General features: G+C 39.1%; 2 protein-coding genes and 1 pseudogene across 2 annotated transcripts; 1 reads left to right on the forward strand and 2 right to left on the reverse strand.

Annotated features, from left to right (window-relative positions):
• Positions 1 to 19,088: 19,088 nt before the first annotated feature.
• LOC125124227 (olfactory receptor 2Z1-like) lies at positions 19,089 to 20,033 on the reverse strand. The gene has a single exon (XM_047774374.1). It carries the CDS (start codon positions 20,031 to 20,033, stop codon positions 19,089 to 19,091), a length of 945 nt encoding a protein of 314 aa, XP_047630330.1.
• Positions 20,034 to 50,271: 30,238 nt separating this feature from the next.
• On the forward strand, positions 50,272 to 51,212 carry LOC125124228 (olfactory receptor 10H2-like; annotated as a pseudogene).
• An 11,059-nt stretch (positions 51,213 to 62,271) lies between these two features.
• On the reverse strand, positions 62,272 to 63,216 carry LOC125124229 (olfactory receptor 10H4-like). Its single transcript, XM_047774376.1, has one exon. It carries the CDS (start codon positions 63,118 to 63,120, stop codon positions 62,272 to 62,274), a length of 849 nt encoding a protein of 282 aa, XP_047630332.1. The 5' UTR covers positions 63,121 to 63,216.
• Positions 63,217 to 72,089: the final 8,873 nt, after the last annotated feature.

The raw sequence follows: 72,089 nt of genomic DNA on the forward strand, positions 1-72,089 counted from the left end.
TTTTTGCTTTTTAGGGCCACGCCTGTGGCATATGGAGGTTCCTAGGTTAGGGGCTGAATTGGAGTTACAGCCGCCAGCCTAAGCCGCAGCCACAGCAACACAGGATCCAAGCTGCCTCTGTGACTTACACCACACTTCACAGCAATGCCAGATCCTTAACCCACTGAGTGAGGCCAGGGATCAAACCCTCAACCTCATGGTTTCTAGTCAGATTCATTTCTGCTGTGCCACGATGGGAACTCCCAGCTGTTATTTCTTTATGTACTTTTTAAAGCCCACTGGACTAAGATCTGGCAGACTCCAGAACTCTTGCTCTTTCTTTATGTTTCTACCTGTTTTACCTCTCCTACTTACCTGGAAGCTGATTTATGAGGTCAGGCACTAACCTCAGGGTGAAATATACATCTCTGCCTTCTGAATCTGGAGATATCCGTGGAACAGCAAGCTGGGTTGCATGTAGAATGGGGTCCAGGGCTTTGAATGATGGTGAGGTATTTCTGAGGTTCCTCAGGAAAGAGCTTTAGCATCTCTACCTCAATCCTTGTACCCTGGGCTGAGCCCACAAATGCCTTGTTAGGAATCCAGATACCAAATAATATTTACCCTAAATGGAACCACTCCTGGGTGTGGCTTCTTGGGCAAAGATAGAAACACACATCATTTCTTTCTTTTTCCTTTTCCTCCACTTATTTTAAGCCTAGGGTAGTGAGAGACCCTTATCTCAGAGGTAGTTGTTTTGGGGGAGAAAGAGCTTCGAGGGTCCTAGAAATGGCAGAATTCCCTTGGTGCTTCTGGGTCATTTATAGCTAATCAGTGGTGCCCTTCTCCTGCTTAAAACCACACTGTGGCTCCCCTCCCTAGATAGGGTCACTGCAATTTTTGGACACAGATTTTTGTAAGTAAAAGCTTTTGAATGATATATTCATGCTTACTCATAAATTATGTAATCTACTACAGAGACCATGCATAATATTTTATAACCATGCCCAGTAAATATTAATTTAAAGAAGAAAGAATGAAATAAATCTTATTTAGATGGATTTATAATTATGGGAGTTTTATAATATTCCTAGTTTTACTTCAAGGCACATATCATGATTAATGTAATGAATAAAAATCTGCATATCTGATAGTCCTCTTGGTGTTTCTGAGGTTTTTTTTTTTAGGGGTGTGGGGGACTGATTTCTATCCCAGTTACCAATTGCTGTGTAACAAATAACTCCAAAATTACTGGATTAAAACAACAATGACATTTATTTAGCTTCTGAATTTCTTTCTTTTTTAAGGTAGAATTTTTTCTTCCAGCTTTATTAAGGTATAATTGACAGACAAAATTGCATGTTTAGGGTGTACATCATGACGATTTGATATATGTACACTTTGTGAAGTGATTACCAGAAGAAAATTAATCAACACATCCGCCACCTCACATAGTTACCATTTTTTTCTTTTGCTGGTAAGAATGCTTAAGACCTACTCTTTTAGAGAATTATAAGTGTACAGTACAATAATATTAACTATAGTCCATGCTGTACATTAGATTTTCAGAACTGATTCAGACCAACATCTCCCCATCCTTTCCCCTCCCAGTCCTGGCAACCGCCATTCTACACTGTTTCTGTGAGTTTGACATTTTCTTAATTTTAATTTTTTAGATTCCACTGATGAATGAAATCAGAAAATATTTGTCTTTCTCTGGCTTATTTCACTTAGCATATTGTTCTCCAGTTTCATCTATATTATGTGGTTCTTTTTATGGCTAATATTCCAATGCATTAGCTCTATTTATTTATGTATAGGCATAGATATATATCACATTTTATTTATCCTCTCATCTGTCAAAAGACACTTAGGTTTTTTCCACATCTTGGCTATTGTGAATAATGCTGCAATGAACATAGGAATGCAGACATCTTTTTGAACTAAAGGCCACCATCCCTGATGAATATAGACACAAAAATCTTCAACAGAATACCAGCAAACTGAATTCAACAGCACATTAAAACTATCACATACCATAATCAAGTGGGATTTACCCTTGGGAATTTCAACATATGAAAATACCACATCATGTTGCTGCAAATGGCATTATTTCGTTCTTTTTTATGACCGAGTAGTATTCCATTGTGTATATATACACCACATCTTCCTAATGGATTAACAATGAGATCCTGCTGTGTAGCATTGAGAACTATGTCTAGATACTTACAACGCAGCACAACAATGGGAGAAAAAAATTATGTATACATATATGTGTAACCAGGTCCCCATGCTGTACAGTAGAAAAAAAAAGTGTGTTGGGGGAAATAACAATAAAAAATACATTAAAAAAACCCCACATCAACAGAATGAATGACAAAAGTCACATAATCATCTCAATAGATGCAGAAAAAGAATTTGACAAAATTCAAAATATTTTCATGATAAAAATTCTTAACAAATTAGGTATAGAAGGAATATACCTGACATAATAAAGGCAATATATGCTAAGCCCACAGCTAACATCATTCTCAACAGGGAAAGTTTGAAATCTTTTACTCTAAGATCAGGAATGAGACAAGGATGCCCATGGTTACCACTCCTGTTAATATAGAATTGAAAGTTCTTGCCAGAGAAATTAGGCAAGAAAAAAGAAATAAAAGTCATCCAAATATAAAAGAAGTAAAGCTGTCTTTGTTTGCTTTTGAATTTCAATTTGAGATGTCATGGTGTGTTTGCTCGTCTCTTTCATTCAAAGTCTGAGGGCTAGAATCATTCGAAGGTACACTTTATTCTGATTGTTGACTAGACCTTAGCTGAGACTGGGCTGGAAACCTACAGGTGGCACTTCCATGTGACAGCCTAGCATCTTTATAACATATTGGCTAGTTTCCAAGAGTGAGCATCCCAACAGGACCAGGTGGAATCTGTACTGCCATTAGTAACTCAGCCTTGGAAGTCACATAATATTCCTCTGCCATAGCCATAGATCTCTGCATATTCAAGTGGAGGGAACTTAGAACCTCACTTCTTGAGGAAGGAGTATCAACATTATATTGTAAGGACAATATGTGGGATGGCAGGTATTGGTAGGGTCAATCCTGGAAAATGTAATGTGCCAAAGCAGCTGATTACATTAATTTCCCTTGGCATTTGCCAAGTGAAGGATCTTAGCTTAGTCATATTCTTTTTTTTTTAAGGGGATCTCATGTTGAAGTTCCTATACCAGGAGTAAAATCAGAGCTGTAGCTGCCAGCCTATACCACAGCCACAGCAATGCCAGATCTGAGCCGCATCTGCAAACTACACTACAGCTCACAGCAACGCTGGATCCTTAACTCACTGAGTGAGGCCAGGGATTGAAGCTGTGTCCTCATGGTTACTAGTTGGGTTTGTTACTGCTGAGCCATGACAAGAACTCCTTAGTCATATTTTTAAGTATGGTGCTTATGTTATTAAAATTAATTTTGGTACGTGGTTTTCTTTCAAGAATTTCTTAAGCCACTTGTCCATTATGTAAAGATTGGTTTAATTAAATATGGGTATCTCAACCAATCCATGTACTCCACCAGGGATGCCACCTCCTATAAAGCAAACTGTAATGCACTCATATTAAATATATACATATTTCTCCATAAAATAGGAAATTATTGTTTTTTTCTTGAAATAATTTTGTTTCTATGAGTAGATTACTTCCTTAACCCTTAGTAGATAATTTGAACATCCAAAGACTTTCCCATGAATTTGAAAAGCAAAAAAAGCAAAAAATTTTTTCATTGGAATGGTTTTTTTTTTAAACAGGAGAATTTTTTTTTACTAAAGTGAGAGTTTTTCCCCCCATTTTTCAACTTTTTATTTTGAAATAGATCTAGTCATAAGAAGTTTCAAAAACTGTACAGGAATCCAGTGTATGGTTTACTCAGTATCACTCAATAGTTAAATCTTTACACTGTTACAATAGTTACATAATTATAACACAAGTTCAAAACCAGGAAAATCACACTGGTACAATGTGTGTGTATAGTTGTAGGCAATTTTGTCACATGTGTGGATTTGTGTGGCCACCACAATAAGGATAGAGAACTGTTCTACATCATGAAGATCCTTCACAGTACCTCTGTGCAGTTGCACATACCATCCTCCTTCAAATCTCTAGAAACCACTAATCTGTTTTCCATCTCTATAATTTTATTTTGAGGGTGTCACAGAGGTGGAAGCTACATACGTCATACAGTATGAAACCTTTTGTGACCGACCTTTTGCACTCAGCATAATGCCTTTGAGATTCATTCAGGTTGTTTCATGTATTTTGGTGTTTGGTTCGTTTTTCATTGCTGTGTGTGTTGTCCTCCCTCACTCTTTCTCTGCGCAACTCATATGTTGGTGTCCTAACTTCCAGCACCTCAGAAAATGACCTTATTTGGCTATAGGGTCTTTACTGAGGTAATTGAGTTAAAATGGATTCATAAAGATATGCGTTAATCCAAGTATGATTGGTGTCCTTATAAGAAGAGGAAATTTGAACACAGAGGTACACACTGAAGGAAGATGTGAAGACACAGGGAGAAGACATCTTCAGACTAAGGAGAGAAGCCTGGAACAGACACTTCCCTTATGGCCCTTGGAAGGAGCCAAACCTGCCAACACTTTGATCTAAGACTTCTGATCTCCTGAAAAATAAATTTCCATTGTTTAAGTCACCCAGTTTATGGTAATTTGTTAAGGCAGCCCTTGCAAACTAATACATAGTAGTATCCCATTGTATGGATGTACCAGAATTTGTTTGACCATTCATCTATTGATGGACATTTCTGTTATTTCCAGTTTTTGGATATTTCCAGTAAAGCTGCTGTGAATATTTGTGTGCGGGTTTTCATGTGAGTGGGCTATAATGGTATTTTTATAAATACTAAAGCCAACAATGAGTGAAGTTGACATAACACTTCACTTGGTAGTCATTTCCTTTTTCTTTTTTTTTTGTCTTTTTGTCTTTTTTGGGCTGCACCTGTGGCATATGGTTCCCAGGCAAGGGGTAGAATTGGAGCTGTAGCTGCTGACCTAAGCCACAGCCATAGAAATGCCAGATCTGAGCCGCATCTGCGACCTACACCACAGCTCAGGACGACGCTGGATCCTTAACCCATTGAGCGAGGCCAGGGATTGAACCCTCAGCCTCATGGTTCCTAGTCAGATTCGTTTCCACTGCGCCATGACGGGAACTCCAGTAGTCATTTCTTTAAACATTTATTGACCTCAATTTTATGGTTTTCCATTTGTGTTTTGGAGCAAAACTCTGCTTCATATTTTGTATCGCTGGACTGCAATTATTTTCGTATTCTCCTGGGAAACTTCAGAGTCGGGGCAGGCATTGCCCAGATTTGATGTTTGAGGAGAGAAATAGCTGAGCCTGGTTAGATGACTAATGGTGAAATATGCCCCAGAGAATATTTTATAATGACTTACTGTATTTGATTATGAAATATTATCATCCCTTAGCGACTCTGTGGAATATACACCATGGCAGATTCAGGGATCAATATGAATGAGGTTGAGGAATGAATTCATCCACAGCATTTGAAAGACTTCTCAGTGATAGGCCCAATCACTGCTGGTGCTTCATAGTCACCTCATCCTCTCATGGTTGCCTCCTTCCTCCCTCCCCATGAAACTCCAAACACCCCTCCCCTTTTTTTTTTGTCTTTTTGCTTTTTCTAGGGCCGCTCCTGCGGCATATGGATGTTCCCAAGCTAGGGGTCTAATTGGAGATATAACCACAGCAACACCAGATTTGAGCCATGACTGCAACCTACACCACAGCTCACAGCAACACTGGATCCTTAACCCACTGAGCAAGGCCAGGGATCGAACCGGCAATCTCATGGTTCCTAGTCGGATTCGTTAACCACTGAGCCACGACGGGAACTCCGAAACTCTAAACCCTTTGAATGAAGAGTTTGTTCAAATACAAATATATTATCCTGCTTTATATCCCCTTGTCTTTGCACTTGCTGTTCCCATTTTCCTTTCCTCCCTCCTTTAAATTTCTTTTTTTAAGGTACAATTTGTATACAGTAAAATGCACAGCACTTAAGCAAGAACAGAGTAGAAAATGCATTTACCCATGTTATTGCTACCCAAATCAAGATATAGAACATTCCCATCACCCCAGAAACTTCCCTCTTGCCTCTTTCCAGTCAACCCCATCCTACCATCAGCAGAACAACAGTTATGGCTTTTACCACCATAGATTAGATTGTTACATACTCTTGTGTCCGGTTTCTTTCATTTGGTATAATGTTTTTGAGATTTTCTTTTTGCTCTTCTCCTTCCTCTTCTCCTTCTTCTTATCCTTCTCCTTCTTCCATCTTTAGTATTATTGTATTTATTTCCAATGTTTTTTTTTGCACTTTTAATACAGCTTAATTGAGATACAATTTACATACCATAAAATTCAATAGCTTTGGGTAATTAAAATCTCAGGGTTATACAACAACTACCATTATCCAATTTTAGGACATTTTATATTTGAAAAAAAAATCATGTACCCATTAGCAGTTTCTCCCCATTTCTTCCTAGTCCCACTAGCCCTAGACAAATTCTAATCTGTTTTCTGCCTCTAGAGATTTGTCTATTCTGGACATTTCATCTAAATGGAATCATTTAGATGAAAAAAATTTCATTTTAGATGAAAAATATTTGTGATCTTTTATGACTGGCTTCTTTTACTTAGATAATATTGTTTGCAGGATTCATCCATGTTGCAGCATGTATCAGAGTTTGGGATTAGAAGATATGAATTACTATATATAAAATAGATAAACAACAAGGTCCTACTGTATAACACAGGGAACTGTATATAATATCTTGTAATAAACTATAATGGAAAATAATACAAAGGTAAAATAAAAATGGGGAAATGATCTAAATAAACTTTCCTCTAAAAAGAATATATGAATGGCCAATAAGCACATGAAGATATGCTTGGCAACATTAGAAGGGAAATGCCAATCAAAACTACAATGAGATATCATTTCATACACACTAGGGTAGCTATAATCAAAACAAGCAAGAGTTGTACACATTGGCAAGGATTCCATTAGGTGTGTGTCTAAGTGAAATGAAAAGTTTCTTCCTTGCAAAAACTAGTGCACAAATATTACTAGTAGCATAATAGCCCCAAAGTGGAAACAATTCAAATGTCAGAGGATAATAGGTTATGAAAGTGTGGTAGACAAATACAATGGAATAAAAATAAATGAAGTATTATATGTGCACATTCTTTTTATTGCTAGGTAATATTCCATTGTATGACTATAATATGCTATGTTTATACATTCCCCATTCTGTTGATGGATATTTGGTCTGTTTCAACTTTTGTGTATTATAAATAAAGCTGCTATGAACATTTTTGTACAAGTCAAGGCTTCTTGCATCATGTCTTTTAGATATTTATGTGAACATTGAATTATTGGCTACAGGTGGACCAACAATAGAAACTTCCAAACAATTTTCCAAAGTGATTGCACCACTTTATACCCCTTACGAGCAAAGTTGGAACATTCCAGTTGTTCTATATCCTTGTCAACCCTTGGCATCGCCAATCTTTGAAAATTTCCCCAAACAATGTGAAATAATATTGTAATGTTACTTTGCCTTTCCTTGATAACTAATGATTTTAGATGTTTTCACGTGCTTATTTGTTATTCATATCTCTTCTTTTGTGATGTGTCTTTTTAAACTTTTGCCCATTTTATTTAAATTATTGATTTGTGGGGATTCTTTACATATCTATATATAAATTTGTTGTTAGATATATTATTTAAAATGTTTTTCTCAATTTGTTTTTGCCTTTTCCTTTTCTTCATTGAGTCTTTTGATAAGTAAACTTTAAAAAATTTGATAAAGTCTGATTTTATCATTTAAGTTTAGTGTGTTTTATGTACTTCAAAGTATTTCCATACCTATTCTGAGGCCCTGTATTGCTTCTGGAAGCTTTCAACTGTTGGCTTTACATTTAAGTCTATGATCAATCTCAATTTTTTTTTAAATGGTGTGAGGTAAGTCAAGATTAATTTTTGTGTGTGTGGGTATCCAGTGTTTAACCACTTTGTTGAAAAAACTTTCCTTTCCCTTTAATTATACAGGCTTTGCAGAAAATCAACTGATGATACAAGTCTGTCAGATACATATCTCTGGACTCTATTCTATTGTTTGATATATTTGTCCATCCTAATACTTATTTCACACAGTCTTAATTTTTGTAACATTATACTAAGCTTTGCAATTAGATGATGTAAGCCCTCAAACTTTGTTCCTTTTTTCAAGATTGTCTTAGCTTATTCAAGATCATTTGGAATTTCTATACAGATTCAGTTTGTAAATTTCTGTTAAAATCCTGGTAGGGTTTAGGTTGGAATTGCTTTGGCTCTATAAATTGATTTTGGAAGAATAGACATTTTAACCACTTTGAGCCTTCTTAGCTGTGAACATGGTATATCTCTTCATTTATTTAAAATATTTTATTTCACAAAAAAAAGCTTTTCACTTTCGATGTACTGGTCTTGCATGTATCATTAGATTTATTGCTAGAATTTTATATTTTTGCTGTCAAGTAGTATTGTTTTAAAATGTCATGTTTTTTATTATTTATTTATTTATTTGGCCATGCCTGGGGCATATGGAAATTCCTGGGCCAGGGATCGACCCTGCGCCAGGTATCGACTTGAATTGCAGCAGTGACAACACCAGATCCTTAATCCTCTGTGCTGCAAGGGAACTCCAATATTGTGTCTTTTTACAGGCAAACATTATTTCCCCATTGTTTGTTGCCAGAGGAGGACATATAACTGATGTTTTAATATGCTAACCTTGTCTCCTATAACTTTACTATATTCACTTATTAGTTCTGGTAACTTCTAGGTTCCTTTGAGTTTTCTTTGTACACAATCATGTTGTCTGAAAAGAAAGGCATTTGACATTTTTTATGACCTTATTCCTTTTCCTTTTCTATTCAGAACCTCTAGTACAATGTTAAACATAAAAGATTAGAGCAGACATTCTTGCCTTCTTCATAATCTTAAGAGGAAATAATTCAGTTTTTCACCATTGTTTGATGTTAGATTAAAAAAATCTATTCTTATCATACTGAAAAATTTCCCATCTACTCCTGGCTAGTTGAGAGTTGTTTTCCTTTTTTCTTTTATTTTTAACAGCTGAACAATTAATGAATTTTGTCAAATGCTTTCCCTACATCTGCTGAGATAATGTTTCTCATTTATTCTTTCAATGTGGTGAATTACAGTGATTAATTTTCAAATATATTAAAAAACTTTTATTATAGTTTATCTACAATGTTCTGTCAATTTCCACTGTACAGCAAAGTGACCCAGTCATACATCTATATACATTCTTTTTCATGTTTTCCTCTATCATGTTCCATCACAAGTGATTAGATGTAGCTCCCTGTGCTGTACAGCAGGATCTCATTGCTTATCCTTTACAAAAGCAATACCAAACCAAATTTTCATTCTCAAAATAAACCCCTCACACCATCATAGTGTATTAGCTTTTTAATATATGACTGGATTGTATTTGTTATTATTCTTTTTTTTTTCTTTTCCCATTTTTTTATTTCTCAAATGAATTTATCACATCTGTAGTTGTATAATGATCATAACAATCTGATTTCACAGGATTTCCATCTCACAGCCCAGGCACATCCCTCCACCCCCCAAACTGTCTCCTCCAGAGACCATAAGTTTTTCAATGTCTGTGAGTCAGCATCTGTTCTGCAAAGAAGTTCCGTCTGTCCTTTTTTCAGATTCCACATGTCAGTGAAAGCATTTGATGTTGGTGTCTCATTGTATGGCTGACTTCACTTAGCATGATAATTTCTAGGTCCATCCATGTTGCAAAATATGCTGGTATTTCGTTCTTTTTGATGGCTGAGTAATATTCCATTGTGTATATGTACCACATCTTCTGGATCCACTCCTCTGTTGATGGACATTTAGGTTGTTTCCATGTTTGGGCTATTGTAAATAGTGCTGCAATGAACATTGGAGTACATGTGTCTTTGTGAGTCATGGTTTTCTCTGGATAGATGCCCAGGAGTGGGATTGCTGGATCAAATGGTAGTTCTATGTTTAGTTTTCTGAGGCATCTCCATACTGCTTTCCACAGTGGTTGCACCAATTTACAATCCCACCAACAGTGTACTAGGGTTCCTTTTTCTCCACACCCTCTCCAGGACTTATTGTTTGTAGACTTTTTGATGATGGCCATTCTGGCTGGTGTAAGGTGGTACCTCATCGTGGTTTTGACTTGCATTTCTCTAATAATGAGTGACGCTGAACATCTTTTCATGTGTTTCTCGGCCATCTGTATGTCTTCTTTGGAGAACTGTCTGTTTAGATCTTCTGCCCATTTTTGGAGGGGGTTGTTTGTTTTTTTGGTATGGAGCTGCAGAAGTTGTTTATAAATTTTGGAGATTAATCCCTTGTCAACTGATTCACTTGCAAAGATTTTCTCCCATTCTGTGGATTGTCTCTTTGTGTTGTTTAGGGTTTCCTTTGTTGTGCAGAAACTTTGAAGTTTGATTATATTCCATTTGTTTATTTTTCTTTTTATTTTCAATACTCTGAGAGGTGGATCTGAGAATATGTTGCTGTCATTTATGTCAGAGAGTGTTTGGCCTATGTTTTCCTCTAGGAGTTTGATAGTGTCTGGTCTTATATCTAGGTCTTTCATCCATTTGGAGTTTATTTTTGTGTATGGTGTTAGGGAGTGTTCTAATTTCATTCTTTCTCAGTTTTCCCAGCACCACTTATTGAACAAGCTGTCCTTTCTCCATTGCATATTCTTGCCTCCTTTGTCATAGATGAGTTGGCTGTAGGTGTGTGGGTTGGGTAGAGTAATCTTGGTTGGAGGTTTTTTCCTTTCATCACATTGAGTATATCATGCCACTCCTTTCTTGCCTGCAGAGTTTCTGTTGAAAAATCTGCCGATAGCCTTATTGGAGTTCCCTTGTATGTTATTTGTTTCTTTTCCCTAGCTGCTTTCAAGATTTTCTCTTTGTCTTTAATTTTGGTCAGTTTGATTAGTATGTGTCTCAGGGTGTTTCTCCTTGGGTTTATTTTATATGGTACTCGTTGTGCTTCCTGGATTTGAGTGAGTGATTCCTTTCCCATATTAGGGAAGTTTTTGGCTATTATCTCTTGGAATATTTTTTCTGTCTCCTCTCTCTCTTCTCCTTCTGGCACCCCTATAATATGGATGTCATTGCGTTTCACGTTGTCCCAGAGTTCTCTGAGACTCTCTTCATTTGTTTTCAATCTTTTTTCTCTTTTCTGTTCTGCATCCGTGATTTCCACTAATCTGTCGTCCACCTCACTTATTCTTTCTTCTGCCTCCTGTATTCTGCTGTTAGCTGCTTCTAGTGAATTTTTTATTTCAGTGATTGTATTTTGCATCTCTTCTTGTTTAAGTTTTATATCTTGTATCTCTTTGGTCAGTGTTTCCTGTAAGTCATTCATCTTTGCCTCCAGTTTATTTCCAATGTCTTGCATCATCTTCAGCATCAACAGTCTAAAGTCTTTTTCCTGGAGGCTGAGAATCTCCTCAGGGCTTAGCTGTTTTTCTGGGGTTTTTCCTTTCTCCCTCATTTGAGTTATAGTCCTTTGTCTTTTCATTTTTATAGGTTTTTGGTGTGGTGACCTTCTTACAGATAATAGAGTTGTAGCCTCTCTTACTTCTAATGTCTGCCCCCCCCCCCCCGGGGCTGAAGTTGGTATGGGGGGCTTGCTGTAGGCTTCCTGATGGGAGGGGCTGATGCCTGCCCCCTGGTAGGAGGAGCCGATTCTAATCCCTCTGGTGGGTGGGGCTTAGTCTCTGGATGGGATTAGAGGCAGCTGTGTGCCTGAGGGATCTTTAGGTAGCCTGTTTACTGAGGGGTGGGGCTGTGATCCCTCCTGGGTTGTTTGCCCTGGGGCTTCTCAGCAGCTGGCTGATGGGTAGGGCCAGATTTTCCCAAAATGGCCACCCCCAGAGAAAGGCACTGCTGCTGAATATTCCCTGGAGCTTTGCTTTCAATGTCCTTCCCTCACAACAAGCCACATTCACCCCTGTTTTCTCAGGATGTCCTCCAAGAACTGCGGTCAGGTTTGACCCAGATTCCCATGGAGACTTTGCTTTGCCCTGGGACCCAGTGCACGTGAAAGTCTGTGTGTGCCTTTTAAGAATGGGGTCTCCGTTTCCCCCGGTCCTGTGGATCTCTTGCGCACAAGCCCCACTGGCCTTCAATGCCAGATGCTCCAGGGCTCTTTTTCCCCATGCCAGATCCCCACACATGAGAGTTTGATGTGTGGCTCAGAACTCTCACTCCTGTAGGTGAGTCTCTGTGAACCAGTTAGTTTCCAGTCTGTGGAGCTTCCCACCCAGGAGGTATGGGGTTGTTTATATAGCGAAATCGCCCCTCCTACCTCTTGATGTGGCCTCCTCTTTTTCTTCTGGAGTAGGGTACCTTTTTTAAGGTTTCTGGTCCATTTTGGTGAAGAGTGCTCAGTCTTTAGTTGTGAATTTTGTTGTTTTTAGGAGAGAAGTTGAGCTCCAGTCCTTCTATTCTGCCATATTAATCCCGTCTACTTGTACTTGTTATTATTCTTAAAAATTTTAATTTATATTCATGAGAAATACTGATTTTTTGTTGTTGTTGCGTCTGCAGCATGCAGAAGTTCCCAGGCTAGGAATTAAATCTGAGCCATAGCAGTGAAAACACCAGATCCTTAACCACTAGGCCACCAGGGAACTCTGAGATATATTGACTTTAAAGTTTATTTTCTTGTAATGTCCTTGTCAGTTTTTGGTAGTAAGGTTTTTCTGGTTTCGCAAAATGAGTTACTAAAGTGTTCCTTTTAAAACTATTCACTGGATGAATTTGTGTAAGATTGATATTATTTCTTCCTCATATATTCGGAAGGATTTACTGGCAAAATTATCTGGGCCAGGGATATTTGTGGCATGGTTTTTAATTGTAAATTCAGTCCCTCTAGTAGCTATAGAGCAATTCAAATAGCCTACTCCTGGAATTTCTGCTCTGGTGCAGTGGGTTAAGTATCCAACTGCAGTGGCTCAGGTTGCTGCAGAGACTCAGTTTCAATCCTTGACCTCAAGCAGTGGGTTAAAGGACTGAGGTTGCTGCAGCTGTGGCTCAGATTCAATCTCTGGCCCAGGAACTTCCATACGCCATGGGTGTGGCCATAATATTTAAGAAAATCCCATTTCCTCTTCTGTCAGTTTCAAAAAATTTTAAATATTATTTACCTCTCAGATTTATTGGCAGAGAGTTATTAATAATATACAGTTTATTCATGTTTTAATGTTTACAGGGTCTGTAATGATAGCCTCTTTTTTATGACTGATATTGGTAATTTGTGTGATTTCTTTTTTCTTGGTCAGTCTGTTGTTGAGATACTTACCTTACTAATCTTTTAAAGGAACCTATTTTTAGGTTTATAGATTTTCTCTATTGTTTATCTTCTACATACTTTATTGATTTACTCTCTTATCTTTATCATTTACTTACTTTATTGATTCATGCTCTTATCTTTATCACTTACTACCTCTACTTTAAGCTTAATTTGATTTTTTTAAAAAGTGGGAGCTTAGAGTTACTTTTATTATTATTAATTATCATTATTATTATTATTTGGCTGCATGAAAATTCCCAGGTCAGGGATTGAACCAGGGCCAAAGCAGTGACCCAAGCTACTACAGTGACAATGCTGGATTCTAAACCCACTGTGCCACAAGATAATTCCTTAGACGTTACTTTTTTTTTTTTTTTGCTATTTCTTGGGCCGCTCCCGCGGCATATGGAGGTTCCCAGGCTAGGGGTCTAATCGGAGCTATGGCCGCCAGCCTACGCCAGAGCCACAGCAACGCGGGATCCCAGCCGCGTCTGCAACCTACACCACAGCTCACGGCAACGCCGGATCGTTAACCCACTGAGCAAGGGCAGGGACCGAACCCGCAACCTCATGGTTCCTAGTCAGATTCGTTAACCACTGCGCCACGACAGGAACTCCTAGACGTTACTTTTAAACCTTTCTTGTTTTTCCATGTATTCAATTAAAGGCGTAGATTTCCATCTAAGCACTGCTTTAATGGGAATCTCACAATTTTTATGTATTGTGCTTTCATTATAATAAAATTCAAAACTATTTGTCTTGGGATTTCTGTTTCTGACTCGGTTTTTTTTTGGTTTTGTTTTGTTTTTAAGCAATATGTTATTTAATTTTCACAGATTTGTAGATTTTTCTAATTATCTTTTGTATTAATTGCCATTTTAATTCAGTCACAGAGATCATGGTAGTGATTTCAATCATTTGGAATTTATTGACTTGATTTATGACCCATCATATGGATCTATTTTACTGAATACTCATGTAAATGGCAAAAACATGCATTTTTCAGTTGTTGGTGTAGTGTTTTCTTGAATCTGTCCACATTTGAGGCATTTTTAAGTTATTAGGTAATACATATCTAGGATTTTTATGCATTATTGATGAATCAAACCTTTATCATTATGTGTCCTTCTCTGTCTCTGATAATTCTCCTTGCCCTCAAATCTGCTTTGTCTGGGATTAACATAGATGCATAAACTTTCTAATGACTAGTAGTTACATGATTTAGTTTCCATACTTTTACTTTCAATATTTCTTTGTTCTTATATTTGTAGTGTATCTCTTGGAGTTCCCACTGTGGTTCAGTAGGTTAATGATCTGGCTTTTCTCTGGAGGTGCTGGTTCAATGCCTGGCCAGGCACAGTGCGTTAAGGATCCAGTTTTGCTGCAGCTGTAGCATAGGTCACAGCTCCAGCTTGGATTCAGTCCTTGGCCTGGGAACTTCCATAGTCTGTGAGGACAGCTGAAGAAGAAAAAAGTGTATCTTTTGCAGACAGCTTTACAAAAACCTCCAATCTAACAATTTCTGCCTTTTAATTCAAACATTTAGTCCATTTACAGTCAAAGTATTTACTTTGGGCTTAAGTTGGACATTTTACTCTTTGTTTTCTATTTGTGGCATCTATTATTTCCTTTATTTTTTCTTTAATGCCTTTTTTCCAATTAATTAAATATTTTTAAGGTTTTATGTGAGTTCTCTGATGGCCTAGTGGTTAAAGATTTTGCATTGTCACTGCTGTGGCTTCGGTTCAATCCCTGACCTGGGGGCACGGCCAAAAAAAAAAAAAAAGAATAATCATTTATGATAAAAGAACGAATGACAGGTAACAGAAATGAAAAATCTATTACTGATTGATGGGAGCAATAGCAAGCTGAACATAAAAGAGACTTGGTAAGCTGTAAGACAAAGCTGAGGGATTCTACCAAAATATACTATGACAAAGTAAGAAAATGAAAAATATAAAGCTAAGATTCATGACATTTCAGGGAAACTGGAAGTACTTGTGGGAAAAATTATGCCTCACATCATGTCCTCAAAATATATTTTAAATAAACAAAATACAGTATAGGAAAATATTCTTGTAATATTGGGAAAAGAGAGAATTTCTTTTCTTTTCTTTTCTTTTCTTTTTTTGCCTTTTAGGGCCACACCCATGACATATGGAAGTTTCCAGGCTAGAAGTCTAGGAGTCTAACTGGAGCTATAGCTAACATCCTACACTGCAGCCACAGCAATGTGGGATCCAAGCAGCATCTGCGACCTACACCACAGCTCAGGGCAATACAGGATCCCTGACCCAGTGAAGCCAGGGATGGAACCTGAATCCTCATGGATACTAGTTGGATTCGTTTCTGCTCTGCCACAACAGGAACTCCCAGGATAGAATTTCTTAAGTAAGACATAAAAATTAAAATACATAACAAGATTTATGATTTTGACTCCATTAAAATAAAAAAGAAAACTTGGTATGAAAAAACCCACAAAATTTAAATTCAAAGGCATCCTGGAGAATATTTTTGCTTCATATATAACATACAGTTTATTACTAGTCAAAATACAAAGAACTCTTACAAATCAGTAAGAATAGCTCTATAGGAAATTAGCCTATGATACAAACAGGAAATCAAAAGTCAGGGAAATTTGAAAGACCAAAAAATTTATGGAAGGATGCTTGTTTTCATTAGAGATCATGGACAAAAAGGTAAATGCACCCCTATGTTCATTGTAGCACCATTCACAATAGCTAAGACATGGAAACAACCTAAATGTCCACTGGTAGATGAATGGATTAAGACGATGTGGTATACATATACAATGGAATACTACTCAGCCATAGAAAAGAACAAAATAATGCCATTTGCAGCAATATGGATACAAATAGAGATTTCATACTAAGTGAGGTGTCAAAAAGAGAAAGATAAATACCATATAATATCACTTATATGCGTAATCTAAAATATGACACAAATTAACCTATCTACAGAACAGAGATAGATTCACAGGCATAGAGAACATATATCCAGTCTCTTGGGAGAGACCATGATGGAAGACAATATGCAAAAAAGAGTGTATATATATATATATATATATATATATATATATATATGTATGACTGGGTCATGATGCTGTACAGCAGAAATTGATACAACATTGTAAATCAACTACACTCTCATTAAAGTAAATAAAAAAGAAATCAGTAAGATAATCAAAGTAATCGAAAGTAAGATAATCAAACAATATAGTCTTCCTTCAGCAAATGGGCAAAAATTTGAAGTTAGTATTCAAAATGTTGGTGATGCGGTTGGGGACATGAACACTCTCATTTATGAGTGGTAATATTTGTAGGACCACTAGGCTATGTCTATTAAAACTAAAAAAGTGTGCATGTTATGATGGACCAATTTATCTTCTAGAGATCTCAATTGTGTGTGAGAAAGAAGAAGAAGAAAAGAAGGGAAGAGGTGAAGAGAGCTAGTCCTCTGAAAATGTCAATTATGTAGGCAAAAGCAGAGTAAGAAGCCAAACCAGATCTGGCATCAGTTTGCCCTAAACATGGCTTAAAGCCTTTCATTACTTCTGTCAATGCTCATGAAATGTCTAAGAGATAAAATCAACCAGCCCTGTGAAAACTTACTCTTTTCTATCTTCTCCTCATTGCCTCTATCACAATGGAATAGTTCTAAAAAGTATTTTAAATTTGTGGGGGAATAAACATATTCAAGTCTATCACTTTAGAATTTCAAGCCTATTTATTATAACTTCAGGGATGCTTGAATGGATCTAGGAGGAGCAGGAGTAGAAATTAAAGGAAGGGCAATAGAGAAGACTCAAGGTTCTTCTGGCTTCATCTTGCTGGCTTGTAATACTGCATAAAAACCTTCCCACCCTACCTCACTCACCTACTCAGTCCATAGAGCAGCAAGACCATGACAAGGGCTCCCAGTTATGCCTTTGACATTTACTTCACCCATGACTTCAGGGTGACCAAATCAAGGATGATTGTGGCCATCTGGAGGCAGAAGAATTCTGGCCATCATGCAGTATGTCCTTGCCTTGATTTTTTTTTAGCTTCCTTTGAACTCTTTTAGGAGTCATTTGCCGTCTGGAAGCATTGTGATATTGAACATGGACTCAGACACCCTGGGCTTGAATGCTAGCTCCTCTACTTCCTTGCTGGGAGACCTTGGATAATCTATCTAAACTCCCTGTGCTGTAGTTTCCTCATCTGTAAATAAGAAAATATCAGTATGTACTCACATGTTTGTTGAGGATATGTGCTGTAACAACAGAAAATCCTGGTGGGTTTACAAATACAAATTCATTTATAATCCATATAAATTCCAATATAAGTCATCTCTGATACTATATTACAGTATAGTAGTGATGCTCTACTATAGTGAAGTTGAGATACTATCCTGGAGTATAGTCTATTACAGATATCATCTCTGATATCTATATCAACTGGTCATAGTCAGCTCTGAAAGTAAGTCTTGGGCTTGAGTGTGGGCTTGAACTTCAAATACTTAAAGTCCCTGACAACAAATTCTCTGCTTGACATACATAGTATCCCCATATGTAGATTGGCACCCACTATTCAAAATGCTTAGGATGTTATACAACTACAGATGTGATAAATTCATTTGAGTAATAAAAAAAAGTAAAAAAAAACCTATGGGAATTAGCCAATATAAACAAAACAAAACAAAACAAAATGCTTAGGATGACATGTCAGCTTAGCCTTTATGTACATGAAAATGCCTCTGATTCTTAATACAAATATGTATGAGATAATTATCTGTACAAAGATTAAGCACAAAGATGCATTATTTCCCTGGAAATTCTTAATTGAACAATCTTAACTCTTGTACCCAATAGGGATGACAATGAAACTTTAAAAATACAGTGTTCAATTTTAGATGGTCCTGTCATTCAGTCAAGAATGGGCCTCATGGAAGTTCCTGTGTGGTGCAGCAGGTTAAGTATCCCGCATTGCTGCAGCTGTGGCACAACTATGGTACAGGGTCAAACCCTGGCCCAGGAACTTTCACAAGGCATGAGTCTGGCAAAAAAGGGCTTTATCATCTTACATTTCTGGTCTATAATAATTGAAATAGCAAAAGTAATACCTACTTGAATTGTTCAAGGGTCAGATTGAGTGACAACCTTCCACTTCTGTAAAACTTAAAAACATGACTCAAACAAAGACACTGCTGAGAAGCATCATAGGCAGGCACTTTACTCTCAGAGCACCATCTCTTGGACCCCTTTTTCACTTGGATTTTAAGGGTTGTTTCCTAGACCTATCATTAATGATGCAGAAATGTATAAGAATGATGTGTAAAGCAGCATACTAGTAGGTGGCCAAAACATCCACAGGCTGCAATACATCTCTGCTATTAGGTTTGCATGCTTGTAGTAAATTTTTTCTTTGGTTTAAGACTGAAAAACAAACAAACAAACCTCTCCTTTTGTTTAAATGATTGGTATCAATAAATTTGTTTTCTATAAATCTGCAAGAGAAAAAGCAAGTCTGGGAGGAGGAAGGGAGCTGGTCAGCGCATGTCTTGCACCATATGGACTGCAAATGAAAGCTAGGTCTTAATGTAAGGGAGGATCCTTGGTACCACGCAGCATCCCCCATGAGGTCATCTCTTTGATCTGAAGCCAGCCCTGCCAAGGATCTTGACCAAAGCCACTTGAACTTCTCGGTTCCTCAGGCTATAGATAAGGGGGTTGAGCATGGGAGTGATAAGACTGTAGAAGAGGGAGACTACATTGTCCTGCTGTGGGCTATGGTAGGTGCTTGGTACCATGTACATGAACACGGCTGCCCCATAAAAGAGCCCCACCACGGTGATGTGTGAAGAGCAAGTGGTAAAGGCCTTGTGTCGAGCCTCAGTTACGTGCATGTGGAGAATGGCCCCCAACACATGGCTGTAGGAGGTAGCAATGAGAGACAGGGGCAGCAGCAAGATCAGCACTCCAGAGATGGACAGCGCTAACTCATAGGCGGAGGTGTCTGTACAAGAGAGCTTGAGCAGGGCGGGCAGCTCACAGAAGAAGTGGTCCACAGTGCGTGAGGCACAGTAGGGGAATTGAAGGGTCATGGATGTCTGGATGGAGGCCACAAGCACACCTGACAACCAGGAGGTGCCCACCATGAGCAGGCATACCTGACGTCTCATGAGCATAGGATAATGCAGGGGGTGGCACACAGCCACATAGCGGTCATAAGACATGAGGGATAGTAAGACACCCTCAGAGACACCCATCAACATCAGGAAGAACATCTGAGCTGCACAACCTTCGAAGGAGATGGAATCCTCTCCCTGCAGGAAGTCAGCTGCCATCTTGGGGATGGTGACCAGTGGAAAGCCAACATCCAACAGGGAGAGTTGGCTGAGCAGGAAGTACATGGGTGTGTGGAGTCTAGAGTCTGTGTGGAGCAGGAAGAGCAGGATTGCATTGCCCAGAAGGCCCATGGTGAATATGGTAGCCACAAGAGAGAATAGGACCAGATGTGGTCCTGAGTGGCTGAAAAGACTCATGAGAGTGAAGTAGGAGGTCATTGACCGATTCAATTCCCTCATCTTCTGGGAGGTACTGTTCATCTGCAGGAAGAACAGAGTATTTGGCAAGGAGTCTCAGTGGGGGGGGATTTCATCTTACATGACAGCAACAGTTGTTTGATCATGACTGCCTGGAGTTTCTTGAGAAGGATGATGAGCACATTCTAGCCTCAGTAGGAAAAAAAAACACCACGATGGATTCATTATGTCTGCTCGAGTCAGGAGATGGTCCGCAGCAAAACAATGTCTTTCTTTTTCCATTTCTGTGTAAATGTCTTGCCTTCACATCTAGGAAAGTACTATCCTTCAATACTTTTAGTTAAATCCTCTGTCCCCAAACTAGAGAGTGCAAGACGGCATCAGTGGACTATTGGAACACACTCCTTCCAAGGTGCCTTGGGGTCAGAGCAGAGGTGGGATTCTGAAGAGACTGGAATATGAAGTAGGGAGACCAAGCCAAAGATGATAGAGGATAATGAGGCTGGATCACAAATTAAAACCAAAACCATGAGGAAAAGCTTACTTCTAAATTCTTGGATGAGAGAATGAAGGGGTCAAAGTCTGGGAAGAGTAGAAGTGGAATGATATTTAGGATATGAACTCAAGACATCTACACCATAAAGGGGCATATGAGAGACAGAGATGGGAATCAAGTGGACTGGGGTGGTGGGTGACAAGTTGTCCAGAATATCAGCCATCTCTTTACAGCTTGATTTCAAAGGATGACAGTGGAGAATATTATACTTACTGGGTACTAAATACTCAACAAAAATCTGCCAAACAAATGAATGCAGGGGACAAGGGAGATGACTGAAGGATCAAGAGGGACTACCCCATGTAACTAAGAATACTTTTACCTGACTTTCTTACCTTCACCATCACCTCCCAGGAAAACTCAGATTGTCTTGGCATACACAACACCATCAACACTGAGAACTTCTGGCCAAAGTGGCATCCATCACCATCATTAATGGGGAAGTATAGATAAGTACATACAAAGTGTAGAGAAGCCATCTTTTTAGGTCCAGGAGGGTTTGACTTTGGATAGATCCAGTAGAAGTCTGCTTTACCAGATGTCCAAAGGAGATGGCTTACTTAGAGATCAAAAAGTGTCAGTGTTGGGTGGGTGTCTACTCAAGACCCTTGGGTGCCCAAATCATTGATAACACTTACCTTGGATATTTTTATCTTCTCTGACTTGATTCCCTCTAATCATGAATTCTGGTCAAGAGTTTTCCCCTTGTCTAACTGCCTATTGCTTCCTTCTCCCCTTGCCACATTTAAGCTGGCATTTAAGGCCTTCTTAAATTACTGCTTATCAAGGCCCTTTGTTATCCTTCTATGCCCCCAATTCTTCATTCATTCAATGAAATTTAATTTAGCTCCCCTTAGGTAGCAGTCACTGGAGGAGGAATAAGAAGCATGGTAGTGAAAAAGTTGAGCAAGTCCCTGTTGTCATGGTAGAGATAAAAATCAAGGAAATTGGTAAACCATATACTTTTTTCTTTTTCTTTTCTTTTTTTTCTTTTTACGTCTGTGCCTGTGGCATATGGAAGTTCCTGGGGTTGGGGTCAAATCAGAGCTTCATTTGCAGGCCTATAACATAACGACACCAGATCTGAGCTGCATCTGTGACATACCCTGCAGCTTGTAGCAATGCCAGATCTTTAACCCACTGAGTGTAGCCAGGAATGGAAACTGCATCCTCATGGGCAATTATGTTGGGTTAACAAGCTGAGCCGCAATGGGAACTCCCATATACATTTTTTCCTGCTTTTTAGGGCCACACTTTCAGTGTATGGAAATTCCCTGGCTAAGGGTGGAATCGGAGCTGTAGTTGCTGCCCTACACCATAGCCACAGCAACACAGGATCTGAGCTGCATCTTTGACCTACACCACAGCTCATGGCAGCACCGGATCCTTAACCCATGGAGGGAGGTAAGGGATCAAACCCACATCCTCATGGATACTAGTCAGGCTGTTACTGCTGAGCCACAATGGGAACTTCCCCATATACTTTTCAATAGAAATATATATAGAGAAAAATAAACATAGTGATCTTATAGGAACTTACTAGAGAAAACATCTCTGGGTGATGAGGTTGAGGGAGGCCACTCTGAACAGTTGAGAACTGCTTTCAAAATCTAGGTGTTATAAGAAGGAAGGGAAGACCTAAATATCTCATTATACCTGTGGGGGGAAATTAGGTAAGTTATGGTTCTATCTGACAAAAAATTATTTGGGAATGAAATTTACCTCAAAATAAAACAGAGAACTTCATGAGGTAGTGTCTGTCTTATTTAATCAATTATGTATGGGGCTGGAAATACAAAGACTTTTTAGTGCTGCTCTTAAAGACCTTAGAGTTTGATAGGCGGGACAAGTAGGTAAGCAAATCACTCTATGACAGTATGAAAAGGGATGCAACAAAGATACATATATTGTGCTGGAGATTCTCAGTGGGTCTAGTGCCAAATTCTGCCTGGATTTTGGACACATTATTTAACCTTCCTGGGCCTTAGTTTCTCCATCTGTCTACAGGGATAAATAGCATATCCCTCATAGGAGTAGTTATAAGCATTAAATAAGATAATGAATTAAAGAGTTCAGCACAGGAGTTCCTGTCATGGTGCTGAAATGAATCCGACTAGGAACCATGAGGTTTTGGGAAATGAATCCGACTAGGAACCATGAGGTTTTGGGTTCAATCCCTGGCCTTGCTCAGTGGGTTAAGGATCCGGTGTTGCTGTGAGCTGTGGTGGAGGTCAAAGACGTGGCTCGGATCTGGCATTGCTGTGGCTCTGGTGTAGGCTGGCAACTGTAGGTCCAATTAGACCCCTAGCCTGGGAACCTCCATATGGTACAGGTGCGGCTCTAAAAAGACAAAAGACAATAAATAAATACATAAATAAATAAAAGTCTTCAGTACAAGGACTACCATATGGTAATTCCTTGATTTAAGTTCACAATTATTATCCAATTATAATAATGGTTTTGTTATCATATAACTACTATTGTAAAGGATGTATAAACATTAAAAAGATATTGACTGGGAGACTTCTAAGATTCTTTCCTATAGTAGAAAAATGTATGAGTAATCCTTAGCTCAGTATCTGGCATACTGAGTAAGACTGTTCAATAAGTATTATCTTATTTTTGTTAACATTATCCAACATTGAAACTCTTGTCCAATTGCATGGCCTGAACCAGTCAAGTTTGTTCTCAGATATGCTCTTCTGAAACAATTCCTCAGTTATTACTCTATCTCAGTGGTTCTCAACCAGAGGTGACTTTGCCCTTTCCTCTGCCTTAGGGACATTGGCAATGTCTGTAGGCACTTTTAGTTGTTATGACTGGGGCTGGGAGTGTTACTGGCATCTTGCGGGTAGAGGCCAGAGATGCTGTTAAACCCCTCACTATGCACAGTTATTATAACTCCACTACAGTTATCTGGTCACAAATTTCAATAGTGTCAAAGGTGAGAAATCCTTCAACTGAAGGCCATCAGCTCTTCTCTGACCTTGAATGGAGACTATGAGAGGTCTCTTGAGTTCATTGACTTGGTCTTTTAGCAGAGATGAGCTTCCCATCCCAGGCAGGCCTAGACATTAATCTATAAAGTTGATAAATTTTGAAGGAAATAGTGATAAAATTAGTCCCAAATTAAATCCCTGGAGAATTGCATTGTTTCTACATCTCTGTATAGAGAAGGATTGATCCTTTAATCATTAGCTTTTGAGGTCAGCTTTATCTCTGGACCTTGTCAGAGGATTTTCAAGTGGGTGGTATATTTGGATCTCCTCTTTTTGGTAACTCTCCACTCATTTTAAAGGGGGGAAAAGGAAATTGATTACTGTTAATCATTTACTATGTACTGGGCATCATGATAAGGTCAGAGAAGAGCTGATAGGTTTCATTTGAAGAGTTTCTCAAACTTGGCACTATTTTTTTTTGGCTATACCCAAGGCATGTGGAAATTTCCTGGCCAGGGATCCACATGCTGCAACCTAAGCCACAGCAGTGACAACTCCAGATTAAGCGCCACCATGGTATTCCTTGGTACTATTGACATTTTGAGCTCAATAATTTTAAGTATGTTACAGTCATATTTTTTCACTTGATCCTAATAGGTGTTGTTATTACCTGCCTGATATGGGTGAGGGAACAGAGATTCATAGCAAAGTAACAAACTATACTGGGTCGAATGGTGTTGCCCACAAATCATGTCCACTTGAATATTCAGACTGTATATTTGGAAACAGGATCTTTGAAGATGTAATTATTAAGGATCTCATGATGAAGTCATCCTGGATTTAGGGTGTTCTCTAAACCCAGGGGTCTTTACAAGAGAATTGGAGAGGATGCGCAGAGACACAGAGATGGCCATGTGAAGATGGAGGCAGAGATTGAAGTGACTCAGCCACATACCAAAAAACAAGGATTGCCACAGCCACCAGAATCCAGGAGACAGGCATAGGACAGATCCCACCTCAGAGCTTCCAGAAGGCATCAATCCTGTCAACACCTTGATTTTAGACATCTGCCCTACAGAACTGTGAAAGAACATATTTCCACTGTTTTAAGCCACTTAATTTGTGGTACTCTGTTACAGTAGCCATGGTAAACTTATAGACAAACCAAGATTATGCAGCAAAGAAGTAGAAACATTTTTTTAAATGACAGCTGGTGTCATTCCAAATTTCCTGCTTTTCTTTTCAGATCTTACTTTGCAACAAAAAGTTATATATTTTTCATGTCTTGCTTCTCTAAGTAAACCACTGACTTTCCTGCCCCAATCATGTCATGTTGTTTATTTCCTCTATTTGATAATTTTTTTATTGTCTGGCCTGGGGAAGAAGCCACCCTACCAGTCATGGGTCCATAGTCCTCTCGGATGCCCTTGCCCTATTGCTTTGCTGGTCATTCACCTGGTTCTGGTATGGTGATTCTTTCAGCTGATTGGTCAATAGTCCTCCTTGTTCCTGCCTTGAGAAGAAACCATGCAAGTTGGCTTTCGTTTACCTTCAAGAAATGTTGATTTGTCTGGGACACAATGTGAACTCAATACTGCTGGCCTTGGTACTTTGGATCCTCTACCTCTGAAGACCATGTGGCATCTCCCTAATGTCCTCCCTGCTAAAGGGCCTCTTCCTTCCCTCACACACTCAATACTGTGTTTTCCTGACCTTACTCCCTTCCAGACTTACCAGGTAGTCACCTTGATAATGATGCAATCACAGAGGGGCACATTCTTACATTACTGATTTTGGAATCTCCTGTAAGGAACTTCTCCAATAGGAGAGTGATCCCCTATGTCATGGTTTGCCTTGAGCATTGGAGACATTTTTTCTCTAGGACAATTTAGGAGAAAGATATTTCCCTTCACTAAACCCACCTTCTTCAGTAAGTCAGGCAGGAAGAACTGGACAGAGAAAAGTCTTGGATTTGGGTGGGTTATCTCCCTGTTCTTAATCAGCTCCCCACATCTTAGGATGAAGAGTCCCTCCAACCAATTTTTTGAGTTGATTAAAAAAATACTTCCTTTTCACATTTTCCTTATCACCACTTGCATTTCAGATCTGTAGCACTTTGCTGAAAACGAGAGATGGGAGAAGAGGTATTGAGGTTGGATCACTTCCTCTTGCCAATAAAACCTTCACAGCATTTCCTACCTATGATGGAGCATGAAAAAACCCTTTCTTCATGAAACATAGGAAGCCTATGGCATGAAAATGCTTTAATTTCTTTTAAATCAGAAAAAGGATATGTGTCTTTATACCAAAAATAATCTTTAAATAAAAATTTTAATTTTTTTAAATGAAGGAAGGTGGAAAAAAAAGAGAAACAAAAGTGCCTCTGACTCATACTGCATTCTAGCCTTTCGCTCTCTTTGATAGTCTTGTAATCAAATAATGAGTTACTCGAGGGAATAGTTTACAACTATTTTCCCTTTTATTGTCTATTTGACAATCATTCACAAACATAGCACCAGGTGCATAGCAAGTACTCCATAAGCATTTGCTGAATGAATAAAGTCTTCAAGGGAAATACTTAGTGTGATAACACATCTAAGGTGACAAAGGGATTAATGGATAGAGATGGGAGCTGAATACTTTCCTACTCTAGTTGTATTCTTTCTGCTCTGTCAGTTGAACTGAGGTTTGGTTCCTTCTGCCCTGGCTTTCCAAGCTAACCTGATTTGATCTCTGAAAACAGCTTTAGGGTGTTAGGGTTTTAGACTATTCCTGGAAGGGGAGCTGAAATTGTCTCTGATCTGCTCCAGGGAGTGTGTTCAAAGTCCAATCTTTCAGCAATGGTCAAGCTGCAGCTACTATAGAAATTCAAGTGTGTACATTAAAATAGATGACTTCCCCTAAGGGTCTGGCATACTTAGGCTCATGGCCATGTTGGTCAACTGAGATAAATAGTCAGAGGCCTATCTGCAAGCTAGGAAAGATTAAGAGGCATACCTAATCTCTCTTTCTCTCCAAATGACTGCATATACTAAAAATTTGTGTGATCATAAAAATGATCCAAAAGGAGTTCTCTTGTGGTGCAGTGGATTGAGGATCTAGTATTGCCATTGCAGTGGCTTGGGTCACTGCTGTTGTGTGGGTTCGATCCCTGGCTTGGGAACTTCTACATGCTGTGGGTGTGGCCAAGAGAAAAATAAAATAAAAATGTTATAAAAACATAGCCCCTGAGATTCTTTCTTGCCACCAATATCTCCTCTCTAATCCTGCCTAGATTCCAGAAAGCCCCCATAAACTCTGGGGTTCCAAATTCTCACCTCTATTTTCCCAGTGTCCAAGAGGGCCCCTCACAGCCATTACATGCACTTCAATTCTTATCCTGGGATGCCTTCTTGATTTATCCCTCCCTGGGATCCAGCACTTTTGGTTAATTAGTCTTGCCTTGGTCTGTGGGGTGACTGACAATTCTCTGAGGATAGAGGCTCTGGAGGACAGTATTGCATCAGAAAGCTTCTTTTACTCCTTTTTTTTTTGGTGAGAGAGAAAATTATCAGCTCTGGGAGTTAGAGCCCTTGAGATTGGAATTATCTCAGGAGATACATTTTCCTCTTGATTTCAGGAAGGTGGGAAACACTGTGATGGGTAACTAAACTTTTCAGGGAATCTAAATCCAAACAGTTGTGTCAGATAACTCATAAGTCTTTGTTTGTCATATTGTGAGAGATGGGGGTATGATGATCTCTTTTAAGATTCACTCTTTTTAAAACATTTTTTATTATAGTTGATTTACAATGTTCTGTCAATTCCTGCTATACAGCAAAGTGACCCAGTTATACATATATATACACATACATTCTTTTTTTCACATTATCTTCCATCATGTTCCATCGCAAGTGATTGGATGCAGTTCCATGTGCTGTACAGCAGGACCTCATTGCTTATCCATTCCAAATGCAATAGTTTGCATCTACAAACCCTAAACTCCCAGTCCATCCCAATCCCTCCCCCTCTCCCTTGGGAGCCACAAGTTTGTTCTCCATGTCCATGAGTTTTTTTCTTTTCTGTAGATCAGTTCATTTGTACCATATTTTAGATTCCACATATCATATGGTATTTGTTTTTCTCTTTCTGACTTCACTTAATATGAGAATCTCTAGTTCCATCCATGTTGCTGCAAATGGCATTATTGTGTTCTTTTTATGGCTGAGTAGTATTCTGTTGTGTATATGTATCACATCTTAATCCATTCATCTGTGGATGGACATTTAGGTTGTTTACATATCTTGGCTATTGTGAATAGTGCTGCAATGAACATAGGGGTGCTTGTATCTTTTTGAATGAAAGTTTTGTCTGGATATATGCCCAGGAGTGGATTGTTCACTCTTTTTAGTAACTTTAAAATATGTAATACAGTATTACTAACTATAGCCACTAAGCTGCATACTTAGATCCCATGACATTTATTTTATAACTGGAACTTGGATTTGTTTCAGTCAATTATGGCAAGACACAGAGACATGGAAATGACTGTCATAAATGAAGTTTTTACTCATACTGCCCCAGAAACAGGAGGCATGGCATACCTTGCAGAGCCACATGGAGAAGAACCAGGGTCAGTCAGGAGGCAGAGGGAGAGAGAAGGAAACATGGATAAGAGCCTCTAAGGTGGTCCCTGTGGGGAGGAACAAGTGAGGTAGGGTAAGGAGGTTTATGGTTGGCTAATTTGAATAATTTTGGCAGGTTCTAGAGCATAGCGGCTTTCCCTAGTTGTCTGGTACCTGGCCCTGGCAGGTAAGTAGTAAAATATAAGAACCAGATAAAGGAGGTATAAGAGCTAGTTAAAGGAAGGTACCTGTGCCTGAAGCTACGGAACTAGATAAGGGAGGTAGCTGGGGGTTTGGACTTTGAATTTGTTGGTTTGCATATGAAAGTTATCCCTCTGGGTGGGTTGTTTGCTATCTTTAGAAACTGGCTAGTCTCTCCAGGATTATCAATAGATGTCAAAACATCAGAAAATAAAGAAAATAAAAATGTATGATTACTGCAAAATGCAAATTAAATAACTGCCAACTGCTTACTAAAAGAAGGATAATGTATATCAGCTTTAGCTTTAATTTCATACAATTAGAGTTTAAAACCTACCATAGGCTTATACTTACTTGTGGGCATCAGGCAAGCATTCTTTATCTTTCCTTTATCGAATAATAAATTTAACTAATTCCCCCCTTTTTTTCTTTTTAGAGCCACATCTGTGGCATATGGAAGATCCTGGGCTGGGGGTTTTATTGAAGCTGCAGTTGCAAGCCTAAACCACAGCCACAGCTAGGCTAGATCTGAGCCCCATCTGTGACATATGCCAAAGCCCCCAAATGGTAGGATCACTCTGGACTTGCTCACCGTTGTATATGCACAGTCTGGCAACTAATAGGTACTCAGTAATACTTGCTAAAAATCCTCAAGCAGATAAACTCTTTCATTATAACTCCATGGAAAGCCTCAGAGCTACAAGATCCTTCTGAAATGTAAATGGCTACCCCCTAATTTCTCTGAAATTCATTTGCAGGCATGGTTTGCCTCACAGGAACCCACCTGTACTTGTGAGTGTGTCATATCCAGTATCCCTAATGAAAAAGAGTGTCATCTGTTGACTCTGGGGTTATGGAGCAAGTTGCACTGACTCAGACCCCTGGCTGTCTGCTTAGGCCACCATGAGCCACTGTCCCCTGCTTGCTGCCCAAGTACCCTGTCATATTTGCCTTCTTCTATTCCTCAAATGGACAATTATCTTCCTACCTCAGGTCCTTTGCATATGCTGTTTCCTTTGCCTGGTACACTCTTTCCTCTCCCTCTCCCCGTAGAGCAAAAGTCTAACTAAAATGCCACCTTCTCCATAAAGACTCCTCCTACTCTTCCCCACTCTTTATGAATTTGGTCACTGGGTTTTCACAGCCCTCAGTCTTCCCTTCATCCCACTTCTCATTTTTGTCTAAATACAGTTACTTATCTGCTTCTGCCCTCTACTGTAATGTCCATGAGAACAGATATGCCTGTCCTAGTCACTGTGGTCTCCCCAGAAATGGGCTCAGATGATCCCTATATATCTGCTGAATACATGGTTTCTGGTGCTGGACTTTCTGTGATCTGGATGTCAGAGTTATCTCATGCAGAGTCTGGTTAGTTTGATAAGCTGGTCATGCTTGTCAAACTAACCAGCTAGAATGTCCAGTTCTGATTTTTCCTAGTTATTAAAGAGAAGATCAAGTGTGAACTTTTTCCCTTTATTTTAAATATATTATTTTCTTTAATTTTTATTAATTTTATTTATTTTTTTAGGGCCACACCCACAGCATATAGAGGTTCCCAGGCTAGGGGTCTAATTGGAGCTACAGCTGCTGGCCTACACCACAGCCACAGCAAAGCCAGATCCAAGCCACATCTGCTACCTACACCACAGCTCATGGCAATATCGATCCTTAACCACTGAGCGAAGCCACGGATTGAACCTGCAACCTCAATAATTGGAATCATTTCTGCTGAGCCACAACGGGAACTCCTAAAAATTTTAAATTATAGTTGATTTACAATGTTGTGCCAATTTCTGCTGTACAGCATAGTGACCCAGTCACAAATATATATATTCTTTTTCTCATTATCTTCCATCATGTTTTATCCCAAGATATTGGATATAGCTTCCTCTGCTACACAGTAGGACCTCATAGCTTATCCATTCTAAATGTAATAGTTTGTTATCACTAACCCCCAACTTCCCGTCCATCCCATTCTCTCTCCCCTTCCCCTTGGCAGTCACAAGTCTCTTCTCTAAATCTGTGAATCTGTTTTTTTTTCTTTGTAAATAGGTTCTATGCCATATTTTAGATTACACATATGTGATATATGGCATTTCTCTTTTATTTCTGACTTCACTTTATATGAGACTCTAGTTGCATCCATGTTGCTGTGAACAGCATTATTTCATTCTTTTTTTTTAAAGACTGAGTAGTATTCCATTTTATGTATGTACCCATCTTCTTAACCCATTTATCTGTTGATGGACATTTAGGTTGTTGCCATGTCTTGGCTATTGTGAATAGTGTCATAACGAACATAAGGGTTCATGAATTATAGTTTTGTCCAGATATATGCCCAGGAGGGGGATTGCTGGGTCATATGGTAGTTCTCTATTTAGTTTCGTGGGGTACCTCCAGACTGTTTTCCATAGTGGCTGTAGTAATTTACATTCTCATCAACAGTTTAGGTCATCATCATCTCCAACATTTGCTATTTTTAGACTTATTAATTATGGCCATTCAGACTGGTGTGAGGTGGTACCTCATAATAGTTTTGATTTGCATTTTTCTGATACTTAGCAATGTTGAGCATCTTTTCATGTGCCTACTGGTCCATCCATTTGTTTTTTTGGAAAAATATGTCTAGGTCTTTTGCTCATTTTTCAGTTGGTTTGTTTGTTTCGTTGTTATTGTTGTTGAGTTATTTGTATATTTTGGAGATTAAGCCCTTGTCAGCTACATCCTTTGCAAAGATTTTCTCTCATTATGTGTGTTGCCTTTTATTTAATGGTTTCCTTTGCTGAGAAAAATCTTTGAGTTTAATAGGTCCCATTGGTTTATTTTTGTTTTTATTGTCATTATTCTAGGAGGCGGATCAAAAAAGATATTGCTGTGATTTATGTCAAAGTATGTTCTGCTTATGTTTTCATCTAGGAGTTTTATAGTACCTGGCCTTACATTTAGGTCTTTAATCCATTTTGACTTTATTTTTGTGTATGGTGTTAGAGAATGTTCTAATTTCATTCTTAAACATGTAGCTGTCAAGTTTTCCCAGCACCACTTATTGAAGGGACTGTCTTTCCTCCACTGTATGTTATTGCCTCCTTTGTCATAGATTAGTTAACCACAGGAGCTTGGGTTTATTTCTGAGCTTTCTATCCTGTTTCACTGACCTATATTTCTGTTTTTGTGCCAGTACCGTTCTGTTCTGATGATTGTAGTTTTGTAGTATAGTCTGAAGTCAGAAAAACTGATTCCTCTAGTTTTCTTTTTCAGTATTGCTTTGGCTATTTGGGGTCTTTTGTGTTTCCTTACAAATTTTACAATATTTGTTCTAGTTCTGTGAAAAATGTCCTTGGTAATTTGATAGGGATTGCACTGAATCTGTATATTGCCTTGGGTAGTATAGTCATTTTGACAATATTGATTCTTCCAGTCCAAGAACATGGTATATGTTTCCATCTGTTGGTGCTGTCTTTGACTTCTTCTTCTTCTTTTTTTTTTTGGTCTTTTTGCCATTTCTTGGGCCACTCCCATGGTACATGGAGGTTCTCAGGCTAGGGGTCGAATCAGAACTGTAGCCACTGGCCTACACCAGAGCCACAACAATGCAGGATCCGAGCTGCATCTGTAACCTACACCACAGCTCATGGCAACTCTGGATCCTTAACCCACTGAGCAAGGCCGAGGATCAAACCCACAACCTCATGGTTCCTAGTTGGATTTGTTAACCATTGAGCCATGATGGGAACTCCTGTCTTTGACTTCTTTTATCAGTGTCTTACGGTTTTCAGAGTACAGATCTTTTGTCTCTTTATGCAGGTTTATTCCTAGGTATTTTATTTTATTTTTGATGTGACTGTAAATGGGATAGTTTCCCTAAATTCTCTTTCTAATCTTTCATTGTTAGTATATAGAAATGCAGTTGATTTTTGTGTATTAATTCTGTATCCTACAAATTTACCAAATTCATGAGCTCTAACAGTTTTCTGGTAGTGTCTTTAGGGTTTTCTAGGTATAGTATCATGTCATCTGCAAACTGTGATTGTTTTACTTCTTTTCCGGAAGTTTCCTTTTTCTACTTACCATTGCACAGCCTCAGAAAATAAGGCATCTACTGAGTAAGCCATTGACCAAATAATTGAAGAGCCCTTCAACTCAACTTAGGTGTTCAATCCTTAGAGGGAATTTTATCTTATAAATTTATGATATGCTTGGTATGTGCTAAAGATCACTGGGACCCAGAGTCCATTTCTAAGAGGTTCTGGAAAAGGGTGAGAGGCAGGGACATACATAAATCATTCTAATACTGCAAGATAATAAAATGGAGATAAATACAATGAAGATGTGACAAACTCAAGATAAAATGATGCCCAAAAGGAAATCTAGCAACAATAGGCATAAACACTAAATTTATCAGATTCATATATTAGGGATCATCTTGATCTCAGCACACCCAATAACTCAAGGCCTGGAGAAGTGGAGGAAAGTAGGTGGGGAATGTAATTGTTGAGATAGGGATGGGGTCTAACTCACCTCTTCATCTGCAGCCCTGAGAACAGGCTGGGCACACAGCAGGGGCTGAAGAATGTTTGGGGAATGAAATAACTTGGATTACCATGCACTGGTCATGCCCTGGGTCAAACCCAGTGGAGAGACCAAGAGATACATGGGTCCTGCCTGGGAGAAAAGCTGAGCAAGTTACAAGTCTGCAGTTCAAAATGACTTTGGTTACATGTTATTGTTTCTCTAGTGGAGACACACTGCTGGGCATGTACTAGACGCTAAAAAAATGTTTCTGCAACAAAATGAGAGTCCATAGTTAAAGAAAAAATTTTAAATGAGGGTAGAGGGAGGGGAGATCTCTTTGATCAAGCACCTACTCTGTGCCAATCTCCTCATGTGCATTGTGTCTCTAATCTGTATAATTCAGCCCCATTTTACAAAAGAGAAAATCCCAGAGAGGCCAAGAGATGCATCCTGGTCACAGGGACCCCTCCAGGCAAGATTGCAAGATGAGTCTTAACTGTGACATTGGTTTCCTGTCCTCTGTCTCTAGGCTTAATATTGACTCCATTCTGTGACTTCAGTCCCATTTCCTAACCTCTGGCCACACAGAAGCAGCAGAAAGGATTCTTTTTCCTAAGTCTTTGCTCCATTTCTTGGCTGAACATCTGCCCTCTGATGTCCTTTAGTGATATGGACTGTGCCAAAAAAATTCCCTCAAATTCTTGGTCTTCTACTCTCCCCTGGGATAGAGATTAAGGAGAAGTATTAACTGGACCCTCAGTCCAGGCTGGCATCTGCCCTTGCCATCTAAGCTGCTCCAGCCTCTTCCCAACTTCTCTTTCAAGCCCACTCTCCTCCTAGAAGTTCGAGGGATGATTCTAAGGTGCTGTCAAACTCCTTCACAATTTGGCTACTTCTTACCTCTTAGCCTCCTCTAACTCCATTTTGGATATTTCTTCATGTCTCTGCTCATGCTGATTCCTCTGCCTGGAATTCATTTCCTGTTACCATGTGCCAAGGACTCTTCTTTATCCTTCAAAGTTCAGTTCAGAGGTCACTTCCCAATTTATTTGCCTGTACTACAAAGTCTCAAGGGCATCAGGCTGTCCTTCACTTGTTATTGCTTAAATGCATATTTATTTAATATGTACTATGTGCAGGAAACTTCTTGGTGCTGGGAACACAGCATGAAACCAGTAAGACACCATCCCTGCCCTCAGGACTTCACAGTCTCACATAAGACTCCAACCCAACACCTTATATGGTATAAGTATAACCAGGCAAAATTAGGAGACAGAAAGACACCTAACCTGGCCATGTTTGGGGATATCATGGAAGGCTTCTTGGAGGAGGTGACATGTGATCTGAGACTAGATGATTGAGGAAGATGGGAATGAGGAGTAGGTATGTCTAGGTACCTGGGGTGAGAGGGAGTCTGGCAGGTTCAAGAAATTGAAAATGATCCCTTCTTATTTTCCACTAGAGATAAAAGTGGGAGTGCCATGTTGGAAAGGGGGAGGGAGTTGAAATTGGAATTGGAGAAGCTAAGACAGACCAGACTGCACAGAGCCTTGCGAGATGCTGTGAAGGAGCCCAGGTTCTAAGTGGGGGAACAACATTATCTGGTTTGTGCTGTGGGATCCTTCTGGTATTGTGTAGGAAGTGAATGCAGAGGTGAGAGCTGAAGCAGAGAACTGTGCCAGGAAGGATGCTGTAGTGGGTTGAAATAGTGTCCGTCAGAAGTTAATGTCCTCTTGGAACCTCTGAATGTGACCTCATTTGGAAATAGGGTCTTTGCAGATGATATTAGTTAGGGATTTAAAAAATGAAATCATCCTGGTTTCAGGTGGGCTCTAAATGGATGCCATGACAGGTGTCCTTATAAGAGGAGAAGACATACAGAGAAACAAGGAAAAGTCTGTTTGAAGACGTAGGCGGAGATTAGAGTGATGCAGTCAAGGGGGGCCTACAGACATCAGGAAGGAAACATAGAGCAGATTCTCTGTCGGAACCTCTAGAAGGAACCACCTCTATTGATACCTTGATTTTGGACTTCTGGCTTCTAGATAGAATAAATTTCTGTTGTTTTTAAGCCATGTAGTTTGTGGTCAATTATTCATCAGCCCTAGAAAACTGATCTAAAGGCTGATACTGTTTTCCAGGTTATATGTGCTTGCACCCACCAGGCTGGGGTCTAGAACATGAGAAATGGGAAGAGAGCAGACACTGAGCTACATTTTGACCCAAGAGCCTGGAAGCCTGGTTGTTCGTGGCTGTAAGGGCCTGGCACTGTCTCCTCATTCCCCTTCTAGACCTTCAGCCTGAACAGCTTGGGTCCAAGACAGGGTGATTTAGAGATTCCATCTCTAACCCAGGCTCCTCTGCTTTCCATGGGAGCCAGACATCAGCCCCTTTGCCACTATACTCACGGTAGATGGAAACTGGTATTTTCCAACCTAATTGAGTGCAGGCCTGGTTTGAGAATCATGTGCTGTCCTCTCTGGCCATACCAAGGATGCCTTTTAAGGGGTATGGATGGAGCTTGTGATTTGGAGATGGCCTGTCTACACAGGACCCTCCCAGAAAGAGAAGGGGCCCCTGGGGGTTGAGAGACTAGGGCAGTAGTACAGGCCTCCATTTCTGTTTCTTTCCTGGTCCACTTAGGGACAGTCTTGTCACTTCCATGTCTCAACCTAACCATCCTCTTTAGTACCACAGAATAGCCCAGCTTCTAAGAGCATAGGGGGCTGTCGGGGAAGGTTTGGAGGCTGTGTATACCCCGTGGGCTGATCTCAAGGTAGTCCGATGTGTCCTGAAGACTCACCAAGTTGTTGCCCCTGTCCCCTGACTCGGTCCTGAGGGAGCCCCTCTAGTATCCCACAACTGGGTTCTCTGAGATGCCTTTGGAAAGAGCCTCTGGAGGAGAAAGATATAGTGAGCAAGTGGCCTCCCACCCTGCCCACCCCGTCTGAGCTCCTTGTGTGAGTGAGGGGGCCAGGGCTCCCTCTACCTCCCAGTTATAGTACTCTAGTAGCGCTGTAGCCAATAGAGGAGAGTGGGTGCCCCTGGATGCCTTCCTGGAGAAGGTGATGTAAGCACAGGATAGGAGAAGGGCTGTGGGTAACAGAATTGCTTTGTGTGGATTTTAGCATCAGGAATCCAGCTAAACAAAGCTTAGGGCAAGCAGTGCCCCAGCAAAGGCTTTTGACTCCTGAATCACACACCTAGGCTCTGCTGAAAGCTCACACCCATGTGCATTTGTGCACACTTGGCTATGGGGCAGGTCAGAGTGAAAGTTGCCCACCAGGGACACAGGTATTAGTCATCTTTCTGTTTCTTCTGTGTCGTACTGTGAGGGTGTAGGTCTGTGTGCACCTCCGGGTGTGCTGGAGACTGGGACTCTCTGCAGATGTGCATTCATCCTTGTGGGCAGGGTCTCTGCATCTGTGTAAGTTTACAGGTTTGAGAGCAGCCCCTGTACAGGAAGCCTGCTGGGATGCATATCTGGCGGAGGTAAGAATCTAAGGCACTTATGTGTATGTGTGTGTATGTGTGTAGAGTGTGAGGTGGTGTGCAATGATATGTAGTTGAGGGGAACATCCTTGTGTAGGTGTGTATGAGACACAAGGGGCACCTGGGTCCCACTATGTAGGAACAGGAAGCCATCCACCCCTGAGGAGAGATGTCCTGAGATGTCTCCCCTTCTGCTCTCACACATACCTGGGTGGAGGCTGAGAGGCTGCTTAAGGTGGGAGCCTAGAGGCTGAAATGGGGATGGTGTGTTCTCTCTCTCGGCTCAGGGCTGGCCCTGGGCATTCTGAGATTCTTCCTCTCCCTTTATGGGGACAGGCTGGGCTCTGATCCAGGGGAAAGCAGTGCAGAGGTGGAAGAGGGCTGAAGGAGGGTCATGTTGCTTTGTAAAAAATGAGGTAAAGTTCACAAAGTATGGACTTAACCATTTTAAGGTTTACATTTTGGTGGCATTTAGCACATTCACGATGTGCTGCTATTACCTCTATCAACTTGCAAAATATTTTCACCCCGCAAAAGGAAACCTTGTCTTATTAACAGCCATGCTCCATCTTCTCTGGCCCCAGCCTCTGATAACCATGAATCTGCTTGTATCACTATGGATTTGCTTATATTAGATATTTCATATTAATCAAATCAAGCCTTTGTTCCTGGCTTATTTTTTCCACACAGCATACATTTTTCAAGCTTCATTCATCCTTTAGCATGTGCCAGTACTACATATTTTTTTGTCTGTGGAAAAAAACACATAACATAAAATATACCACCTTAACCATATTTTAGTATGCAGTTTGTTAGTGTTAAATCTATTCACCTTGCTATGTAACCAATTTCCAGATCTCTTTTTATCTTGCAAAACAGAAACCCCAAATCTATTAAACAAAGCTCCCTATTTCCTGATCCCCTCAGTCCCTGGCAAGTGCCATTCTATTTTCTATCCCTGGCAAGTGCCATTCTATTTTCTCTCTCTATGAATTTGACTACTTTAGAGACCATATATAGGTGGAATCATATAAGATTTCTTTTGGGGGGAGACTGGCTGATTCCACTTAGGATATTGTTCCTGAGACTCATTTGTGTTGTAGGGTGTGCTGGAGGCTGGGACTCTCTGTCATGATTTTCTTCCTTTTAGAGCTGAATGATATTTCATTGTATGGGTAGACCTCATTTTGCTTATCCATTCTTCCAAGGATGGACATTTGGGTTGCTTCCACTTCATGGCTATTGTGAATAGTGCTGCTATGAACAGAGGTGTGCAAATACCTTTTTTGAGATCCTTCTTCTAATGCTTTTGCATACATATCTAAAGTGGGATTACTGGATCAATGGTAGTTCTACTTTTAGTTTTTTTTTTTTTGAGAAATACCCATATTGTTTTCTACAGCTATTGTGCCATTTTACAATTCCACTAACAGTGCACATTTTTTCTACATTCTTGCCATTTTAAATGGCACAAATTGGAGGCATTTAGTTCATTTACAAAATTGTGAAGCTCTCACCTCTATTTAGTTCCAAGATATTTCACCACCCCTAAAGGAAATCTTGAACCCATTAACCTTTACTCCTCAATCCAGCTTACTCCCATTCCCCGACAACCACTAATGCATTTTCTATCTTGCTGTGTTTACCTATTCAGGATATTTCAAATAAATGGAAGCTTATAATATGTGGACTTTTGTGGCAGGATTCTTTCATTCAGCATAAATAAGGTCTTCAAAGTTCATCCATGATGTAGCATGTATCAGCACTTTCTTTGTATGGCCAAACTGTATCCCATTGTACTGTGTGCTTTTAAATGTGCTGTTAGGTCTACAATGCAGGTACATAAGCAGAGAGAGCTGAGTAGGTTGAATAGTTTCCCTTTCAGGAGGAAGGGCATAGGTATAGGATCTGGGAGCCAACCAGAATATGCCCTGGACTGAGGCTCTGGTGAGGAGCTCATGGATGGGAGCTTTGGGCCCTGAGGTCCAGAGTTGTTTAGCTGACTTGGAGAGTTCACTTAGGGAGTCCTGCATAGGTGTGATCCTCAGAAATGATGACACAAGTAAATGGCTCCTGGGAGACCAGGAGCCAAGAGAGCCCTTTCTGTTTTATTTTAGACATTTAGGAGTTGATACCCTTCACATGTTCATAGGCAGGAGAAAGGAAGAGGTAAGCTGCTGAGAGAGTGGTTTCAGGGCTTTGGCCATCCACAGTGTCAGAGGAAGGATGATGCTGGAATTATGTCAGAAGCCGTGGATAGTCACAGGGCCAATATAATCACCTGATAGGAAGGATATGCAAGAGCCAGCCCAGTAATGCCAGTAAAATATGACCATAATGTCAGTTAGCTTTCCTTGAGAAATTCCTCTATGCTGAGCATTTGGCATCATATCCCTTCAGAACCTGAAGGAAGTTCTCTGGTTATTTCAACATAAAGTGAAGATCCGGGATTTTAACCCTGGGTCTCCGTGGCTCCACAACGTTTGGGCGTCTTAAGGAATGGACTCTGGTAACCAGAGAGGAGGTAAAGCAGAGAAGTAGAGATTGGCAGGCACAGTCTTCCAGGAGAAAGAGCATGAGGCCAGAGCCTGGGCTGGGAGTATGATCCAGAGATGGTGGCTGAGGGGCAGAAGGGATGAGGAAGAGGAAGGAATTGAAGCTGGTGTTCTGGCTACTGGCTGGGCTGCTAGGTCCTCTATAGCCCACAAATGATACTTTATTGTATGAGATACCCTACCCTGACTTCAGTCAACTTATCCAATTTCCAGGTGAGATTCTGGGTCCCCCAAGCATTGGCTGACCATTACTCTGGACGAACACTTCACAACAATCTTCTATTGAATGAAGATTCTGTGAATGAATTAAAGTGTTGTAATATTTGAGAGAACCCTCAAATATTACATATTTAAAAACTTGTTATATACATACAATTATATTTGATATATGTGATCAAGATATATATGCCTATACTGTTGATTTTATATGTATCATTGAAACGTATATATGTATAAATATATATGTATATTCACAAATATTTATTGGATAGGCTTTGGAGTTTGGGGTTAATCATGCCCTTTAGTTGAAGACTGTCATCAGCATTTATTTGCAGAATGATCCTGTGTTATTTATTCCCATTTATTATCATGTCCTACTCCTGATCTCCACCCTGACCAGTAGCTGTCTTACTTTGTTCAAGGTGTATCCTTCTTTTTGCCTAACTTAGAAAATATATTGATGCACATATATTTTGACTGTGATACAATATATTCTGCTGGAGGTCTGCTAGTTTTAAAAAAATTTTTCACCCAGTGCTGTTTTTAAGAGCTATTCATGTTGCTATGTGGATGTCAGATTTGCATTCTTCCAATCTGTTGTTCAGAGCCTTAGGGGGCATGCTGACCATGTATAACTTCTCCACTCCCAAAGGTGGTACAGGTTATTCTCTGCCACCACAGACAATGATGCAGTAAATGTCCCTGACTGAGTCCCCTCACTGTCCTGTGTGAGGGTTTCATTTAGGTGGAGAACCAGGGCCAGTGTTTGCAGAACTTAAATGTATGCTTAATTTGGCCATGAACAAACAGGTAACTACTTCATTGACTGAAGTTTCCATATATTCACATCTGGGCCAGCACAGCAGCATCCAACTTCCTAAGTTTTGCTGCTCTAAGAGGTGTAAAGTGACAGACGCCACATTGTTATATTAAATTGCATTCCTCCAATTGTTCATGACCTGCAGAATGTCTCTGCTTTTGCCTATTGCATTTGCTCTTCTGCAATTCCCCTATGCTTAATCTTTGTCCAATTTCTATCCTGATTTCTTTTTTTTTATATATAATTTTTTATTTTCCCACTGTACAGCAAGGGGGTCAGGTTATCCTTACATGTATACATTACAATTACATTTTCCCCCCAGCCTTTCTTCTGTTGCAACATGAGTATCTAGACAAAGTTCTCAATGCTATTCAGCAGGATCTCCTTGTAAATCTATTCTAAGTTGTGTCTGATAAGCCCAAGCTCCCGATCCCTCCCACTCCCTCCCCCTCCCATCAGGCAGCCACAAGTCTCTTCTCCAAGTCCGTGATTTTCTTTTCTGAGGAGATGTTCATTTGTGCTGGATATTAGATTCCAGTTCTAAGTGATATCATATGGTATTTGTCTTTGTCTTTCTGGCTCATTTCACTCAGGATGAGAGTCTCTAGCTCCATCCATGTTGCTGCAAATGGCATTCTGTCAATCTTTTTTATGGCTGAGTAGTATTCCATTGTGTATATATACCACTTCTTCCGAATCCAATCCTCTGTCGATGGACATTTGGGTTGTTTCCATGTCTTGGCTATTGTGAATAGTGCTGCAATGAACATGCGGGTGCACGTGTCTCATTTAAGTAGAGTTTTGTCCGGATATATGCCCAAGAGTGGGACTGCGGGGTCATATGGAAGTTCCATGTATAGATTTCTAAAGTATCTCCAAACTGTTCTCCATAGTGGCTGTACCAGTTTACATTCCCACCAAAAGTGCAGGAGGGTTCCCTTTTCTCCACAGCCCCTCCAGCACTTGGTATTTGTGGACTTATGAATGATGGCCATTCTGACTGGTGTGAGGTGGTATCTCATGGTAGTTTTGATTTGCATTTCTCTTATAATCAGCGATGTTGAGCATTTTCTCATGTGTTTGCTGGCCATCTGTATATCTCCTTTGGAGAAATGTCTATTCAGGTCTTTTGCCCATTTTTCCATTGGTTGATTGGTTTTTTTGCTGTTGGGTTGTATAAGTTGTTTATATATTCTAGAGACTAAGCCCTTGTCGGTTGCATCATTTGAAACTATTTTCTCCCATTCTGTAAGTTGTCTTTTTGTTTTCTTTTGGGTGTCCTTTGCTGTGCAAAAGCTTTTCAGTTTGATGAGGTCCCATGGGTTTATATTTGCTCTAATTTCTATTGCTTTGGGAGACTGACCTGAGAAAATATTCATGATGTTGATGTCAGAGAGTGTTTTGCCTATGTTTTCTTCTAGGAGTTGGATGGTGTCCTGTCGTATATTGAAGTCTTTCAGCCATTTGGAGTTTATTTTTGTGCATGGTGTGAGGGTGTGTTCTAGTTTCCTTGCTTTGCATGCAGCTGTCCAGGTTTCCCAGCAAGGCTTGCTGAAGAGACTTTCTTTTTCCCATTTGATGTTCTTGCCTCCCTTGTCAAAGATTAATTGAGCCTATGTGTCAGGGTTTATGTCTGGGTTCTCTCTTCTGTTCCATTGGTCTGTCTGTCTGTTTTGATACCCGTACCACACTGTTTTGATGACTGTGGCTTTGTAGTATTTCTTGAAGTCTGGGAGAGTTATGCCTCCTGCTTGGTTTTTGTTTCTCAGGATTGCTTGGGCGATTCTGGGTCTTTTGTGGTTCCATATAAATGTTTGGATTGTTTGTTCTAGTTCTGTGAAAAATGTCATGGGTCATTTGATAGGGATTGCATTGACTCTGTAGATTGCTTTGGGTAGTATGGCCATTTTTACAATATTGATTTTCCCAATCCAGGAGCATGGAATCTCTTTCCATTTCTTTACATCTTCTTTGATTTCTTTGATTAAAGTTTTATAATTCTCGGCATATAGGTCCTTTACCTCCTTGGTCAGGTGTATTCCGAGGTATTTGGTTTTGTGAGGTGCAATTTTAAAAGGTATCGTATTTTTGTATTCCTTTTCTAATATTTCATTGCTGGTATACAGAAGTGCAACTGACTTCTGGATGTTAATCTTCTATCCTGCTACTTTGCTGAAGTTATTAATCAGTTCAAGGAGTTTTGGGGTTGAGTCCTTAGGGTTTTCTATGTATAGTATCATGTCATCTGCATACAGTGACAGTTTGACCTCTTCTCTTCCTATATGGATGCCTTTTATTTCTTTGGTTTGTCTAATTGCTGTGGCTAGGACTTCCAAAACGATGTTGAAGAGCAGTGGTGAGAGTGGGCATCCCTGTCGTGTTCCAGATTTGAGTGAGATGGCTTTCAGTTTTTCCCCATTGAGTATTATATTTGCTGTGGGTTTCTCATAAATGGCTTTGATTCTATTCAGGAATGTTCCCTCTATATCTTCTTTGGCGAGGGTCTTGATCATGAATGGATGTTGGACTTTGTCAAATGCTTTTTCTGTGTCTATTGAGATGATCATATGATTTTTGACTTTTTTTTTGTTAATGTGGTGTATGATGCTGATTGATTTGCGTATGTTGAACCATCCTTGTGAACCTGGGATGAACCCAACTTGGTCATGGTGTCTAATTTTTTTGGTATGTTGTTGGATTCAGTTGGCTAAGATTTTGTTGAGAATTTTTGCATCTATATTCATCAATGATATTGGGCGATAGTTTACTTTTTTGGTGGTATCTCTGTCTGGTTTGGGAATGAGGGTGATGGTGGCATCATAGAATGTCTTTGGGAGTATTCCTTCTTCTTCAACCTTTTGAAAGAGTTTAAGGAGGATGGGCACCAATTCCTCTTCATATGTTTGGTAGAATTCACCTGTGAAGCCATCTGGTCCTGGACTTTTATTTGTAGGGAGTGATTTTATGACCTCTTCCATTTCATTTCTAGTGATCGGTCTGTTCAGTTGGTCTGTTTCTACTTGATTCAGTTTTGGCAGGCTGTAAGACTCTATAAAATTGTCCATTTCTTCCAGATTGTCAGATTTGTTGCCCTATAGTTGTTCATAGTATTCTCTTATGGTTTTTTGTATTTCTGCTGTATCCGTTGTGATTTCTCCTTTTTCGTTTATAATTTTGGTTATTTGGGTTCTTTCTCTCCTCTTTTTAGTGAGTCTGGCCAGGGGTTTGTCAATTTTGTTTACCTTTTCAAAGAACCAGCTCTTGGTTTTATTAATTTTCTCTATTGTTTTTTGAGTCTCTATTTTATGGATTTCTTCTTTGATCTTTATAATTTCCTTCCTTCTGCTGACTTTAGGACTTTTTTGTTTTTCTTTTTCTAATTCATTTAGGTGGAGGGTTAAGTTGTCAATTTGGGATCTTTCTTCTTTTTTGAGAAAGGCCTGTATCGCTATAAATTTCCCTCTGAGCACTGCTTTCGCAGCATCCCATAGATTTTGAGCGCTTGTGTCTTCATTATCGTTTGTTTCAAGGTAGTTTTTAATTTCCTTCTTGATTTCCTCATTGACCCATTGGTTTTTTAGTAGCATGTTGTTTAGTCTCCATGTAGTAGGTTTTTTCTCTTTCCCTTTCCCATTGTTGGTTTCTAATTTCATGGCATTGTGGTCAGAGAAGATACTTGAGATAATTTCTATGCTCCTAAATTTATTGAGATTAGCTTTGTGTCCCAATATGTGGTTGATTCTTGAGAATGTTCCATGAGCATTTGAGAAGAATGTGTATTCTGATTTTTTGTGGATGTAGTGTCCTGAAGATATCAATGAAGTCTACCTTTTCTGTTGTTTCCTTTAGGATCTCTGTTGCTTTATTGGTTTTCTGTCTAGATGATCTGTCCATTGATGTGAGGGGGGTATTAAGGTCTCCTACTATGATTGTATTCTCATCAATATCTCCCTTTATGTCTGTTAATATTTGTTGATTGTATCTGGGTGCTCCTGTATTTGGGGCATATATGTTGACGATGGTAACATCCTCTCCTTGGATGGATGCCTTAATCATTAAGTAGTGTCCTTCTTTGTCTTTCTTTATGTCTTTTGTTTTAAAGTCTATTTTGTCTGATATGAGCGTTGTGACTCCTGCTTTTCTGTCATGTCTATTGGCGTGAAATATTTTTCCCCACCCTTTCGCTTTCAATCTATATGTATCCTTTGTCCTAAGGTGAGTTTCTTGTAGGCAGCATATTGAAGGTTTTTGCCTTTTTATCCACTCAGCCAGCCTGTGTCTTTTGATTGGGGCATTCAGTCCATTGACATTTAAGGTGATAATTGATAGATGATTGTTTATTGCCATTTGAACCTCGTGTTCCAGTTGATTCTATGGTTCTCCATTCTTCCTTTTTTTTTTTTTTTTGGTTGGATGGTCTCCTGTTATAATCTGCTTGAGTGTATTTTTTTTTCATTTTTTGCGAATGCAATATTTGGTTTTGGTTTGTGGGTGCCCTGTTTTTTAAGTATGCTAACCCCTTCCCATAATTGTGTGTTTTAGCCTGATGGTCCTGTAAGTTCAAACACTTCATTACTATATTAAAATTAAGAAGAGAAACATACAAACAAACAAACAAAAAGGGGTTATTTACTTCCTAACATCCCTTGCCCACATTTTATGGTTTTGATGACTCTTTTTTATTTTTTTCTTTTTAATTTTATTTTGTTTGAGGCCCGTTCATGATTAAATCTGTATGCTGGCTTATTTGAGTGACTGCTCTCTGATTGCGGTTTCCTCAGTCCTAGTTCTTCCTCTTCTTTTTTTTCTTTTCTTTTTTCTTCCCTTTCCTTCCTTTCTTTTTGGTTTAGAGAAGCCCTTTCAATATTTCCTTTAACCTCGGTTTTGTGTTGCTGTATTCTTTAAGTTTTTGTTTGTTGGAAAAAATTTTTATTTCCCCTTCTATTTTAAATGATATTCTTGCTGGATAGAGTATTCTAGGTTGCATATTTTTTCCTTTGAGCACTTTAAATATCTCTTGCCATTCCCTCCTGGCCTGTAGTGTTTCAGTAGAGAAATCAGCTGATATTCTTATGGGGGTTCCCTTGTAGGTAACATTCTGTTTTTCTCTTGCTGCCTTTAGGATCCTCTCTTTATCACTAACTTTTGCCATTTTTATTATGATGTGTCTTGATGTGGGTCTGTTTGGGTTCAGTTTGTTTGGGGCCCTCTGTGCTTCTTGTATCTTGAACCCAGCATCCTTTAGATTTGGGAAGTTTCCAGTGATAATTTCTTCAAATATATTTTCCATCCCCTTATCTTTTTCTACTCTTTCTGGAATTCCTATTATGCGTAGATTGGCCCGCTTTATGTTATCCCATAGGTCTCTTATATTGCTTTCCAGTGTTTTGATTTGGTTTTCTGTCTGCTGACCGGATTGGGTGATTTCCATTATTCTATCTTCCATATCACTGATTTGTTCTTCTGCATTATTCGTTCTGGTTTTTACTGCCCTTAGTTCAGTTTGCATCTTTGCAAATGAATGTTCTAGTTTTTCTTGGCTCCTCCTTATATTTTCTAGTTCCTTTCTGAGGGTATCTGCATTACTGTTCATATCTTCTCTTAATTCCTTCAGTATTTTCACTATTTCTCTTTTGAACTCCAGGTCTGTCAGACTGCAGAGATCTGTTTCATTGTTGACTGTTTTAGGTGAGTTCTCCTGTTGGTTTGACTGGGGGTGGTTTCTCAGCTTCTTCATCTTGCTTGTTGTTTTCTTTCTCCTGAGGGAGTTGTACTCTCCGTGATTGGGCAGTGTTTGCCTTGTCACTGCCGTGGAATATTTCCTGAGGGCTGGTGTTGTTGGTCAATCTTTTTTGAGGCAGTGTGGCTTTTCTGGAGTGTTGATGGGGCTAACAGTGTTTCTTTGAAGCAAAGGAGGACTTCCTGAGGGCAGACAGGACTGGGAGGTCCACACCAGGATGGTAGCAGATTTCACTTGGTCATGCAGAGCTTGCTCTGGTGTTTTTAGGCTGTGGAGTTCTTGCAGGGGGTTGGCGGTGTTGGGCAGCTGTTCCTCAGGAGTGCAGCCCTCCCCTGGGGGCTGGAGCAGCTATCTGGGTCACTGAGAACCTAAGAGGCTCTTCCCTAGGGCAGCCCAAGTCAGAAGGATGGCCTGAGAATGTAGGTGGATCTTTTCACAGTCTGGCCAAGCTTGTTGCAGCTTTCTGGGCTGCAGGGGCTCTTCCAGGGGACTGGTGGTGCTGAGCAGCTATTCCGTGGGAGTGGAGCACCCCCTGCGGACTTGGGTAGCTAGCAGGGCCACTGGAAACCCAAGAGGCTCCTCCCCAGGGCAGCCGGACTCAGAAAGACCGTCTGAGATCTTTTCCCGGCTCGGCCAAGTTTGTTGCAGCTTTTCTGGGCTGCAGGGTGTCCTGCCTGGAGCTGGCACTCCTATGCAGCTGATCCACTAGGTCTTGGCACCCCCTGGGGGCTTGGGCAGGTAGCAGGGCCGTTGGAAACTGAAGAGGCTCCTCCCTGGGGCAGCCTGACTCAGAAAAACTGTCTGAGATCTTTTCCGGACTCGGCCAGGCTTGTTGCAGCTTTTCTGGGCTGCAGGGGGTCCTGCCTGGAGCTGGCAGTCCTATACAGCTGATCCTCTATAGCTTGGCACCCCCTGGGGGCTTGGGCGGGTAGCAGGGCTGTTGGAAACCAAGAGGCTCCTTCCCCGGGGCAGCCCGACTCAGAAAAACCATCCGAGAATTAGGCAGATCTATTCACGGCCTGGCTAGGCTTGTTCTAGCTTTTCTGGTCTGCAGGCCTTTTCTCGGGGGCTGGTGGTGTTTGGTGCTGCTCTGCGGAAGTGTAGCCCCTCCAAAGGGCAAGCAGGCCTGTGCAGGGACAGCCCCTGGGGTGGTAGGCTTCAGGCAATTGTTGAGGCCAGTCCTCCTGGATGGCAGGCAGCCCCAGGTCTGGCGAGAGCATAGGGGGTGGTGGGGGTGGGGGGAGGGGATGCACTGGGAAGCACACCTTTCAGCTGGCTAGCGGGCCTGTAAGCTTGCTGTGGCGTGGGGAGTATTCTATGGGGACCCACCCCTTCTCTCCCCTCCCCAGCATGGGCGCAGACCAGGCTCTTCTCCCAGGTTCCCTCTGATGCGGCTTTCCACCTCCCCGCCCCTAGAGTATTGCTCCCTTCCTCTGCCACAGCTTTGTTTTCTAGTCTCCCAGGCAGTCTCTGCCCCGTCAAACTTGACGGACCGGTTTCTAGACCTTCCAAGCAGTCTCCGCTCCGTCCCGCCTCCCCAGCCCGGGGACTAACCTCTGGAGCTGAGGTCTCGGCGCCCAGCTCCCATCCAGGCATCCCCCGTCCTTTTCCCGGGGACTAACCTCTGGAGCCGAGGTCTCGGTGCCCAGCCCCCACCCAGGCGTCTCAATTTTTGGTGACTGTGCCCATAGTTCAGATGGTCCGTTCGGTTCTTGATCGGCTTTTCCGTACTCCAACTTACTGCTACACTCTTCTCTGCGCCTGGAGATTCCTCCGGTTTGTTTGATCTTTCCCCCGTGTAGGTGACTTTTCAGGGTGCGGGATCCCTTTCTCCTCCACAGTTCCCTTTCGGGAGAGCCCGTCCCGCTTGGATTCACCTTCTCTCACTCTCCTCTTTTCTCCCGTTCTGCCCAGTAATGTCACGAACTTCTTGCCATTATTGGAGTTTAGGTTCCTCTGCCAGCGATTGGTTGCTGTTCTGTGCGAGTCATTTATTCTGTAGATGTGCTTTTTTTGTTGTGTTTGTGGGAGAGGGCGAGCGTGTCCCCCTACTCCTCCGCCATCTTGTCCTCTCTGGAAAACTTTTCTTATTAACAGCCATGCCCATCCTCGTTGTCCCCAGCCTCTGGCAACCATGAATCTGCTTATATCACTATGGATTTGTTTATATTAGATATTTCATATTAATTGAATCAGATATCCTTTTTGCCTGACTTTTTTCATTCAGCCTAATGTTTACAAGGTTCACTCATATTGCGTTATGGGCTGGTACTACATTAAAAATTTTTTTTTTGTGTGTAAAAAATACATAAGTAGTTCATGCCATGGTGCAGTGGATTAAGAATCTGACTGCAGTGGCTTGGGTTGTTGAGGAGGTGTGGGTTTGATCCCCTGGCCCAGCGCAGTAGGTTAAAGGATCTGACATCACTGCAGCTGCGGCTCAGGGGCAGCTGTGACCCAGATCTAATACCTGGCTTGGAAACTTTCATATACTGCAGGTGCAGCCATAAAAGAAAACAAAACCCAAATATATAACATAAAATTTACCATCTTACCATAATTTTAGTATGCAGTTTGTTATTGTTAAATCTATTCACCTTGCTGTATAACTGATTTCTAGATCTTTTTTCATCTTGCAAAACAAAATCTCTCCATTTCCTCCCCCCGACCCCATCCCTTGGCAAGTGCCACTCTACTTTCTATTTCTATGAATTTGACTGCTTTAGAGACTTCATATAGGTGGACTCATACAGGATTTCTTTTGGGGAGACTGGTGGTTCCACTTAGCATAATGTTCCTGAGGTTCATTTGTGTTGTGGAATGTTAGGATTTCCTTCCTTTTAGAGCTGAATGATATTTCATTGCATGCATAGACCTCATTTTGCTTATCCATTCTTCCAAAGATGGATATTTGGGTTGCTTCCACTTCACGGCTATTGTGAATAGTGCTGCTATGAACAGGGGTGTGCAAATACATTTTTGAGATATTCACTTTAATGTTTTTTGCCTACATAACCAGACATGGGATTACTGGACCATATGGTAGTTCTATTTTTCATTTTTTTGAGGAATAGCCATTCTGTTTTCCACAGCTGTTGTGCCATTTTGCAATCCCACCAATAGTGCAAAAACTTTCCAATTTTTTTTTCATTCTCATCATCTTATTTTCTTCTTCCTTTTTTTTTTCTTTTAACCCCACCTTGGCACATGGAGGTTTTCAGGCCAGGGATCATTCCAGGCCAGAGATCAAATCTGAGCCATGACAGTGAAAATGCTGAATCCCCAACTGCTGGCCATAAGGGAAATCTTTTTGACATGTTAAAAAGGCATAATTCAGTGGCATTTAATTCATTTACAAAATTGTGGAACTCTCACCTCTATTTAGTTCCAAGATATTTCACCACCCCAAAAGGAATCTTGAACCCATTAGCCATCACTCCCCATTCCAAACTATTCCCATTCCCCGGAAACCACTGACCAGTTTTTTATCTTAATGTGTTCACCTATTATAGGATTTTAAATAAATGGGATCACACAATATGTGGTCTTTTGTGGCAAGCTTCTTTCACTCAGTATAAGGTCTTCAAGTTTCATCCATGTTGTAGCATGTATCAGTACTTTATGTGGCTAAATGGTGGAATTTCACTATTATCCACTGTAGTGATATATTACATCTTTCTCATTCTTGCATCCATTAATCCACTTTGCATTAAAAAAATCTTTTATTTTTCATGAAGCTTGTTTGTAGAGAAGAGAGAGAGAGAGAGAAAGGGAGAGAAAATGACCGCTGATGGAACAAGTTCCTGGAATAAAGGCTGCCCTCACAAGGAGCTGGGACAGATGTAACTTTGTTGTCACTCAGAGAAGATAAGAGAACCCATGACTGAGATCTTGGCTTCTCTATGAAGTAAAAGTTTGGATATAAGATAGTGGGGTAGAGGTTGAAGAGAGGTGAGGAGTTTCAGGGGATAGAATTGGGAGGTGACTGAAGATAAAGGGCCTAAATAGAGTCAGCGAACAAGAATTTATGGTTATATACCACGTCCTTGTGAGGGACTCATGCAAGTTAGACCACCCAATAACATTAGTAACTTAGAGTTTTAAGCCGCATCATTTCATTTAAGCATCACAGTAGTCCTGTGGAATGAGGTGAGCTGGCAAAGAGTGATGCTGATAAATAAATAGAGCCCATGTCCTTTCTATGTTGTAGGGCAGAGTTGACTTCTAGCTGAAGGTAGCAATTAGGGAGTAGTTTGACCTTAAAATTCAGGAATATGTTGGTCTCATGAAGATGGGAGAAGCACAGAGTTACCAGCAAGCTCAAAGTCAGAAAAGCATGGTGAGTTTGGTCCTACATTAATCATAGCAATAATAGTAGTCATAAAAATTGTAATTATCAGTATTTTTTATTGCTTTCTTGCTATGTGCCAGTATGTGTGCTATTGTACTTAAGATGCGTGATCTTATATCAACCTCAACACATTATTATGAACACTATTTTGCAGATGGATTATCCACTGTAGTGATATATGGCTTGGAGAAGGGAAGGAGCTTCTCCAGGAAGTCCTTTCCTGTAGGGCTCTCTAGAGTCTCTAAGTTCCTTCCCATTGGGCCTTCTTCCCTCTCTCCCAACCAGGTACACAGCATGGTGGGGATAAACCACACCTCAGTGTCTGAATTCGTGCTGATTGGCTTCTCCCAAAGCATCTTCTGCCCACCTTCTTCCTACTCTTCCTGCTGATGTATCTGTTCATGCTGATGGGGAACCCATCATGGCCATTATCTGGAGCTAGCACAGTCTACACACACCCAGTACCTCTTCCTATGTGCCCTCTTCATCTCTGAGATCCTCCATACCTTTGCCTTCATCCTGCACATGCTAGCTGATCTGCTCTCCACCGATTGCTCCATCTCCTTCTCGGCCTGGGCCAACCAGATTTTCTTCTCCTTCATGTTGGGATTCACTCACTCCTTCCTGCTCACTGTCATGGGCTGTGACTGCTAGGTGGCCATCTGCCATTCCCTGCACTACAGCGGTCTCATGATCACTTGTGACTGCACCTGCCTGGTGGCCTGATCCCAGGCTGGAGGCTCAGTCATTGGGTTGCTGGTGACATCCGTCATTTTCCATCTTACCCTCTGTGAGTTAAATGAGATCCATCATTTCTTCTGCCACATGCCTTCACTGTTGAAGTTGGCCTGTGGAAATAATGTACCAGGTGTGGCCCTGGCAGTGGGTCTGGTGTGCAGCATGGTATTGTTGAGCAGCTTTCTCCTCATTATTCCTTCTTATGCCTTCATCTTGACTGCCATCTAGAGGATCCCCTCATCTGAGAGCCAGCACAAGGCCTGCCCCACCTGTGCATCTCACTTTACTGTGGTCATTGTGCACTATAGCTTTGTCCTTGTCATCTACGTCAAGGTCATAGGTCTCCACTCTCAGCATGGCAACATCCTGATAGCTATCACCTGCATGGTGCTCACTCCCTTCCTCAGCCCCATCATCTTCAGTCTCATGAACAAGGAGCTGAAGAAGCTATAAAGAAGACCTTCCTTATCAAACTCTATCCCTCTAGAATCTGAGTGGCCAGTGTGGAGGTGGTTTCAGAATATTCTAGAAGGATGACCATACCCTACTCTGTACAATGGAGTTAATAATGACTAGGCTGTAAGACTGGTGTAAAGATTTGTGTGTATGTGATAGCACTTACAATATAGTAAGTACTCAATAAATGTTAATGTTTCCTCTTCTTCCTCCTTTGGAATGAAGGGATATTAGTGTTAATCAGACAGCTGTATTGAGATATAATTCACCCATTTAAATTACACAATTCAATAGGTCTTTTGTACATTCATGGAGTTATAAAATTGTCACCATAATCATTTAAAAATATTTTTTTGTGACTCAGAAAACAACCCATACTCTTCCCTTTCTTATCTGTCAGTTCCTACTTTTTCCCGGTGCCCTCACCTCCCAGTCCTAGGAAATCACTTATCTGTTTTCTGTATTCTTTGCCTATTCTGAATATTTCATATAAATGTAATCATACATTATATGGCCTTTTTGAATGGATTCTTTCACTTAGCACACATGTTAAATGTTCTTCCATATTGTAGAATGTATCAGAATGTCATTCCTTTTTATTGCCAAATAATATTCTTTTTTTCCTTTTTAATTTTTTTAAAGTTTTATTGAAATATGCTTATTTATAATGTTGTGACCATTTCTGCTGTGCAATGAAGTGATTCAGTTACACAAACACACATCCATTTTTTTCAGATTCTTTTCCCATGTAGATTATCACAGAATATTGGATAGATTTCCCTGTGCTAGACAGCAAGTCCTTGTTGGCCAGTCATTCTGTATACCACAATGAGCATACGCCAATTCCAAACCCCCAGTCATTCCCCTCCCCCAACCTGTCCTCTTTGGTAACTGTAAATTTGTTTTCAAAGTCTGTGAGTCTATCTCTATTCTGAAAATAAGTTCATTTGTATCCTTTATTTAGATTCCACATATAAGTGATATCATATGACATTTGTCTTTCACTGTTTGACTAACTCTACTTGGTATGATAATCTCTGGGTCCATCCATGTTGCTGCAAATGGCATAATTTCATTCTTTTTAGTGACTGAGTAATATTCCATTGTATATATGTACTGCATCTTCTTTATCCATTCTTCTGTCGATGGATGTTTAGTTTGCATCCGCGCCTTAGCTATTGTAAAGAATTCTGCAATTAACACTGTGAGGCATGTATCTTTTTGAATTATGGTTTTCTCCAGATATATGCCTAGGAGTTGCTTACCGGATCATATGGTAGTTCTATTTTTAGTTTTTTGAGGAACTCCCATACTGTTTTCCATAGTGGTTGCACCAATTTATATTCCCACCAACAATGTAAGAGGGTTCCCTTTTCTCCACACCCTCTACAGCATTTATTGTTTGTACAGCCATTCTGGCTGGTGTAAAGTGGTACCTCATAGTTTTGATTTGCCTTTTTCTAATAATTAGTGGTAATGAACATCTTTTCATGTGTTTTTTTTGCCATCTGTCTGTTTTTTTTGGAGAAATATTTATTTAGATCTTCTACCTTTTTTTTTTTTGGTCTTTTTGCTATTTCTTGGGCCACTCCCGTGGCATATGGAGATTCCCAGGCTAGGGGTCCAATCGGAGCTGTAGCCACCGGCCTACACCAGAGCCACAGCAACGTGGGATCCGAGCCGCGTCTGCAACCTACACCACAGCTCACAGCAACGCCAGATCGTTAACCCACTGAGCAAGGGCAGGGACCGAACCCGCAACCTCATGGTTCCCAGTTGGATTCGTGAACCACTGCGCCACGATGGGAACTCCATTCTACCCATTTTTGATTGGTTTTCTTTGCTGTGCTAGAAATTTTAGTTTAATTAGGTCCCATTTGTTTATTTTATATTTTTTATTACTCTAGGAGGTGAATCTGAAAAGATATTGCTGTGGTTTATTTCAGATAGTGTACCACCTATGTTTTCCTTAAGAGTTTATAGTATCTGGTCTAATATTTAGGTCTTTAATTCATTTTAAGTTTATTTTTGTGTATAGCATTAGAAAGTGTTCTAATTTTATTCTTTTACAGATGGCTGTCCAATTTCCCCAACACCATTTATTGAAGATAATGTCTTTTGTTCATTGTTTACTCTTGCCCCCTTTATCATAGATTAGTTGACAATAGGAGCATGAGTTTATTTCTGGGCTTTCTATCCTGTTCCATTGACATATTTTTCTGTTTTTGTACTGGTACCATACTGTTTTGACCACTGCAGCTTTGTAGTACAGTCTGAAATCAGGAAGCCTGATTCTTCTAACTCTGTTTTTTTCTCTCTCAAGATTGCTTTGGCTATTCAGGGTATTTTGTGTTTCTAAACAAATTAAATTTTTTTTTCTTCTAGTTCTGTGAAAAATGCCATTGGTAATTTGATAGGGATTGCATTGAATCTGTAGATTACCTTGAGTAGTATAGTTATTTGGACAATATTGATTCTTCTAATCCAAGAACATGGTATATCTTTCCATTTGTTTGTGTCATCTTCAATTTCTTTCAGCAGTGTCTTAGAGTTTTCAGAGTACAAGTTTTTTGCCTCCTTAGGCAGTTTTATTCTTAGATATTTTATTCTTTTTGATATGATGGTAAATGGGATTGTTTCCTTAATTGTCTTTCCAATCTTTCATTGTTAGTGTATTTAAATGTGAGGATTTCTGTGCCTTAGTTTTGTATTCTGCAACTTTACTGAATTTACTGATGATGTCTAGTAGTTTTCTGATTGCATCTTTAGGATTTTCTATATATACTATCATGTCTTCTGAAAATAGTGACAGTTTTACTTCTTCTTTTCCAATTTGGATTCCTTTTATTTATTTTTCTTCTCTGATTGCCATGGCTAGCACTTCCAAAACTATGTTGATTAAAAGCGGTTAGAGTGGATATCCTTGTCTTGTTCCTGACCTTATTGGAAATAGTTTCAGCTTTTAACTGTTGAGAATGATGTTAACTGTGGTTTTATCATATATGGCCTCCATTATGTTGAAGTATGTTCCCTCTATGCCCACTTCTGGAGCGTTTTTAAATCATAAAACAGTGTTGGATTTTGTCAAAAGCATTTTCTGCATCTATTGAGATGATCACATTTTCATTATTCTTTCTTCAATTTGTTAATGTGGTGTATCACACTGATTGATTTGTAGATATTGAAGAATCCTTGACAATGCCTGGGATAAATCCTACCTTATTATGGTGTATGGTCCTTTTAATGTATTGTTGGATTTGGTTTGCTAGTATCTTGTTGAGGATTTTTGCATCTATGTTCATCAGTGATAGTGGCCTGTAATTTTCTTTTTTTTGAGTTATCTTTGGTTTTGGTGTCAGAGTGATGGTGGCCTCATAGAATGATTTTGGGAGTGCTTCTTCTGCAATTTTTTGGAAGAGTTTCAGGAGGATACATGCTAACTCTTTTCTAAAGAGTTGGTTGATAGAATTAGCCTATGAATCCATCTGCTTCTGGACTTTGGTTTTTTGTAAATTTTTTGTCTTTTTGCTTTTTTCTAGGGCTGCATCCACAGCATATGGAAGTTCCCAGGTTAGGGGTCCAATCAGAGCTGTAGCCACCGGCCTATGCCAGAGCCACAGCAACGTGGGATCCAAGCCCTGTCTGTGATCTACACTACGGCTCATGGAAATGCCTGATCCTTAAACCACTTACCAAGGCCAGGGATTGAACCTGCAACCATGTGGTTCCTAGTCAGAGTCATTAACCACCGAGCCATGATGGGAACTCCTGGTTTTTTGTAAATTTTTTAAATCACAATTCCAAATGAATCTCCAGTATTGTGCATTTGTGTCCTCCTTTTCTCATGATTTTTCGTTTTGATATCATATTTATGTGTGGATAATTTCCTACCTTTATTATACGTTTGCTTTATTGGTGAGCATTCTCATTTTAATTTTCTTGTTAATAGTTGTGGCCTTTTCTTCCCCACCTAGAGAAGTCCCTTTAGTATTTGTTGTAAAGCTGGTTTGGTGGTGATGAATTCTCTTATCTTTTGCTTAATTGTAAAGTTTTTGATTTCTCTGTCAGACATGAACAAGAGCCTTTCTGGGAAATATTTGTATTAAATTAATATTGCATATTAAAGTTAAAATTTTTAGTTTAATATAGATATGTATTTAGTGAATCAATATTAAGTATAAAGTATAAAATTTACCAAGGTTTACTAAAACTCAAATGAAATCATATAATCTCTTTTACAAAATTTGTTAATTGAAAACAAAGCTTGGGATGATGGCTGACTTTATCTAATGGCTGCTGAAGTTTTCATGGGTAACCTAAACATAACTGTTAGGAACAAGAGAATTGAGTAGATATAAATGGGATAAGAACTTTTAGAGGAAATGCTTAACAATAAATATGTTAATGGCATGTCTACTTAAAAATAGTTTCTCCAGATTTTTGGTAATTTGAAACTTTACAGTTTTGATAAGTTAAATGTTGGAAGTTTATTGACTATCTAGATCACTCCCAAATAGCATAAGATACTGAGACATAATTAGCAAACATAGACTTTCTTTTAAAGAAAAACTAAAGATATTTATGATTATGAATAAATATGTTTCATTCCACACTAAGGTTTCTATAAAAAAGCCCATGTTTCTAAAGATTATGAACAGTATTTATGTATGCTAATATAGAATGCTAATGTAGAGGACATTTCATAATTGCTTACTTTTTAGTTTTCACTTTAGCTTTTAAATGTTAAGAATTCTAATACATATATAAAATTATAACTACTATCATTAATTAAAAAAAAACTTTGTGTAAAAAAAGAAGATATAAAGAATGGAAATGGATTTCGTTAAGGGAAAAGAGAGTAGTTTTGTCCTAAAGAGGGTTTAAAAAGAGAGCCAGCGAGAGAAATATACAAAGCATAAGACAAAAATCTGAAGGTAAAAAAGGAAATTATAAAGGGTCAATGGGAAAAGAACACTGAGAAAAGGATTTTGTGCCTATTCGGGATTGAGTAAATTAGGATAAATTTAATTGAGTAAATGAATCTTAAAGTCGAAGTACAATTCTTTTGCAATATTATGTTAGTTTCAGATGTAGAATATTGTGATTCAATATACTTACTTGTACATGTGTATCTTTGTAGCTTACTTGTATTTGCATTTAATACATAAGAGTGTGTACCTCCTAATCCCTTTCCCCCACGTTGCCCCTCCCCTCTTTCCACTCTCCACTGGTGAACACTAAATTGTTCTCTATGTCTGTGAATCTGTGTCTGTTTTGCCATATTTATTTCTTTGTTGTATTTTTTATTTTTTGTCTTTTTAGGGCCACCCCCATGGCATATGGATTTTCTCAGGCTAGTGGTCGAATCAGAGCTGTAGCCACTGGCCTACACCACAGCCACAGCAACGCCAGATCTGAGCTGCATCTGCAAACTACATCACAGCTCATGGTAAGGCCAGATTCTGAACCCACTGAGCAAGGCCAGGGATTGAACCTGCGTCCTCATGGATGCTAGTCAGATTTGTTTCCACTGAGCCAAGATGGGAACTCCCTATGTTGTACTTTTTAGATTCCACACATACATTGTAACATATAGTATTTGTTTTTCTCTGTCTGACTTATTTTCCTGAGCATAATACTCTCTGGGCCCATCAATATTGTTGCAAAGGCAAAGTTCATACTCTTTATGGCTAAATAATATTCCGTTATATATGTGTGTGTATATATGTATATTATATCTATTTTTCTGTTGATGACCACTTATATCTTGGCAATGGTAAATAATGCTGCTATGAACTTTGGAGAGCAAGTTTCTTTTCTTCTTCTTCTTTTTTTAACCAAACCCATGGAATGTGGAAGTTCCTGGGCCAGAGATTGAACCTGCACCACAGCAGCAACCAGAACTTTTTCAGTGACAATGCTGGATCTTTAACTCACTGTGCCATAAGAGAACTCATGAAAATATGTTTTTAAATCAGTGTTTTTACCTTCTTTGGGTACATAAGCAGAAGGATTTCTGGATCATATGATAGTTCTAATTTTGTTTTTGAGGAACCACCATACTGTTTTCCATAGGAGCTGCACCAATTTACAATCCCACCAACTGTGTACTAGGGTTCCTCCACCCTTTTTTACATCCTCATTAACATTTGTATTTATAGACTTTTTGATGATATCCTTTTTACAGGTGTGAGGTGATATCTCATTGTGGTTTTGATTTGCAGTTCTCTGATGATTAGCAATAGTAAACATATTTTTCATGGGCTTGTTAGTCATATCTATGCCTTCTTTGGAGAACTGTCTACTCAGATCATCTGCCTATTTTTTTCTTTCTAAAACGTACCTGTGTCATATGGAAGTTCCTAGGCAAGGGGTCAAATCGGAGCCTCAGCTGCAGGCCTACACCACAGCTACAGCAACACAGGATCCAAGCTGCCTCTGTGACCTATGCCACATCTTACCATAGCACTGGATCCTTAGCTACTGAGCTAGGCCCAGGATTGAACCCGCATCCTAATGGACACTGTGTTGAGTTCTTAAACCACTGAGCTGTAATGGGAACTCCCATACACCATTTTTGAATTGGCTTTTTTGCTTTTTGATACTGAGTTTTATGAGCTGTTTATAAATTTTTGATATTTACCCCTTATTGGTCATAATAATTCTCAAACAGTTTTGGAGAGTGGGAGAGTTTTCACTTTGTCGATGGTTTCCCTTGCTGTGCAAAAGATTTTAAGTTTAATCAGGTCCCACTTTTTTTTGCTTTTATTTATTTTGCCTTAGGAGATGGATCAAATAAAAATTATTGCTATCATTTATGTCAAAGTGTGTCTGTCTGCCTATGATTTCTACTAGGAGTTTTATGGTTTCAGGACTTACATTTAGATATTTAACCTAACACGATTATTTTCATATATGGTACTAGAAAATGTTCTAATTTCTTTCTATTACATGTAGCTGTTCAGTCTTTCTATCACCAGCTATTGAAGAGATTTTCTTTCTCCATTGTAAATTCCTGCCTCCTTTGTCATTAGATTTGTTATTAGATTAATTGACCATAAGTGTGTGGGTTTATTTCTGGGCTCCCTATTCTGTTTCACTGATCTATATGTCTATTTTTGTGCCAGAACAAGGTTGTTTTGATTATTTTTCTTGAAGTCAGGGACTGTGATACCTCCAGATTTGTCCTTTTTTCTCAAGATTGTTTTAGCAAGTTGGGGTCTTTTGCAGTTCTGTATAAAGATTAGGAGAATTTGTTCTAGTTCTATGAAAAACATCATGGGTATTTTGATAGGGATTGCATTAAATCTGTATATTTCTTTTGGTAGTATGTATATTATAACAATATTATTCTTCCAGCACATGGACATAGGATACCTTTCCATTTCTTTTTATCATATTTAGTTTTTTGATCAATGTTTTATAGTTTCAGAGAATGGGTCCTTCTAGTCTAGTTAAGTTTATTCCTAGATATTTTACTCTTTTTAATGTGATTTTCAATGGGATCTTTTTCTCCTTCTCCTAGTTCATTATTAGCATATAGAAAAGAAACAGATTTCTGTATATTTATCTCATATGCTACAGCTTTACTGAATTCATTTATTAATTGTGATAATTTTTTTAGTGGAGCCTTTAGGGATTTCTATACATAGTGTCTTGTCATCTGCAAATAGAGCAAGTTTTACTTTTCCAATTTAGATGGTTTTCATTTCTATTCCTTGTCCGATTGCTGTGGTTAGGATTTCCAATACAATGTCAAATAGAAGTGGCAAGAGTGGGCATATTTGTCCTGATCCTAATTTTAGAGAAACAGTTTTCAGCTTTTCATTCAGTTATGATGTTAGCAGTGGGATTATCATAAAAGGTCTTTATTGATATGGAGCTGTGTTTCCTCCGTAACAACTTGGATTTTTACCATGAATGAATGTTGAAATTTATCAAATAATTTTTCTGTTTCTATTGAGAGAGTCATGTGATTTTAACATTGATTGGTATGTGGCTATTGAAACATCCTTGCATCCCTGGAATAAATCACATTTGATACTTGTGTAGGATCCTTTTTATGTACTGATGAATTTGGTTTGCTAATATCTTGTTGAGGATTTTCATCTATGTTAATCAAAGATATTGGTGTATAATTTTCTCTTTTTTTGTAGTGTTTTTGTTTGGTTTTGTTATTGTGGCCTTGTAGGATAAATTTGGGAGTGTTTCATACTTTTTAATTTTTTGTAATATTTTGAGAAGGATAAATATTAGTTCTTCTTTATATATTTGGTTGAAATCTCTTGTAAAGCTATTCAGTTCTGGACTTTTGTTTGTTAAACAAACATTGTGTCAATAAAGAAACCAAAGAGAAATTTAAAAAATCTTGAAGCAAATGAAAATGCATAACAACACAATAAACCTTGGAATACAGCAAAAGTATTTCTAAGAGGAAAGTTTTTTGTGATAAACACCTACATTAAGAAAAAAAGAAAGATCCCAAATTAGCAACCAAAATTTACATCTCAAGGAAGAAAAAGAACAAAGGCCGAAAGGGAAGAAATAAAAAAGATCAAGCAGAAACAAATGAAACACAGACTAGAAAAACAACGGAAAAGGTCAATGAAACTAAGATCTGGTTCTTTGAAAAGTTAAATAGAATTGACAAAGCTTTACTAGATTACCTAGTGAAAAAAGGTTCAGGATAAGACTCAACATAGGGATGCAGAGGTGACATGGGGGCCCAGGGCATGGCCCAGGTGGGGCAGAGTGGCCATTGTTGGCACTTATTCAAACAGCACCCAAGAAGAAACCTGGACTTCTGATGGCAGCATAGACATTTGAATTCCAAAGTCCAAAGAAGGAAACAGCTATTCAGGTACAAGAAACACAAAGGGTCCAGCAAGATGTTCTCAAAGAGACTACATCAAGACACATCATAAATTAAAAGGCAAAAGAAAGATGTCTAAAGACAAGAAGAAAAAAACAAAGAGTCATGTACAAGGGATTTCCCATAAGGCTCTCAGTCAATTTCTCTGCAGAAACTTTGTGGGCCTGAAGGGAGTGGCATGATATTTTCAAAATACTAAAAGGGAAAAAACTTGCAACCTAGGATATTCTACCCAGCAAGAAGAGAAGGAGAGATAAAGAACTTCTTAGACAAGCAAAAACTAAAAGAATTCAACTATACTAAATTAGCACTAAGAGCAATGCTGAAGTATATTCTATAAATGGAAAATAAGTAAGAATCTATTGGAAAGAGAAAATCCATTAAGAAAGGCATATACATAGTAAGGATTGATGATCACTTGAGCCAGTACACAGACTTTTTCTTTAATTGTAAAAGCATCTGTAACTACATTAAACATAAAGGGATAAGCATGAAAATGTAAAATATGACATCAAAAACATAAAATGTGGTGAGTTCCCACTGTGACTTAGTGGTAACAAACCTGACTAGTATCCATGAGGATATGGGTTCAATCCCTGGCCTCACTCAGTGGGTTAAGGATCTGGCATTGCTGTAATCTGTGGTGTAGACCACAGATATGGCTTGCATCCTACTTTGCTGTGGCTGTGGCATAGGCCAGCAGCTTCAGATCTGATTCAACCCCAAGCCTGGGAACTTCCATATGCTGCAGTTGCAACATAAAAAAAAAGCAAAACAAAAACAAAAACAGAAAAAAACCCCAAAACCACCAAAACAAAACAAAAAACAAAAACCACCATAAAAATGTGAGGAAAGGAGTAAAAAATGTAGCTCTTTTAGAATGTATTTGAACTTAAATTGCTCTCAGTTTAAATCAAGCAGGCATAATTATGGGTCAAAATAAATGAACCTGATGGTAACCACAAATCAAAAACTATACCAGATATACAAACACCCCAAAGAAAGGAAACTAAGCATCTTATTAAAGAAAATCAGCAAACCACAGTGAAATAAAAAGAAGGGAAATGAACAGAGACTGACAAAACAACTGGAAAACAAGTAACAAAACTGCAATAAGTACATACCTATTAATAATTACTTTAAATGTCAATGGACTAAATGCTCCAATCCAAAGACATAGGGTAGCTGATTGGAAAAAGTAATAATCCCTCAATATGATGCCTACAAGAGACTCACTTTAGGGCTAAAGACACTCAGAGACTAAAAGTGAGAGGATAGAAAAAATATTCGTGCAAATGGAAAAAAGCAAAAGCCTCAACTTGCCTGTTTTCGTATCTAAACACTGATGCTTTCTTCTTTTCTTTCTCCTTCCATTCTCCCTCCCTCTCTCCCCATGCCTTCCTCCCTACTTACCCCTTCTCCCCTTCTTCATATGTATATTGCTCTATTACCAACCTTCTACTACCCCCTTCTTCCACTATTTCCCAGATTTTGTGCCATATTTCTTTTATCCAATTTCATGATCTAATCAATTTCAAGGACTCTATTCCTCCTAGCCTACTCTATTGCTTTTACTCTCGCTTGCTCTAGCTACTGCTCTCTCTTTGCATTTTTACATTCTTCACTCAATTCAGTTTAAGATTAAAAAAATCCCTTAGAGTCTATTGTTCTAATATGCAATGAACTGTAAATAGTAAACCCTTTTCCTTCTTTGGGACTAATGATTTATTTTCTTTTGTATATTTCTTACAATTAAAAAGATAATAATAAAAAAACTAGACATGGTGCTTTATATATGGAAAAGACACAATTCAGGTGGCATTTCTTATTATCTCTTATTCAATTTATTTTAACTTGGGGGAATGGGGGAATAAATTCTTCTCTTGCTAGCCCATTCAAGAAGAACCATGTGCATTAGGATCCTGAGACATCTATGTGGTGCTCCCTACCTGCCTATGGATAGATAACACATTCATAGACACAGATAGTGGGATGGAGCTTATCTTATGAATAAGAGACTATGACAGCCCAATTGTATGCTAAAGGGGAAAACAAATTAGAGAAAAACAAATAGTTAGTATGCATCAAATTAAAAAATCATTATATAAAAAAATTCCTATGGAGTGTAGGCATTTTCACAGACCTGAATCAGTACAAGAGCTCTGTGAAGACAGGCATTATTATCCCAGACCTCCTTTCATATTTCTCTACCTCCAAACTGGCCATCAGGAGCTTAGGGGACAGAATGTTCTGCGGAAGCTTCTCTTCATGGCATTTTTCAGCTCTTTATTCCTGAGGCTAAAAATGATTGGGCTCAGAAAGGGAGTGAAGACTGTATAGGTGGTGGCCATCAGAGTGTTACTGTCCATAGAATGGGGGCCCTTGGGCTTGAGGTAGATGATGGAGGCAAAACTGTAGTGCACAATAACTATGGTGAGGTGGGAGACACAGGTGGAGAAGGTCTTGTGCCGGCCCTCAGCAGAGGGGATCCTCAAGATAGCAGCCACGATGAAGACATAGGAGAGAACAATGAGGAATAAGCACCCCATCAGGGCTGTGACACATACTAGGATCACACCTAAGGTGACAGAAGATGTCTCTTTCCCACAGGCCAACTTCAGGAGGGCAAACACATGGCAGAAGAAATGGTGGATCTCATTAGACCCACAGAAGGTGAGGTGGAAAACTATCATTGTCACCATCATCCCCATGACTGAGCCACCAGCCCAGGACCAGGACACAAGACGGGCACAGTCACGTGTGCTCATGAGCGTGTTGTAGTGAAGGGGGTGGCAGATGGCCACATAGCGGTCGTAGCCCATAATCATGAGCAGGAAGGAGTGAGTGAAGCCAAATGTGAAGGAGAAGAACATCTGGCTGGCACAGGCCACAAAGGAGATGCTGTGGTGGGTAGAGAGCATGTCAACCAGCATGTGTGGTGTGATGGCAACAGTGAAGAGAATCTCAGAGGTGGAGAGGGCGCACAGGAAGAGGTACATGGGTGTGTGGAGGCTGTGCTCCCTCCAGATGGTGGTCATGATGAGCAGGTTCCCCAGCAGCGTGAACAGGTACATCAGCAGGTACAGCAGGAAGAAGGTGGGCAGGAGCTGCTGAGGGAAGTTGGAGAAGCCAATGAGGATGAATTCAGACACTGTGCTATAGTTCTGACCAGACAAGGATGCTGCATCTGTTGAGATCAGAAATAGAATGAAGGCACAGTGATTAAACTATAGTTTCTAACATAGAATAAATTGCTGTTAAAGACCTATGTAAATCACAGCTATTTGCTTAGCTCGTCTGGGTCTCAAAATCCTCATCAGTAAGATGGAGTAAATCATAATTTTTTGTTGCCATTTGGTAATGTGATGAAGATAAAATGAGATCAGTATATTAAGTGGTTAAGGCATGGTTTGGATTTTTTAATTGAATGAATGATTCTTTAAATACTATAATGCTTTACAGTGGCTATTGGGTTTTTATTAACCATGACGAAAAGAAATAAAAGATCCCAGGTTTGTAATTATTAAGACATTAGATGATCCAGGTCATATTCTCTTGAACAGTGTGACTATTCTAGAAAATATTTATTTGGATCTTGGGGTTTTATAAGTTTTTTTTTTATCTGAGAATTTTTGTCCTTTAATTGAGGACATTCATATTTATTTTAATACTATTTTATTAGTACTCATCTCTGCCATTGTATCTCATATTTTGCATTTCCTCTTTTAAAAGAACTGAATGGAAAGTATGAATATAAAATGATGGAGAAATATATGCCAGCTAAAGTGCATCAAAGGAAAACTGAGGCAGCAATCTTGAAAACAGAAAAAAAATGCAGTTAAATGAAACAATAATCATACCTCTGTTACTATATGCCAGTAAAACAAACCAGACTCCCTGGAGAATAATCTAGGCACGGAAACAAGCCTAGGATATTTCTACGACAATGAACGGAACTTTCACTGAGCAATGTGTTAATGTTGAAGGCTGCAGAAACCAGACTGAAAATGTATTCATTGGCCATGGCTGAACATCAGCAAAAGTGATCATGTACAGAGGATGAAGGAACATGCTAAATGATACCATGAAGAAGTAATCAGAAAATCCAGAAGGTGAAATGTTCCCTAGAACAATTGGTCTGCTTTCATCAATAAGACAGGATGAAGAGAAATTAAAGGGACAAGACAACAATATGAAATATTTAATACTAGATTAGATATTGATGTAGATAAGCTGCTTGTAAAATATTTTTAAAGAAATAGAGAAGATTTTGAGTATGGGGTGAATGAATGATAAAGTATGAATAATATTAAGGGATTATTATTATTTTAGTTATTAATTTCGTGTTTGATCTTGTTCCTTTGGCTGTGAAGATAAATATTAGTAGTTTAAAAGCATAGTGGAATTTAAACACTGCACACACATGCACAGACCAAGGGATGAAGAGGAATATTTCACGAAGGTTAAAAGAACGCTATAGCCACCTGAATATATATGATTAACACATGTAACAATATACACTTGAATATTGGGAGTAAATATTCAACACAACTTCAGTGAAATACCTATGAAATAGAAATAGCTAAATCAATACTAGATTAAAAGGAAATTGAAGTCAGAAATGCTATGGAGAACAGTATGGAGGTACCTTAGAAATCGCTACATAAAACTACCATATGATCCAGCAACCCCACTCTTGGCCATATATCTGGACAAAACTTTCCTTAAAAAAGACACATGCACCTGCATGTTCATTGCAGCTCTATTTACAATAGCCAGGACATGGAAACAACCCAGATGTCCATAGACAGATGATTGGATTAGGAAGATGTGGTATATATACACTATGGAATACTACTCAGCCATAAAAACAGTGAAATAATGCCATTTATAGCAATATGGATGGAACTAGAGACTCTCATACTGAGTGAAGTAAGTCAGAAAGAGAAAGACAAATACCATATGATATTACTCATATCTGGTATCTAATATACAGCACAAATGAATCTTTCCACAGAAAAGAAACTCATGGACTTGGAGAATAGACTTGTGGTTGCCTGGGGGAGGGGGAGGGAGTGGGATGGATTGGGAGCTTGGGGTTAACAGATGCAAACTATTGCTTTTGGAATGGATTAACAATGAGATCCTGCTATGTAGCACTGAGAACTATGTCTATATACTTACAACAGAGCATGACAATAGGAGAAAAAATTATGTATAACTGGTCCCCATGCTGTACAGTGCAAAAAAATTGTGTTGGGAAAATAACAATAAAAAAAGAGAAATGCAGTTTGGGCATTATTAATTATAATGTGTTAATAATATTCAGACATTAGCTCCTGCACATATTTAGCCTCTTCACCAAACAAGATTAACAATTTTTTTCAAGCACATAGAGGACTTTAACAAAAATTTACCTTCTTTCAGAACATAGAGAAATCCTCCATCCACTTTGAAGTATCAATAATACATAGATTATAATGAATTAAATTGGAAATCAGTAAAGAAGGAATAGTTTTCCAAATCCGTAAGTTAAAAGGATAAATATAGTATTAAATAATCTTCACCTATCCACATTAATTTTAAACTCTACTATAAGACAACATCTAGTCAATGAGATGGTTTAATTAATTAATTAATTAATTAAGTCAAAATATATTTACCCTGCTTTCCATAGAACTTGTGGTTTAACTTGTTTGCTTCTAAAGGCATGGGACAAATACCATATGATATCACTTATATCTGGAATCTAATATTTGGCACAAACAAACCCCTCCACAGAAAAGAAAATCATGGACTTGGAGAACAGACTTGTGGTTGTCAAGGGTGGGATGGACTGGGAGCCTGGGGTAAATAGATGCAGACTATTGCCTTCGGAAGGGATTAGCAATGAGATCCTGCTGTATAGCACTGGGAACTATGTCTAGACACTTATGATGGAACAAGATAAAGTGAGAAAAAAGAATGCATACATGTATGTGTAACTGGGTCACCATGCTGTACAGTAGAAAAAAAAATAAAAGGTAAAAACACACACACACACAAATAAAGGCATGGGAGAAAGGGAACAACTGTGCCATTCTTGCTGCCTTTTTTCTCAGATAACAGTCACTTAAGGAGTTGATTGGCTTAGTATAATGTGAAACTAATTGTGCTTTCCTTCTCTTGAATAGTGGATAATTTATCTATTGGCTGTAAGGGAGTTTGATGCTTTTTTTTTTTTTTCTGGGTTAGTGTGTGAATATTTATTGTATGGTTCTCTGCAGTTTTCTTTTTTAACTTTATTTAAAAGGTTTTTTTATAATGATTTTTATTTTTTCCATTGTAGCTGGCTTACAGTGTTCTGTCAATTTTCTACTGTACAGCAAGGTGACCCAGTTATACACACATGTATACATTCTTTTTTCTCACATTATCATGCTCCATCATAAATGACTAGACATAGCTCCCAGCGTTATAAAGTAGGATCTCATTGCTTAGCCATTCCAAAGGCAATAGTTTGCATCTGTTAACCCCAAATTCCCAATCCATCCCACTCCATGCCCCTCCCCCCTGACAACCACAAGTCTAACATTGTATTAGTTTTAGGTGTACAACATGTTTTGACACATGTATGACTATTTATGACTTTTAAAAAGGCCCTTTTGTTACATGAAATTGAAGACTTTCTTAGCTAGATAAAAAGTATATACTTTAAACTAGCTAGTATACTAAGTGGAAAACTTTACACGCATTATTTTAGAATCAGGAATAAGGATACTCACTGGCTCTGCTGCTCTTTAACATGGAACTGAGAGTCATGAGTGGTGCTGCAAGGAAAGAAAACGAAAGAACATATATAAAGATATGAAGGGAAGAGACATGACCATCTATCCAGTAGAGAAAAGAATAAAAATGTAACATGTTAAAAAAATAAGAGAGCACAATGTTGCAGAAAGCAAGATCAACATCCAAAAACCATAGTATTTCTCGTGCTATTACATCAGTAATTATCATCAAAATACAGAATTTAAGTAAAAAAGTAAGAAAACATTCTCAAGTGACACAAACTGTAAGGAAATAACTCTCAAGCATTTTGGTTTCAGGATCCCTTTACACTCAAAAGTTATTGAGGCCTCTCTAGAGAGCTTTGGTTTGGGTAGATTGCAGCTATCAATTTTTTGTACCATATTAGATATTAAAACTAAGAATCTTTAAAATTATTTAGTTATTAGTACATTTAGAACAACAATAAACCAATTACCTGTTAATATCAATAATATATTACTAATACTCGTGAGAAGGGTGGCTTTTTTTACATTTTTTCAAATATGCCTGATGTCTGCATTAATAGAAGACAGCTTGATGCTCATACCTGCTGCTTCATTTATCTTCTTATTTTTAGTTTTTGGCCACGCCTGTGACATGTGGAAGTTCCCAAGCTAAAGATTGACCTGTGCTACAGCAGGGACCCAAGTCACTGCATTGACAACGAGGGATCTTTAACCACAAGAGAACACTGTTACTTCATTTAGTCTGTGGTAAAATGTTTTAATTGAAGTACATGATGAAAGACATCCACACGTGATTGGTAAAGACATAATGGACCTCCAGGAAGTGCCTCTGGGACCCCCTAGGGATCCGCATCTCACTTCAAAAACCACTGCTATACAATATCTAAAAATTAACACAAAACATGCAGTATATCCAAAGACAAAACTTGTAACCACTAATCAAAATGTAGAAGAAGATCTGAATACTTGGAAACAGTCCACACCCTCGAACAAGCTGAGCTAATGTTATGATGATGTCAATTCTTCCCCAAATTATATCCTCAGTGCAATTGCAGTTACAATCCCAGGGAATTGTTAATTTGATGAAACTAACCTAAAATTGCTTCTGAAAAGTCAGTACAAAACTGTACCAAAACTTGGGATTAGCAGAAGCAAACTATTATATTTAGGATAGATAAACAATAACGTCTGACTCTAGCACAGGGGACTGTCTTCAAAATCTTTATATATATATATATATATATATTCAGTTATATATATATAACTGAATCACTTTTCTGTACAGCAAAAATTAATACAACATTGTAAATCAGCTATGCTTTCATAAATTTTAAAAACTATACCAAACTTCTAAAAATAGAGTAAACAGGGGAGATATGCCCTCCTGGGTTGTGAGACACACCATAGAGTGAAGTGTGAGCCTGATTTAAAGGAGCCCCAATCAGGTGTTAGATATGTACATAGCAATATAAAGGAATTTTAAAAAAGTAATATTGAGTCAAAGAAGCAAAAAACAGGATGAAATCTCTAGCATAATCCCATTTGGGTACCTTAAAAATATAATGCAGAAACTACACTGTATGAAATTGGAATGGTGAATCCAATTGAATAAACATTTGTCAAGCCTATCCAATATACAAAAGAATGAGTGAAGCTTAATGTGAACTTAGACTTTGGTTAATTATAATATACCTGTATTGTTTCATCAATTGTAACAAATGGACCACACCAGTGCAAGACATAAAAATAGAGTATGGTATATATGTGGTGTATATGTGGTATATCATCATGGTATATATATGTGTGTGTGTGTGTGTGTATATATATATATAAAAGAAAATTGAATATATATGTTACATATATGTGTAATAAGAGAATTAAAATGAATAACTCCTCTAGAAACCTCAATTTTTAAGTTGCTTGAATTAGTTATTCTGCATTTGAAGATTAACGCTTACTTTGCAAATAAATTAGAAAAATCTGAGTGAATAATATTTTAGATGGAAAATAGAGCTTTTACGTAAGTATAAGAATTGGCTTTTTCTGTTAAAAGTTTTATCATATTCTTTAAGAAATAGTGTGTTTAGTGACGGTGGCTGCTTTTAAAAATATAACAACACAGAATATAACAAAATCTAAGTTTTAATGGACTATAGGTGGTTTTGTCTACTGATTGTTTTATCTTTGCATGATAGTAAAAATAGTAAAATCTTTATGATTTACATTACATACACTTTAAAGTTTGAAAATGTTTATCTAGTTTAAAAAACAGAATTTATTTAAAAAATTTTTTTATTGTTATTTCCCCAATACAATTTTTTTCCTACTGTACAGCATGGTATATATACACAATGGAATACTACTCAGCCATAAAAAACAGTATTTAAAATCTCTTTTTAAATGCCTACAAATCAATAATAACAAGACAATCTAATAGAAAAATGAGGAAAGATTTTGAATAGGAATATCACAAAAAGGAAACCAAAATGGCTAATACACAGTGGAGATTTTGAATCCACTAGGATATTAGATAAATACAGTTTAAAGTGACAATGATGTGATCATCTCACTACTCAATATGAATTTGAATCAGATAGTTCCTCACTGTGGTAAAAGTGTATATTGTATTTTTCCTAGTAATGATGAAAAAAATGAATGCAAACTGAGATGTCTAACACATAAGTGTAGGGTGCTTGTATTTACAAAATTGAATATTAAATTGACTTTATGAAGCACTGGATGGACTGGGAGTTTGGAGTTAGTAGATGCAAACTATTACATTTAGAATGGATAATCAATGAGATCCTACTGTACAGCACAGGGAACTATATCCAATCTCTCGGGATAGAACATGAAAGATATGAGAAAAATAATGTGTGTGTGTGTGTGTGTGTGTATGACTAGGTCATTATGCTCTGCAGCAGAAATTGGCACAATGTTGTAAGTCAACTATACTTTAATTTAAAAAATGGGGTGTTTCTATAGCAGTGGTTCTCACCTAGGGGTGATTTTGAACCCAATGAGATGTTTTACAATGTCTGGAGACATTTTGTCATCGCTGGCATAGGGAAGTTACTGGCACCTAGTGGGTAGAGACTAAGGATCATGTTAAATACCCAGCAATGTTCAGGACAACACCCACCATAAGAGATAATACTTTCCTAAACGTTAATACTGCCAAGGTTGAGAAAAGCTTGGTCTATATAAACTAACATGAATAGTGCTTAAAGTGATGATTAAAAAAGCCAAGTTACAGAAAGGTAACTAAAGGACAATCTGACTTGTGTTAAAACACATAGTATGAAAACAGTATGGTGGTTCATCACAAAAATTAAATATAGAATTACTCTGTGATCCAGCACTTTCATTCCTAGGAATATACCCCAAAGAAATGAAAATAATTCAAACAAATCTTTGTACACAGCAGGACTACTCACACAGCCAAAAGTGGAAACAACCCAAACGCCCATTGATGTGTGAGTGAATAAACAAAACGTGGTCCAGCCATACCAAGGAATGTTACTCAACCATGAAAAAGAACAAGGCACTGATGAACACTACATGATGAATGAATCTCAAAAATATTATGCTGGGTGAAAGTGCCAGACCCCATAGGCTACATATTGTATGATTCCCTTTATATAAGATGTCCAGAATGGGCAAATCCATAGGGATGAAAAGCAGAATAGTGATTTACAGGGGCCGGGGGGAAGAGGACTACTAATGGGATGGATCTCCCATTTTTGGATGGCGATTAAAATGTTTTAGAAGCAGGAGTTCTTGTTGTAGCTCAGTGGTAATGAGCCCAACTAGTATCCATGAGGATGTGGGTTTTATCCCTGGCTTCACTCAGTGGGTTAAAGATCCAGTGTTGCAGTGAGATGTGGTGTAGGTCATATATATATCCTGCATTGCTGTGGCTGTGGCATAGTCTGGCAGCTGCAGCTCCAATTAGACCCCTAGCCTTGGAACTTCCATATGCCTCAAGTGTGGCTCCAAAAGAAAAAAAAAAAGGAAAAAAGTTTTAGAATTAGATAGAGACTGTGGTTGAAAAACATTGTGAATGTGCTAAATGCTACTGAATTGCTCACTTTTAAAGTGGTTAACTTTATGTGAATTTCACTTCAAAAATAAAACCAAAACCAAAAAAGCACAACAAAACAGATTCACATGCCTCATGCATACAGAGGTAAGGATATCCGTCAGATTCATCATTGTGATCACATAGCTGGCCTCTGTAACCTTACTTGTAGCATTTCCATTATTTGATAAGAAAAAACACATTTGTATGTGGATTTGAAATATTTTAAAAGGACAGACGTTTAATTGGGCAAATGACATGAATGGGGAAGAAAGATGATGGGGGTGGGGAGGGCAAGCCAGGCAGCCTCCTCAGCTCCAGTGGGCAATGGCAGGGCTGCTTTCCTACCAATATCATCAGCCAGGGCCCCAAATTCCAAATTCGCAAAGCATTAGATTATGAGCAAGCCCCTGAGAAGTTCCCGTAATTGACTCACCCCCCCAGCGGGCAGGAAGGGTGGAGGGAAAGGGAGGACAGTGTCCCTGAGGTTGCCCAATGCCTCCAACTGTCCCCAGGGTTCCCAGCATCCATGTACCAGAGGAAAGGTACACAGGCAGTGGAACCACAGTGAGAGAAGACAGTAGGCAGGGAACAGAGGCAAGGCTCAAGGAAACCCGCCCACCACCCAGCTGGCATTCTTAGGGTGGCAGGCTTCTTGCCTTGCAGCTCTCACCAGTGCAGCCCTCACCTGCAGGGCAACACCAAACCAGGGAGTGAGGCAGAAGCGGGTGCAGAACCTGGAGCCCCAGGTAAGTCATCTTCCCTCTCTTCTACTTGACTAGGAAAGACCTGGGGAATCAGCATCTGCCACAGACTCAGAAACCACCCTGTGTATACAATTCCTTGTGCAAGTTGAGTCTATGGGGTGGGAGAAGGCAGGGCTCCATTTCCTAGCTTCAAATAATGTCATGATTATTTTGCAGGATGGGGGAGGAAACTGAGGTACAGAGAGAGAAGAGCTGCCCCTCTAAGTTACCCAGAATAACCGACTTCTGACTTTTAACTTCTCTCCCCTCTCTGCCCTGGCCAGAAACAATGGTAAGAGGATTGTGGGTAGACAGGGAAAAGAGAATTTAGAATTGAGACGCTCCTGTCGCCCTCCAAGGATGTAAATTATTAGAGAGGCACTAGGGTGGACAAGTGTGGTGATGGTAATGAGTCAAGGACTAAAATAGGGAAAGAAAAAGGA

This window comes from Phacochoerus africanus, chromosome 4 (genome assembly GCF_016906955.1).
Source record: "Phacochoerus africanus isolate WHEZ1 chromosome 4, ROS_Pafr_v1, whole genome shotgun sequence".
NCBI lineage: Eukaryota > Metazoa > Chordata > Mammalia > Artiodactyla > Suidae > Phacochoerus > Phacochoerus africanus.

Coding starts and splice junctions, on each gene's coding strand:
- LOC125124229 (XM_047774376.1), bottom strand. CDS start 63,120: ATGTACCTGTTCACGCTGCTGGGGAACCTGCTCATCATGACCACCATC.
- LOC125124227 (XM_047774374.1), bottom strand. CDS start 20,033: ATGAGGGAATTGAATCGGTCAATGACCTCCTACTTCACTCTCATGAGT.